The sequence below is a fragment of the Poecilia reticulata genome, chromosome 3 (genome assembly GCF_904066995.2).
Source record: "Poecilia reticulata chromosome 3, P_reticulata-male-v2, whole genome shotgun sequence".
NCBI lineage: Eukaryota > Metazoa > Chordata > Actinopteri > Cyprinodontiformes > Poeciliidae > Poecilia > Poecilia reticulata.
Genome location: NC_088832.1, coordinates 30,665,066 through 30,730,088, shown reverse-complemented (window position 1 = coordinate 30,730,088; position 65,023 = coordinate 30,665,066). Strand labels below are relative to the sequence as shown.

At 38.5% G+C, this 65,023-nt stretch overlaps 1 protein-coding gene across 3 annotated transcripts; it reads right to left on the bottom strand.

Annotated features, from left to right (window-relative positions):
* Nucleotides 1-4,536: 4,536 nt before the first annotated feature.
* kcnq1.1 (potassium voltage-gated channel, KQT-like subfamily, member 1.1) lies at nucleotides 4,537-62,998 on the bottom strand. 3 transcript variants are annotated; one of them, XM_008405688.3, is made up of 18 exons: nucleotides 62,235-62,998; nucleotides 53,936-54,026; nucleotides 43,466-43,592; nucleotides 42,940-43,018; nucleotides 41,336-41,432; nucleotides 35,998-36,138; nucleotides 29,711-29,821; nucleotides 28,172-28,267; nucleotides 27,870-27,986; nucleotides 25,948-26,086; nucleotides 23,796-23,819; nucleotides 23,574-23,630; nucleotides 18,132-18,261; nucleotides 14,828-14,903; nucleotides 12,967-13,061; nucleotides 12,710-12,756; nucleotides 12,522-12,583; nucleotides 4,537-11,635 (listed from the first exon to the last, which is right to left on the bottom strand). In XM_008405688.3, the coding sequence occupies exons 1-18, from the start codon at nucleotides 62,588-62,590 to the stop codon at nucleotides 11,369-11,371; spliced, it is 2,112 nt and encodes a 703-aa protein (XP_008403910.1). In that variant the 5' UTR covers nucleotides 62,591-62,998; the 3' UTR covers nucleotides 4,537-11,368. The 3 variants fall into 3 exon arrangements, with proteins under 3 accessions (XP_008403910.1, XP_081461585.1, XP_008403911.1); XM_081605459.1 differs by having other exon boundaries at nucleotides 23,574-23,819; XM_008405689.3 differs by lacking the exon at nucleotides 23,796-23,819.
* Nucleotides 62,999-65,023: the final 2,025 nt, after the last annotated feature.

The following is a 65,023-nucleotide window of genomic DNA, read 5'->3' as shown; positions in this document are numbered from 1 at the left end:
TAGATGGAGCTTAAGTATTTTTTAAAATTTAACTATTATTTCCGGTGATTTATATCAGGTTAAATCAACCAAATATCCATCCAACAGTTACAATACTGAAATGTTTTCATTTTGTTGAACAACCAGTCTGACAACAACCAAAGTTTGCATTTTATAATGGTTTTTAACAATGCATCTGTTAATTAGCATTTTTCATTGTTTATTTAGTAACACAGAAGATCTAGATAGTATCAGAAGTGACTCTCAATGACCTGATTCAAAGTGTATCCAGCCTATGTAACGGTGCATTCAGCAGGAAAAACATCACTATTGTTATGATAATTCTAAATTGACCTCTGCTTGTCAAGGCAGACTTTGATAGAACTGGAGGAGTTTGGGGTCTCAATGGTTTTCAACAGACAATGATCCAATTTCGCCCCCTCTGTTGCTTCTCCCTGGTATAGACAGCTGCAGCCAATCAGAAGTCTCTATTCATTGTGTACAAACAAAACATTGTGAGCCCTGCAGCCTTTAAATCGTCCTGCAGGACCCCAAGGACATGTGTAGACCATCAGCAGCATCTCCTGTCAGACGCGTTTTTCCATCCAAACTTCTTCAAAATTACTTGCACAATGAATATCAGATGCAGAGAGTCTGTTTGCAGGAACCTCTTCGGTCCAGTGGACCACGACCAGCTGCGTCAGGACTTACAGCTGAAACTGAAGGAGATCATGTGGCAGGACAGCCAGCGCTGGAACTTCAACTTCCAATCTGAGACACCGCAGCTTGGCAGATTTCAGTGGGAGGAAATACCCGCAGGTCGTGCTCCGTCTTTCTATCAGGAGTCCCCAGAGCCAGTGGTTGAAGTTAATTCTCCAAGAACAGAAGATGATGGTAGTGAGAGCAATAATAATGAACACCTTGGGACAAACCAAGAGAACTATTTAAGTGTGTCCAACACACTCAAGCATCCTGCTGAAAGAACGCCTACAAGAAGGAAGCGGTCACTCTCCAAACCTGTAGCAAAGTCCAATGATGCAAGAATTACAGGTGAAAGTACATATTCATAATGGTGAATATTTCTATAATATTTCCTATTATAGCTACATAATAGGAGCTATAAATCAATAAAATGTTCTTTCTTCTGTTTGGCAGATTACTTTGCAAAGAGAAGACGGTCAGGAGAAGCTCAGAGCATCGTCAGTCTTTTTCACACCAATTTCAACAAGAAAACTCAGTGCCAGACAATAAGATGAACATGCTTTGGAAAACGTTTACATGACTACTTTTGATGGCCAGAACTAAGAATTAAGAGGGAAACCATTATTTTATTTTATTTTTTAGTCGTGTTTATCTGTATTTATTGTATTTATGGGTATGTTAATTTAAATAAAGTTGTTTTTGTCAGTATTGTTGTTGAATTTCTTGAATCAGCTCAGCTGCTTTTGTGAAATTGATAAATTAACGGCTTGTAAATTTGTACAGTCATTGCAGATCTAATAAACAGTGTAATTGAAGAAAGCGCAGACGCTTCAGATTCTGTGATTGCATTTCCATCTAGTTTGGCGTACTGAAACATTCCCTGTAGTCTTCAGAGAAAACAATGTTCCACTTCACTAATTTACAAATAAATTCTCCATCAACTCATAAATAACTGAGTGTCGATGCAGAGTGTATCTTCAAGTTTTATTACTAATTAACAAGTTTTAATCATGACTTTTTGTACACCTATTTTTAAAAAAGATATATAAATGACATGAAGATTATGCTGTTCACTTTTATTTTTGAAATTCAAAATGGTTTTGAGTTTTTACACAAAATTAGAATACAAAGTGTGATATGTGACAGTGAATTTAACAAATGCTAATCAATATGAATCAAGTAAAATAAACTAAAGCATTACTAAACTAAGATTTGTATTGCATCTTGAAATGATAAACAGTTTTTTTTCAATTCCCCTTTAAAGCCAAGAACCTCTGTGAGTTGTTTTGTTATTTTTTTTAATATCAACTTGATAATTAATAGTCCAGCGACCTGTATCTATAGGATAATGTTTAGCTTGCTGAAATGCAAGTATGATAGTTTTCCCCCTTGCTCAGTTTTTCAGTTTAATAATTTTTCAGGCTGTCTGCAGACTTATAAGGCAGTATTTCTGTGTTAGCCACAGATGAATGGGTTCATAAGTGTCTCTCTGAAGTGATGGAAAATGGAAAGGAAGCCGAATGTTTAGAAACCAAAGGAAGAAATTTACTATACAGTAATTGCATTTTCTGGGTATTATTATGCTAAATTTCATAATCACAGTTATAAGGAATGTGCTGCCAGGCTTAAAATTATATCCATTAACATTAACTATGAGTTCCAAATTAGTCCATTAGAGAGCCTAAATCCCTCATAAGTGTATTTGTGTATTTGCTCTTGTTATGTTTGGGTTATAGTTGTGAAAGAAGTCTGAAGAGGCCATCTGGCCAGAGAGCAGCACAATGGCCACAAAGGAGAGTGTGCCATCTAATTCACCTGCAAATTAGTTCTCACGTCCTTCCACCCCCTCTCGGGACCTTCTTTTTCTCTTTTCTTTTTAGTTTTTGTCTCTTTTCAAGCTCAAAGAAATGACATGTGCCCAAAGCAGACCCAGCTCAGCCTAATATTTTCTACTTTTGTGAGAAGACTGTGGTCATATTAACATAGAAGCTCAGAGTATGAAACACATTTTAATCCAAAAAATGAAAGGTCCAATGTGTTTTTATGAATACGGACAGAAGAAACTTTCTTCTTACCATTTCAAAAATCTGTCAAAATTCCCTTAGGTAATGAATTTCCCCACAAAGTACCATAATTAATTGCTTAAAGATGCATACAACAAGCCTCGTGCATCATCAGTGAAAAAAAATTGATGTAGAAACAATGGCAATTGTTTTTATTAACATAAATTAAATGCATCATCTTCATATACCCCCAAAACCTGAAAACCTGGTCATTTTGCCCCATTACTATTTTAGTGGCTTTGGTTACTTTAAACAGAATTTTGTACCAGCAATGCATCAAGTGGCACCTATCTTGATGTTTTTCCCTTTGACAACCAGCACTTAAATGCAATGTCATGTACATATCACGTACAGAAACTGTGCAGCAAGGAAATATGGTTGTGCAGCTCAGGTAAATACTATCTACCAGAAGGAGGTCACTCATAGTTATTTTGGTGTCATATTCACTTATATGTCAGAGGAGTCAACTGAACCAAAGTGAGGGTAAGAACTACATTCAGTGGAAAAAGAGAAACTATATAATCTTCAGAAAGCGACCTACAACTAAATCATAAGTGTCCATTTTTTTATTATGTTTTCCTAAAACTTCTCAGGAGAAATTTTACCATGTTGTACCATTTTCGTACCCAAAGGTACAAAAATAGGATTATGTATGCAAAGTGGGAGTAAGTTAATATTAAAATTGTAACACATGGGTATTAAATGGGGGGAGCACCCAGCAAAGGTGCAAACTAATTTGTAACCTTATCAGAAATATTAATATTATTGATAAAATGTTTATGTTTTAGAAACATGTACATTTTTGGTCTTGTTCATTTGTTTGTCTATGTCTGCCCTATCTACTTAAACCCTAAGTCACAGCAGATGACTGTTCACAATGAGCCAGGCTCCAGTAGAGGTTTGTTCCTGTTAAAAAGGAGTCTTTTCTCACACCATCATCACATGTATGCTTAATATGAAGGATTGTGACAAAGTTAACAACCCCATGAAATCAACCAGCCACTGTTGCCACATGCTTGTTCAGGAAATGGAACTGTTGCAAAGCCAATGACTCGACGTAATTGAGTGTATTTCCTGAAACAAAATGTTTTCTTTTACCAATTGTCATGTCAGATTCAACTTCAATGCACAGTATTAAAAAGGGAAGCAGCTGCCGTTATCATTGACTTTAACTTTGAATTGTTTTATGTCATAGATGAAAACAAAGTAGATTTTCTGTCCATTGTAAAACAAGGTAGGTTTTAGTGTAAATATTCTTCGTATGTTATTTGTCTGGTAATCTCCATCCAAACTGGTCCTGTACATTTGTTTGACTATTTATTACCTAAACAGCACCAATTAAAGGGGTAGAACAGAACGTTTAACCAAGCTGGAATCAAGGTAATAAAATTCTCCTCTCACCAGTTCCTAGTCAGTACAAAGGCCAAAATCCCATAGCACACTTCAGGAGGGTGCTGCCTATTGTTGTGGTCACCAGAGGCAGATGGTCACTTAGGCTCTTTCACCACATGGTCAGCTGTGTGAAGGAATGCCTCGGCACCCCATGGATGGCCAGCGGGAGAAAGGTCACCATCTGCTGCCTAAAGGTTACTTATGTAAAAAACAGACTATTAACCGTTTGTATAAGAATCCACCCCCTTGTTGCTTTGAAAGAAATATTGCTGCAAATGCAAGCTTGCATAGTTCCTGAACAGCAGCTTGATTTATTCTTCAAATTGTCTTTCTTTTGAATAAGATAAAATAAAAAGTAACAAAAAAGATGAAAAGCCAAAGAAACATGTGATTACTTTCAATTCACCATACACTTTTTTAAATCTTCAATCATTTATTGTTGTAGAGTATTCCTGACAGTTACAATATACGGGAAATGTCAAGTGACATATAAATCACTTCTCTAGTACAAAGGCTAAATAAATGTTTTAAATAGAATCAGAAAAAATTAATTATGGTGTCTAAAAGGGCGACTGGCAGCAGTCATTATACTAGGCTTATTCAACTAAAAACTACAATAGTTACAATTGGTGGAGAGCCACAAATTACACCAACGCATTGACCTCAAGATGTGCTGTCAGCACTAAAATCTAAAAGTGACAGGGTTGCCTGAAAAAGCAAAAGGTAGTAAATCTGTAGATTTTTTTTTCAAATTTTTCTTTCCCACAGAGTTTGATAGAGAACACAGACTGGGACAAACACCGTATGGCGGACTATGCACCCGTGTTAGATAGCCAGGATTCACAGCTTTTGGATTACAGAGAAAATACCGAGGCAGGCACAAGACAACACATAACATGAGAAGGACCTTCACGTTGACCTACTGAAAATTTCCAGTGGAGATGAAGCGGCACCAACCATTTGAAGAAAAACTTGTATGAGCCCAGGATGTGCACTGGATTTCTTTATGCTGCGAGTCTACTGACACTAAAAAGATGCTCAGCACCCAGGAGATATTCAGTTTCTGCCCAACTACCGGGCCAATGAATACGGGTGATTGTTGTGCACCGGTACATTTGATATGCATCAGCTACCATTGCCTCACCTTCTGACCTAATGCAACCAGCATATCTGCCTACGATTAAACCTTTGGACTACAGCTCCATGGCTAACAATAAAGGTCACACTTCCTGTGCCCTGTATGCAGATTGCACATTTACATTGACCACACAGAATCTGAGGTTGTGTGATCAACTGTTTGTGTTGTTAACCCAGCAATGGGGAAGACTCTGTCCAGACAGGCTTTCCCATTGGATTGTGGAATCCATTTCTCTTGCTTACACCAGAAGGGATCTACTGATGCCCCAGGGTTTGAGGGCTCACTCCATCAGGGGCATAACAACTTCCTGGGCTCTACTTGGGGAGTGCTGACGAGTGATATTTGCACTGTGGCCAGCTGGTCTTCGCTGTACACATTTATACAGTTTTATTGTTTGAATATGAACTCACTCCGTGTTTTCCGCTGCGTGTGAAGTGCTGCACTAGCTTGCTATGCCCTGCCCAGGTTTGATGGCTACTCTGCAGGGCATTAATAAATGTCCGATACTTGAGTTGTACTTGAGTGATTCAACTAAAAGGGAAAGTAATGCTAGTAGCACACAACTACGGTTCCCTAAAGGAGACGAACAAGATACAACACATGGCTGCCCTGCTCCTCAGTGTGATTTGGTAAAGAGTGGCTATCAAGTCGAGTAATGGTGGTGACTACAGACAGGGATATAGTGCAGGTGGGGCCTGTCAATCGTTGTCATCACACCATTTGCCAAGGAGATGTGATTAGAGGTGGCTTCAGTCATGACATCCCATCCTCACATGTTGTACCTTGTTCCTCTTCTACAGTAAACAGAAATTATGTGCATAACATTACGCTTTCACATGCCTTAGATCTCTGGCTGATGATGTGCTGTTCCTTCAAGAGACTCATACTATAAGAGCATCTGAGCAGAAGTCTCACAGAACAGATAAAATACATCAATTCACTTTTTCCAGCAAGACTTACTGTGTTGCAGTTATTTGGAAAAGCATAAATCATCTCAACAATATGTGAACCAAAGGGTCAATCCATCATTGCATCTGTGGGCTATCTTTACTTCACTCATGTAACAAAGTTGAATATCTGCAGGCCCAAAACTGATGATCCAGCATTTTTCAGAAAACCCTTTGAAAGTCATCTGACCTTTCAAACATAAATTTAATAGTAAGTGGGGACCATAAAGTATTTTGCCTCAATCCTGACAGCTCAGCAAGCAAAAATATGGAGCCACTCTAATGGTTCTAAATGATCTTATCACCTTTACTAATTTAGGTGACATTTGGCAACTCCAGAACCTGATTTACGGAAAATACTCTTTTTAAGCACAAATCATTTTCTTGTATTGATTTGTTTTCATTGGATGCCAAGCTTATAGCAAACATTACCAAAAAAACAAATACCATAACGTTTTGATCTCAGATCACGCCCCAGTCTCCATTACACTCGGACAGTCCTCTGCATGGTATTTCTGTGCATCTGTTAGCAGAGCGAAACCTTTCTAAACATATCTGCTAAAAAAATTACAGAATATCTTGAAATTAGAGACACTTGTGGGAAGTGCTCAAAGTTGTTATAAGAGGCCAAATTATTGCATATGAGTCAGCTTTGGAAAAATCAAATAGGATTAGTTTAGGCAACTCTCAAACATTGCAAAATATTCTTAAACTTAAATATAAGTATAATATGATTTTATTACAAAAGCTCTGTGACCAAGTCTGGGAATTTAGGAGGCAGAATTTCAAACAAACCTCATACACTTTTAGCTTAGCAGCTTAGGGGGTAACAAGCCAGCAGAGCTATGAACAAAAGAGCTTCACAGATCTGATGACATGGATGACGTGGGTTACTGAGCTAAAAAATGTAAACGTACTGAGGCTGGGCGAAGCCTCTCGTGAAGCCCTTTATGCGGAAATATGTCTGGCAGAAATACTGAACTCTTTCAGGTCAATGCAAAGTAGAAAAACCCCGAACAAGATCGAATTGGCAGTGAATTTTAATACAAATTTGCAAATCAAATAACTAATTCTGAAGCCAGACAGGGATGAAACAGAGCCTTCATCATACCATCCAATTTCCATGTTCAACATAGATTTTAAGATAATCACTAAAATACTAGCAAAACAGCTAAAAATGTAAATAGAACTCACACTGATCAGGTGGAGCTAATCATAGCATTTCTTTATATGCAGACAACGTTGCCCTGTTTGGATCAGAACCTGAACACTCAAATTGCTTAATTCCTTTGGAAAAGGAATTAAGCAAGTGAGGGAAGTGAGTCAACTGTCAGAGCTCCAAAGGGGTGCAATGAAAAGATCAGTACCCAAGAAGTACAGCCAGATACAAAAGCCTGTATCGACATCTAAAGAACTGAAGCCACCATTTCTGCCACCAATGTCAGAAATATGATGTACGGGCAATATGGCTTTAAGAAGACAGACTGATTCAGCCCCCCTACTAAGAAAAAGCCTATCCCACAAGACTTCTCTTTCTGTTCTCCTTCTCTCATCAAAATCTAAATTATTTGAGATATTTATAATTGAGACTCTACGAAATCGCATAAATTACCATCTGAGAATAATGTATGTTTAAAATGTCTCCTAGGTCCCCCTGAAGCAAAACATTTGATCTCAGTTCTGGTCCGTTTCTTAAGTACTTAAGATTAAAAAAAATAAAACAAGCCTGGGAAGGTGAGCTTGATATTGAGATTGAGGATGAAACACAGGATGAAATATTAACAAACATCAAGTCTTGTTCAATTAATGCTGTCTTTGGTTGACTCAGTACATGAATTAAATTATTCTATAATTAGATTAAATAAGACATGTCCTAATCATGTTCACTACATAATAGATGCAAGGCGGGTGAAGGTCCTCATGCACATCTTTTTTGGTTTTGTCCAAGATTGCATAACTTTTGTTGTTTCGTCTTCCAGTGGTTTTCATCCGTCTTTATCACTCTGCTCTGTCGCTACTTAGCACTTTGAAAAACTTGCGTCATACGCAAAGCTCTAACTCTATGCATGAGGATTGTTAAGAGGTTTATTCTAAAACTCTGGAAGTTCCATTTAGCCTGCAAGACCTGACTGACTGAACTCATAAGCATTCTGCATGTGGAAAGACTGAGATACAAGTTATCTTGTACTGTTCTGGAGTTTTCTGGGATATAAAATCCAGTATTACATCATATGAATCACCAATGATGCTCCCTTTCTTCAACCACCTTACTTAAGTGTTTGACAGATAAGATGATCAGCTGTACAAATGAGCAGGTGTCATAGATAAAAACTTTGCTCCTGCTTTACATTTACTCATTTTATATTTTTGTATTAGTTTTTTCCCTCATTCGTGAACAAGATTCCCAGATACTTAAACTCCTCCATTTGAGGCAGGACGACCCCCCTGACCCGGACAAGGCACTTTACCCTTTTCCGGCTCAAGACCATGGCCTCGGATTTGGAGGCACTGAGCCTCACACTTGGCTGCGAACCGCTCCAGTGAGAGCTGCAGATCACGATCTGATGAAGCCAACAGGACCACATCATCCGCAAAAAGCAGAGATGCGATCCTAAGGCCACCAAAACGGATCCCCTCAACACCTCGGCTGCGCTCTAGAAAAACTGTCCATGAAAGTAATGAACAGAATCGGTGACAAAGGGCAGCCTTGGCGGAGTCCAACTCTCACAGGAAACGAGCCCGACTTACTGCCGGCAATGCGGACCAGACTCTGACACCGGTCATACAGGGACCTGACAGCCCGTATCAAAGGGCCCGGTACACCATACTCCCGGAGAACCTCCCACAAGGCCCCCCTGGGGACACAGTCGAACGCCTTATCCAAGTCCACAAAAGACATGTAGACTGGTTGGGCGAACTCCCATGCACCCTCCAGGACCCTGCTGAGGGTGTAGCGCTGGTCCAGTGTTCCACGACCAGGACGAAAACCACACTGCTCTTCCTGAATCCGAGGTTCGACTATCCGATGGACCCTCCTCTCCAGGACCCCTGAATAGACGTTGTCAAGGAGGCTTAAGAGTGTGACCCCTCTGTAATTGGAGCAGGAGATCGACAGGCAGATTGGGGCAGAGTCTGGCGTGAAGCGGGCGTTGTACCGGTCTGTCGTGGTGAAGAGAGAGCTGAGTCAAAAAGCAAAACTCTCGATTTACCGATCGATCTACGTTCCCACCCTCATCTATGGTCATGAGCTTTGGGTCATGACCGAAAGAACGAGATCATGGATACAAGCGGCCGAAATGGGTTTCCTCCGCAGGGTGGCTGGGCTCTCCCTTAGGGTGAGAAGCTCGGTCATCCGGGAGGGACTCAGAGTAGAGCCGCTGCTCCTCCACGTCGAGAGGAGCCAGTTGAGGTGGCTCGGGCATCTGGTCAGGATGCCTCCTGTACGCCTCCCTGGTGAGGTGTTCCGGGCCCGTCCCCCTGGGCGGAGGCCTCGGGGAAGACCCAGGACACGCTGGAGGGACTATGTCTCTCGGCTGGCCTGGGAACGCTTTGGGGTTCCCTCAGAGGAGCTGGAAGAAGTGGCTGGGGAGAGGGAAGTCTGGGCCTCCCTTCTGAAGCTGCTGCCCCCGTGACCCGACCCCGGATAAGTGGCAGAAAATGGATGGATGGATGGATATATTAGTTTTTTTAATTTTATTAATATTCAGGTATAACTGAACTTAAAAGTCTTTATAAAGAAAGTGTTTCAAAAAATTTATGTGGCCCTTCTGCTTCAATGTTTTCAATTGTTATTAAGATAAGGACATCTGAGAAAAACGAAGAAAAAAAACAGTGGCCATGACACTCGGACAGTCCTCCGCATGGGAGACTCCAGCGGATGAATGTTCTTCAAAAAGCTGATGCCTGAAAATGAAACATTGTCTTAGCTTGTGAACTGCAAAATTATTCAGAGGAAAAAGGAAATAAAAACAGGTTTGGGAATACCCAGAATGCTAGCTCCAAACAAACTCTTGTCATGGCCAAACTTTAGGAGAGAGTAGATAATGCAACAAAACCTTCCCTCAGTCATCAACAGCTACAGACTTTTTTTTAAGGTGCCACTGAGAATTGTTAACAAAGGAAAAAATAAAATTAAATGGCAAAGGGTGTTCAAGGACTTTTTCTTTATATGTATACGATTACTATATAGAAAGGAAAAGTAAGGGGAGTGAACCAAAAGCCCTTATGAGACAACTGCTCAGGCTGCTATGAAGCTTCTGTTTAACATAAAATATCTACATGGAGATCTATTAACCTTCTGGATAGTTTTTTCATTACTGTGACAGTTTTTTATTGTAGTAATATAACCAACCACAGCATCACATTTAGCATAAAATAAGACAAGAGGTAAGTTTGCTTGTAGAAGTATCAACATTTAAACAGTTCACCTCTGGCTGTACCTGTTACGTACTAAGGTGGATTGATAGTATTTTTTGCTTTTGTCAAAGTCATTATCAGAGTCCCACCAAGGAGCAAATGCATGGCTGTATCTTGATCCTCACTCTCCCCTGACCTAAGTGACAACCTAAGTCCACCTTAAGTGTGCAATGCATGCAGGATGCCCTCAAATTTCTCACAAAATGAAGATTCCTAAACATAACTGAACAAGTCTTTGCTGACAGCAAAACTGTTTAGTCTTTTTTTTTATGCTGCAGAAACAAATAGTAAATAATGATTATACAAACATATTAAACTTTTTTGTCATTTGCTTTTATGGTATTTGAAAACTCTAAGAATAAAATAAAAATGATACAGGTAATATTCAGTATTAAATATTCAAACTTTCATTTTTTTTCACTAGAATTTTAGAAACAAAAACAGCTAGAACACAGATGTTAAATCTTAATACTTTAAAATAGATCAAAGTTAGACCTTATATGGAAGTTGCCCAACAGACATGATTTGAAAGGCATTGGTTTCTTACACTCCCTTCATACATTTGCATCCTTACACATGTCACATGTCCTGTCATCATGTCAGTATTTCAGCAAACAGCTGTAGCTACATATTCTCATCACAGGCAGGAGAATATGTCCAGTGCGTCTTTACCCATCATAAACAGATGAGCAAACATTGTGAAGCGCATTCAGGATGTCTGGTTTCAAGTTTCAGCAGCTCTCATCCTGACTGGCAGTGGAGCTGCATGGAGGGTTGGGGCACAGCACGGTGTTGGTGTTGTTGGAGGAGAAGGATGAAGGGGAAGAAGACAGCTGGTCATTAGTCGGCAGGCTGTCCTGGCTGTGGAGGACATTACAGGTTCGTCTGAGCCGAGGTCTCAGCCGGCCTCTGACTTCACCCCCACCGACATCCCTCTGGTCCAGCAGGAAGGTGAGGGACTCTGCGATGTGGTTCAGCGTTTGATCCATGTGTGTTATCTGTGAGATTTTCAAAACATTGTTGATAAAATGAAACATTTTGAACTAGATGGGTTTTGTTTCCATCAGAAGATTACATTCAAGCAACATGGGAATAAAAGCCACACAATTTTATTGCCAGAATGATTAGTCAGTATGCAACATCAACAGTTTATGTTTTATAGTTAAATTAATTTATATAAATGTGTCTAACTTATCAAAAGGTTTCCTAAGAAGTCAAATGATAAGGAAATAACGCTCTTTTTGATATATATTCAACGGCAATATCCAAGTATCGATAAAGCTTAAAATTATGGATTGCACAATACATTCTGCTAAGACAAAGCCAATTTTTGTCTACAGTGTGTTAGAGAAAATGTTAAATACAGCACATATTAAGACAGAGCACTAAGTCTGGTAACAACAAGAACCATCATAACTTAAAATAATTCTAAAAAAAATCAGATTTATGAATTATTCGACATGCATTGCTTTATTAAGTGTGTCTGTTAACGGTTGTAAGATGAATTGTGGGTAGTGAATTCAATTCATATTTGTAAAATATCTGCAATATTCAAGTTTGTTACTTGAAGTAATGAAAAAAAGAGTCAACACACGTTTCATATTTCGTTATAACAAATGATGGGAGGGGAAAAAAAGCAACCGTTTGTCATATCCAAAACCACTTTCAATTGTGCTTAATGTTTAACAACTGTGTTGTCAAAATTCTCTCAAGAGGACATTCATAAGTTGTTCTTTCATAAAGGTCCACAACCTATTAATACAAAATGAACATTGTCTGATTTAAATATAAGACTTTTATCTAAAAAAATAAAAATAAAAAAGTGCAAACCACTTGATGTAAAAGGAGGGTTGTAAATTTCTACTGACATTACACAGTTCCTACCTTGTCCTCCATCCTGTTGAGCCTTGATCCAATTGAGTTGTTTCCTTTATCTCTGGCGCGGTCTTCAGAGGTTGACATTAGGCAATAAAATGTAAAAAGAATAAATAAATAAAACAGACCATTAAGTGAAATGTTCTTTTCACAGTTAATATAATCCATTTTCAGGTAGAAGTGCAGTGATTTATTACCTGAACCCGTCTGGAACAAAGTCATTTTCCCCAAAGACTGATCTAGTCTGAGAGAAACAATAGAGAGCTAACGTCAGAAGAATATTTATAGATTCCCTCTGTGTTTCCTCTGTCACCCTCACACTCTTCCGTGTTCCAAGATATTTTCGGGAAGGATTGCTTTTCTTGATATACTTGCAAAAAGATGTACATCATAAACACATTTCATTACTCAAGGGAACTCATTAATTTAAGCTCATTTTACTTAGAGAGGATACCTTCTCTGAAGCTCCTTGATCCGCACCATGAGGTTCAGGTGACCCTGAGAGTACTGTTCAATCACATCTCGGACATCATATGGCTTACGAGCTTGCTAAAAAAAACAAAAAAACATTGACTGAATTATTGATTAAATGACACTTAAAACCTATACTTTACAGGTCTATTAATTTGGTTTCAGTTTTTTCTTTTAAAAGCACTGTAAAAGTTTGTCTTTTTTTATGCTGAGACTGGTGTGTATTTACTGCGCTGGGGACATTTACAGCCCACACACTAAAGATTAATTCTGTACACACAGCATTTTTTATTTATTTTTTTCAGTTTTGCTTTAATTGGCCAGTGCGGACGAAACCCTGTAAGAGCTCATTTACAGTTTGCTGCTGATGAGTTCTTGTGATCAGAAAAATGCTGGTCATTGCTGTTTGATGTGTGGGCCCTATAAACTGCTCACACAACCACATCGGTATTAGGGTGTTAAGTAATAAGGTACAATAATGTGTTTGTTGCATTGTAGCTATAGCAATGCAAAACTAGGCCGAATATAAGGAAGCAGCTTTGTTTAATTCAACTCTGCTTCTGAGAAATGCAGCTTTACAATAAGCCAGATAAATCACTAGTTTTGAGTTCTTATATTTCAAACTGATACGATTTACAGTCATCTCAACATACACTTTAAACTCCTTTTTTAATGCCAATCAAGTATGAGTATGACACATTCATAAAGAGGTTTATTTTGTAGACATTGCATTTAAATTCTTCTGATGAGCTCCTTGATGTTCTTCGCAAATTGAAGTTAGAAAAACAGATTCTTCATTAGTCAGCAACTGATGTTTTTCCAGCATTAGTTGACCTGAACTCAGTTAATGGCAATGATCCTAACACCTTTATTTGATCATTTCATCTCAAGTGCTGCTCTAAATTAGACGTAGTGGCTCTGGTTAATCAGTCATGTTCATCAAAAACAGAACAGTCCTTTAATAAATGATAATATTTCTAGTTTTAAGAAGAACGTGTTAAAGTTAAATTACAAAGTAGTTTTGATTATTTTCACTTTGAAGAACTTATAATACCTCTTTCAATAAGATTATATAAACTTTGGAAGTGCTTAAGGTGCTTTGCTTCCCAATATTGTCACCCTGCACAGTTGTACAGTTTTAAGACATCAGCATGATTTTAAAATCATGAAACCCTCTTCATATTCTCCCAACCTCTGTTTTTAATCTGGTTGGCTCCTGCATAGGGGATTTTTTCACCCAGTGCCTGTTTTGGCTCACCTACACCACTTTTAGATCCCTTTTCACATGTGTCAACAAAAAGCCATTGAAAACATTCTGCTGGTTCAAATATCTGCTGCAAGACAAGAACAAACAAAACAACCTACATCTCTCCTGTTTTTTGTTTTTTAAACTTGTCATCTGTTCATTTCAGAATTACTTTGAAAATTCCGATTTTATCTCTCAGGATCATGCAAGGACAACACCTTTTCTATATTAATGAATAAAGTCATATACTTTTACTTCAGTCCCTAGGTCCTAAATGCAAAATCTACTCGTAATCCCAACGATAAGATATAAAAGTCACTGATATTGCTCTTTCCAGACTGTTGTCATTCCTGTATTATAATGTCTAGAGCCTGGACTCATTTAAAATAGCTACTGAAAGATTATTTTTCAAATAACAAACCAGATTAGGCCTTTTGGAAATATTACAATGCTTTTTTAATTATCCATTTACTTTTTCGACCTGTTTTGGTTATATATATATAGTTTACTTCTGTCCTTATACTGTATTCCATTATGATAAAAGAAGATACCAAGAGTTAAAAAGAAACATAGTATAGTAAAAAAAATATGCTCTTACCTGAAAATTTCTCTTGGCCACAAAATAACGCATTTTCTGTATGACACGAATGGCTTTTCGGTGCGACTCCGTCAATCTGTGACAACATGTTTTAAAACTGTTTAGCTTCTTAGTTCTGATATCTCAACACACCTTGTGAGTGGATGCATCACACAAAAAGTTCCTGCACAAAACCTTAAATTAAGGCCGGATCCTCTGTGCTTTTCCTTTGATTTTTCTTCAGGTATCACAAAAAAACTAAGAAAAGATTAACGTTATGCCAAAACTCATCAAGTTAGAGAAAAATATCAAGCATGCTCTTCTTCCCTGTGCAGTCTACATCAAAGCTTCTCCCTCATTACCTTGCTTCCTTTTGGTGTTACCAAGGTGATAAACAGTGAGAACAAAGGCAGGTGAAAAATTGTAAAAAGCCCAGAGTGATTGTGAGGCAGTTAGCCTGCATTATTAGGTTTTGGGAATCATTGAAAAGCTGTTACTTATCAGCGTTCATTACTCTGTAAAAGCAGTGAGTTAGGATGTGTGGTGGGAAAGCTGTGCATGTTTTGTTGAGTTGCATTTGCTGTAGAACAAGGTTTTTAAGAGCTTCATTATGGACTTTTAAAAGACTCGATTTTCACATCTGGCTATAATAACATTTGGCCAAATTAACATAGCGAACTGTCAATAATTTAATCTCTGAGCTATTATAGAAACCATTTCCATCATAAAAAGGAATATGGGTTATTGATATAATGAAAGCCCAGGCAGAGAATCCAATTTTCTATTAATTTAGTAGGCAGATATTGAAATGCTTTCAAAGTGCTGTCTGAATAGTAAAGGCATTTCTCTCTAATGAATGTTGTGATATGAACTTATTAAGCCAAGATTAAGAACATCGTCATCCTTAAAGAAGTAGTTCAATAGTTCAGGTTGTTCAATAGAGCTCAACAACCTTGCAAAGATTATGTTATTGATGGTTATTGATTTATCTTGTGATAAATGTGAAAATGAAATAAGAACTAATTTATTTGTATTTATTGCATGTTTGACCACAGACATGCAATAAATACCTCCTCTCGCAATCTAATCAACTTCAGTCAGTACTCAAATTTAAAAGCGTATATATAATGATCAATGATAAAAGGAAATAAGCATATTTACAATTTTTTTAACAAATTACATAGCTTCATTTATTTTTAGGTAAAATTATCCAAAAGATATTTAATATGTTTAAAGGCAACTAGGGATACACAATCATGACAAGTGCCTAGCTTTAACTAAACCTAATATTTAATATTATATACAATGCTACTTGAGAACAAATGGAATAACAGGTATACTCCAAAGTAGAATAAGCATCAAATATCTCTGCATCTTATATTATTTAGGTTATTAATGCAGCATCTAAATCAGTGTTGCACCACAAACAAGCTGTAGTGCATGGAAATAGTTCATGTATGTGGAATTCTGATATGTCGTGAGATAAAAGGTTGCTTTTAACTTTATGTTATTGTCTCTTTTTTATTTCTTTAGATTTAAAGATCAACTGAGTATCTGGGAAACTGCTCATTTCTCTCAGAGTTCCCTCAGGTGGTCCGGATTATTAACAGATGTTATCACAAATGTCATCAGTTTAGCTTTCAGTTTCAAGCTTCTGGTATTCTAAGGTAAGTGAAGGATCTGCAAATAGATTAAGCAAAAATGATTCTGTAACTGCTGGGATTCATAATACACAGACTCTGTATGAGTGGCACATATGTGCCATATAAATTATTTGAGAGAGCTGTGGTGCTCATGCAGCAACATTTTTTGACTTGTCTAAAAATATCCACAGCAACCTAGCTTATCTAGTGATCAAGCGATGTCTGCTACAGTGTCAAATGCCTACTAGAGATGCTGGAGCCTTAGATTTCTATGACATTGTGTCTTCTTCAGCATTGAAGAAAAAAGGCAGCTATACAATAGTTTGACAAGGATGTTACAGTACATCACTAGGGGCAACAGTTATGTATACATCTTCCTTTTGCTTACTTGGATAAAAAAGAAAACAGGGATTTTATCTATAGGCTATGCTTCAGACAACACAGGCTTTTGATCATGATGCCGTAGTTCATGAGATCAGAAACTGAATCTCTTTCATCTTTTTCAAGGAACAATGAAAGAGGGTTAACTAAATTACTGCAGATGGAACATTGAGATTGAATGGAAAAGCCAGGCTTTATAACTACAACAAGAAAGTTGAAACATCGACAAAGCTATAAATTGCTACTTGACTGAATTAAACATTAATTTACTGAACATTGTCAAAACTCCGTCATAATTATCTCCCAAGACCACAATAAAATAAAGTAATATAAGTTAGAAGTTTAGGGGAATTTTGCAGTTTTCTCTGAGGTTGCAACAAATGTGACCAAATTATGGCTGTGTTTCTTATATATATATATAAGCACAGCCATAATACTTACACTTTTCTTGACTTCAAGTTATTTTACTTTGAGTATATGTCGGTGCATTTTTGTTTTGTTTCTAGAAAAAGAAATGCTAATGCTAGAAAAAGAAATGCTAAAACTCTCAGTAGCCCAGAGGTCTTTGATTTCAAAATCATGCTGTACTGTGATATTAACTGTAATAAACGTGAATCCTTTTTAGATCAATGCATTGCAAGACTCCTTGAAATTTCTGTAAGAGACTTAGCAAAGCTTTTCTTCCTCTTATGTACTGAGCTTACACAATATGGACATTTTGGAAATGTATGTTGGAACTAAAAAGAACCCAATAAGGATTTCTTTTTCACCGTGTTCTCTCACCACAATTACGAGAAATAGTAGTTTGCCTCATAATGATTCAATTTAGCATGGGATTTGATGTGGCGTTGCTCTGTGAGAACAGCTGGTTACGTATTTTGGAGCCAGCAGAGCACAGAGTTATCGTGCCAACAACACGGCTGCGTGCAGTTCTCACTCTGCATCATTACACCACCATTTAGAACGTGAATCCCACGGGTCAGAACTGTCGCTCCATTTGTTTCACTTACCGTGCATCTACATTATACTGCCTTTACTTAACATTCACTTCCATATATCAGTGGCAGTCTCTAGCTGTGTAAGTGCCTCAGAAAACACAAGGGATTCTCTCTAGCACACGATCATGAGCCCTTTGGGGTTGGCATAATGCAAAGGTTAATTACAAACAGCATAAAAAATAAAATACAAGCAGACCATCTTTTGCTGGTCCATGCTTAAGATTCACTCACACATAAACACTGATTAACGCTGCGTGGTTTGATCTAATGCAATAACATTGCGACAGAGTGATGGCGACTCACTGTGATACTGTGCTGGCTGGAGCCAAATCACTTTCTCGCTCAAATTCCAGCTCTAGGTCGTCAGCAAAGCTGCAGTTTCTTGGCAGTGCAATGGGGGACTGGGTATCCATTAGGCTGGGGCCTCTTTTTACTGTAAATTCACAAAAACCAAGTTAATTGTTGTTAATGGGGCAACATCTTCTGTACTAGCTTTGCTCAGCTTTGAAAGCAGATCAGATACAGGTGTATTTATACACATTTTTTAGTATTTTTTTTATATTTTGTTAAGAGATCTTCATGTGATGTTCCACTTGAAATGACAAAAAATGAATTTGTATTTGCAAAAAAATGTACATAAAGGCAACAAGAACAAAAATGAAAGACAAAGAAAAACATTTACATCACATTTGTAAAATCCCAAATGATCTGGGAAGGGACCTGTTCATTGTGGCAAAGTTATAACTACATGTGACCTTGCGTGTTTAGAGCAGAGCGCTGCTTTGCATTATTCCAGAACTGCCACTGAGAAATAAGATCTAGTTCAAAAAGCAAAACAAGGCAGTGACAACTCTAACCTCTGTTTGCCTTACACTCCTGTTACACTAATGCATATCTCCCTTGTGTTTGAATGACATAGGATGGTTCCTATCTTTAAGAAACAATAAATCACCTGGATAAGGCCTTTATTTAGCCAGAAAGATCTCAGTGACATACAGCATCTCAAAACAGGAAGTCCTGGACATAAATTAAAACAATTTCAGTGAAGACAGAAAACAACTTTCAAGCTTTGCTTCCCTACAGATTTGATATTATAGCACACAATCGTATCACCAGCTAACTAATAATAATTTTAAAAATCTAATGTTTTTGGTAATGTGGAAAAAAATGTCAACATCAGCACCAAAACTCTGAGAAGTCTCATATATATATATATATATATATATATATATATATATATATATATATATATATATATATATATATATATATATATATATATAAAAAATTCCCTTCTCACCCTCCTCGGGTGGTCTGTTTCATCCTCTGAGCTCGGGTCCTCTACCAGAGGCCTGGGAGCTTGAGGGTTCTGCGCAGTATCTTGGCTGTGCCTAGAACTGCACATTTCTGGACTGAGATGTCTGATGTTGTTCCTGGGATCTGTTGTAGCCACTGCTCCAGTTTGGGGGTGACTGCCCCGAGGGCCCCGATGACCACAGGCACCACTGTGGTCTTCACCTTCCAGGTCTTTTCCAGTTCCTCCCTGAGGCCCTGGTATTTCTCCAATTTCTCATGCTCCTTTTTCCTGATGTTGTAATCACTTGGTATTGCTACATCCACCACAACGGCTTTCCTCTGTTCTTTATCCACCACCACAATGTCCGGTTGGTTCGCCATTACCATCTTGTCTGTCTGGATCTGGAAGTCCCACAGGATCTTAGCTCGGTCACTCTCCACCACTTATGGGGGTGTTCCCCACTTTGATCTCGGGGCTTCCAGTCCATATTCTGCACAGATGTTCCTGTACACTATGCCTGCCACTTGGTTATGTCGTTCCATGTACGATTTCCCTGCCAGCATCTTGCACCCTGCTATTATGTGCTGGACTGTCTCAGGGGCCTCCTTGCACAACCTACACCTTGGGTCTTCTCTGGTGTGGTAGATCTGAGCCTCTATTGCTCTGGTGTTTAGGGCCTGTTCCTGGGCGGCCAGGATGAGAGCCTCTGTGCTGTCCTTGAGTCCAGCTTTCTCCAGCCATTGGTAGGTTTTCCTGACATCAGCCACTTCAGTTATTTGTCGGTGGTACATCCCATGTAGGGGCTTGTCCTCCCATGATGGTACTTCCAGCACCTTGTCTTCTGTTCCCCATTGCCTGAGACATTCGCTGAGCACATCGTCCGTTGAGGCTTTGTCCTTGATGTATTTATGGATCTTGGATGTTTCATCGTGGACAGTGGCTCTCACACTCACTAGTCCTCTGCCTCCTTCCTTACGGCTCGTGTACAGTCTCAGGGTGCTGGATTTGGGGTGGAATCCTCCATGCATGGTTAGTAGCTTCCTAGTCTTAACATCCGTGGCCTTCATCTCTTCCATTGGCCAGCTAATTATTCCGGCAGGGTATCTGATTACTGGTAAGGCATAGCTGTTTATTGCACGGATCTTGTTCTTGCCATTGAGCTGGCTTCTCAGGACTTGCCTTATTCGTTGGAGGTATTTGGCTGTGGCTCCTTTCCTTGTGACCTCATTGAGGTTGCCATTTGCTTGTGGTATTCCCAGGTACTTGTAGCTGTGCTCTATGTCTGCTATTGTTCCTTCTGGGAGTGAGACCCCTTCTGTGTGGGCGACCTTCCCTCTCTTTGTAACCATCCGACCACACTTCTCTAGTCCGAATGACATCCCAATGTCAGTGCTGTAGATCCTGGTGGTGTGGATCAGTGAGTCGATGTCTCGCTCGCTCTTGGCGTACAGCTTGATGTCATCCATGTAGAGGAGGTGACTGATCGTGGCCCCATTCTTGAGTCGGTATCCGTAGCCAGTCTTGTTGATGATTTGGCTGAGAGGGTTCAGGCCTATGCAGAACAGCAGTGGGGACAGAGCATCTCCTTGGTATATGCCACATTTGATGGACACTTGTGCAAGTGGTTTGCAGTTGGCTTCAAGGGTGGTTTTCCACAGCCCCATCGAGTTTGCAATGAAGGCTCTTAGAGTCCTATTGATGTTGTACATCTCTAAGCATTCAATGATCCAAGTGTGTGGCATTGAGTCATAGGCTTTCTTGTAATCAATCCAAGCGGTACACAGGTTGGTGTGTCGGGTTTTGCAGTCTCGGGCGACTGTGTGGTCTACAAGGAGACCACACAGTATATATATATACTATATATATATATATATATATATATATATATATATATATATATATATATATATATATATATACTAGACATGTGATCCTGAATTTATGCAAGATGTTCTCGCATCAATAACTTTATTTGATCTCGTTATATGGTATGCAGACTCTCTGTCTGCATTAATAAATATTCATTCTCCATAGACAGCAGACATTTAAATAAGCTAAAATTGACACACCAACTTTCTGATTAATGCCGCTTGGAATTATTTGACAATGTGAGGCCCCACGCAAACTGTCTCAACTCCATTAAACTTGCATCTTAAAATTATCAAGTATGAAAAAAATAAAAATATAACAACATAATGTCATTTGGCATCTGCTGCATCAGGATGCAGCAATTTATGTAAACTTTGCTACCGATATCCCAATATACATCCACTATAAAAAAAACAAGTGCACATTAGACTTAGCAAGCATGCTTTACATGTAACAACTTCATGGCGTATAATATCTGTTCTTCTTGTCTGCTCTTCTGTCTTCTTTTTTTTCTGTATTTAAGCCATTTGAAAATTGACAACCTTTCAGCTGACAAGATTTCAGACAGATTTTCAGCTCCACATCTGCATTCAGCATTTTAAGAAAAAAAATGGTCAAAAGGGGTTTGAATTACATTTATAACTCATGTCTGAACAAATTGTAAGAGTTGTCAGTTGTACTGAAGAACCCATCCTGCATATCAATAAGTTTAGAATCCCATCAGCGCAAATCAGTGCTGACCAATCAGTATGTTCTGCTACAATATGTAACACTACTGGGAAGTTTTAGGTGTAACAGACTGTGAAAGCCTGTAATACTACTATTACTACTGATGATAACAATAAACTTTAATTACAGTCATCAAAAAAAATCTCAAATAATACAAATAACATACAAAATAGGTGTAATACTAATATATTATATAGGTACCATTCAAAAAAGGGAAATGCCAGCTTATTTAAAAATGTCTATAAAGGAAATTTGTAGCGGTAAAGAAAAGTTGTGTTTTTGATCTTCTGCTGACTGGTTTCCTCAGTAATTGGATTTTCTGACTGGATCTGCTGGGGATACTTTATTGTCCTGGACTTTTCCTCAGGGTTCTTCCAGAATGGATGTGTGTAGGAACTAATCTGGCATGTCAAATGAGGTATTTGATGGAGTTCATGATATCATGTATCCCATCAAGATTTCTAGGTTCTGTTAATTAAAATCTGTCCTATTTTATGAATATCTCACACTAAGTTGGATGCGCTGTTCTACAGCTCCATCTTGAAAGTATTTTTATTTCCACCTCATATAGCTCTCATTTGAAAGAAAACGTTATTGAGAGCTGTACACATACAGCTAATTCAATAACAAAATATGATACACATTAGCTCAATTGATCTGTTGATTTAGATACCAAATATTTCCCAAATACCAGCACAAAATACAAGTGTGTAAAATTTTAAGTAAGTTATTGGAAGAAAAAACTAATTTAACAGTGGCTATGCTCAACTGTGTAAAACCATCATGTTTGTATGATGCCTTCACTCTCCTTGGCCTTTTGCCATGCTGCACCACATCTCTGCAGCAGCCCAGAAGGAAAAAGATACACACACACACACACACACAAACACTGACTCTTAAGTGGTTCTTCCTATTTATTTTCCCCTTTTTCTGCATGTTTCACGGCCACCACAGTTTGGGAGTAGGTGGACGGCATTCAGCTACTTTCAATTTCTCGTTTGCACTCTGAGATGACACCAAATCATGCATACTAGACCTTATGTCAACCTCAGTATTCAGATCAAAAGATTCTCTGCAAATAGTCATTACAGACATTTTTTCTGCAAAAAAATATTCATTTCATGCACATTTTTTTGTCTTTTCCAGTAATTTAATGTAGCATGTAAAATTCTAGGAATGTTTGGAGTCAAAGAGTAAACAACAAAGTCAATTTTTTTAAAGCTTATTTTCCTCCTAAACACTAAGCCTGTCAGTGTGTCTTAAGGGTTCAGTACTTATGAGAAACCCTACTGAGAGCAAAGCACGTCTTTCTCTTTGATGAAGCCTAACATATAACAGTTTTATCACAATAATTGGTCACGTGGGGTTGTCATTTTTGTGGGAAATAGAAACACAAAATAATTAGTCGAGTATTAATTAATGCAGAGCTCTGACTGATGCTGAGGAAGCCTGCATAGAAACACATCGATTATTCCACTAAGAGCAACCACACCAGTTAGAGAAGTGTGACACAACAGGTTCATGATTTTGATGTGTGAAGAATAAAATGCTGTGAAGTGCCTCTACTTTAGCTGAGTTTGTAATGGAAAGGACCTAATTGTGCTGAAAGCTAAAACAAACGTAACTTGACATGCTCTTTCCTCTTGACAAGCAGATTTTTATTCTCATTTACAGAGTCAAGAAAACGGCATAATCTGCTTGTCAAGGGGTTGCGTTAGAGTCCTTAACATGCTGAGTTTTTTAATTATCCTCAGAAATAAAGACAAATGGGTCAAGTGAACCCACCAACCCGTGTCGCCACAGAGGTGTCATTGATGATGATGAATGTGAAAGGAACTACAAAAAGTTACCTGGGGGTGATGAGCTGAACTGCAGAGATGACAAAGATGTCCATGACTGCTGGCGGTCTAAGGCACACACAAACAGGAGCATAACTGCAACTGTGTTGCTTAAAAATACAGCATTGGCTACACATTTCCATTTTTCTATTAGTGGTGAAATAAGAAAAGGGAAAGCAGTCAAAGCCAAAAGAAGAGGACGCATGCAGAACATAGACACTAACAGCAGCTCACCACATCCTCCAAGTGGCTGGCTTCCTGCCAAATGAGATACACAAACATAACAGCAGAAGTGTGAAGAAAGACAAAAGTAAGAGAATTTAACAATCAGAAATACATTTAGCACAAAAAACAAACAAAAAAAAACAAACAAATAATACAGAAAAAGGAAAAAAAGGTGCCTCAACTCTCTGCATCATCAATTCTCTTTACAGTTATAGAAATGAAAGAAAAATTTATACCATTGATAAAATACATTTTTCATCACTATTTCCTGAACCAAATTTTACACCAAAAATAACCTTAGATGGAAATATTAATGAGATAGATATAAACAGAATATATCACTGTAGTCAGCTAATAAAATATAAAGTTTCACCATTTACTGCTTTATTCATATATATTCTTTTGAATTGAGCATCAGTGTGATATCTTGACAACTGACAGAATGTGAAATTACAGATATCTATGTTGCTATTAAACAAAAAAACCTATGCAAAGTACTCTAAAAGGGTCCTGCTAGCAGAGAGCCATGGGAAGCTCTGTCGTCATCCAGTCAGCATCCATCCTCACACAGCAGTGGTAATTTAGAAAATGCATTAAAGTTAAAAGCAGCATGCTATAGATGTTAGACATAGAGCCCAACCTCTTGCATCAATTTGGCTTCTTATCAAAGACACTGATTCACTGTGAACATTCAGTCAGCATATACATCTGTACAACAGGGAATATTAAATTCTACTGTTTCACAAAGAACTGAGTGCAAAGCAAAAACCATTTGCAGTTTCACGCCGGTGTTGGTGCCGCAGTCAGACATCTAAGCAGCTTTTCATGTTAGCGCCTGGCATAAAAGAAAAAAGGTCGCCAGCTAGGCACCACAAAGAGCATCATCCAATTAGGTGTTACATGCTATGGACGTGCTAAAAGTATCCATATTTATCTGCTTTAGAAACAGACGGTCCCCTCTAATATCTTATTTTATTCCTCTGTGAAGAGACCCATCCATTAATTCCCTGTATGTGGGTTTGTGAATAATAAAGGTGATGTTTCCCTTTTTCCTTTTGGATCTTTTTAAGAGAGAGAAGAACTTCTTCAAAACATGATAAGAATGTCCATCCGTACATCTGTTACAAAATCAAAGAACTGGAAAAAATAAATTACTTCAAAAGATCATTCAAAGTGAACAGTGTTTAGCGAACTGTGCCTTGAACTTTGTTTATCTTTTAAAACATATACTGCTTGAGGTACAAAAAAAAAAACAGCAGCAATAAAGAAATCCAGAATTGAATGTCAAAGAGGAATGGGGGAAACATTTCACTTCCAAAACTGCAGCAAATGGAATTAGGTTAGTGTCTGAATGCCAAAAATGATGTTTCAAAAAAAAAAAGAAGAGGTGATGAAATTCAGATGTAAAAATGTCTCTCTAGTGAAAGAGGGACCAAAAAATAAAACATCAGTGCTTGTGTATAAAAAACATTTCATACAAAGTGCAAGTTATATATGAAAAAACTGTGTTTATGACTTTTGTAAATCATGAGTTACTGAGAATTTTATGTTCTTAGAGATATTCAAAATTTATATTCAAATTAATTACCTAATTCTCAGGTAATTCTAATAGTAAGAACAGTAAAATAATATTGCTAATTTGTGGAACTGTACGCCTATGATTTGTTTAAAATGTTCAACTTCTTATTGATAGAAAAAATAAAACTACATTTAGGTTTTGTGCCAACATTGAATTGTATTTGAAATTGTTCATAATTCCCTCCAGAATGACTAAAGCCCCAGTTGCACATGAACAAAATAGCCCTAGAAAATGTTGCTGCCACCACCATAATTCATTGGGGGTTTCTTGGTGTAAATTGTGTTCAAACATTTTGTTTAAAAATATGGTCAAAAAGTCCAACCCTGGTGTTATCAGATTGTAACACATTTTCCCACATCTTGGTTTTAGTTTTACATCACAAAACACGCTATTTTAATAGTTGTGTGTGTATATTACAATGAAAATAAATACAACTGAATTAATATTATTTGTCAAAACATTAGGTTTCCAGTAATAAAATGCCTGAAGTAAATATTCAATATTCTAAACTTGAATAGGGACCCAACAATTTTTTAAATGCTGTGGTGTAACCTTTATGTTTTCTATGTCCTGCTTTAGTACCTGTGCCAACAGTGCTGTAAACATCTGAACTTAGCTCCCTTCCGCTGTCAAACACAGAGTCACAGGTGATGCTGGGGACAGTGGGAGAAGCTGGACCATTGTCCTTGTCAGTACTCTTCAGCTTCCTCCTCATCTTCACCTGCACAAGAAAAAAAAAGTGTTTCTCTGACATTTAAATGACGAAACCCCAAAACAAAGTTGACCTTGTGTCAAAAAATAAGCTATTTTGTCATTTTGCTTATGTACTGGTGACATTTTTGACCCCTGGAACAAAAACACTCACAACAGTAAAAACATTTGAAATATATATATATATATATATATATATATATATATATATATATATATATATATATATATATATATATATATATATATATATACCGTGTTTACCCGATTATAAGACGTATCAGAGTTTCAGGGGGGTCGGCTAATATAAGCCTTACTTTCGGGGAAACACGGGGGTATTGCCGCCTCCCTCTCATCTAGCTGCGTGCCGCCTCCTGCCCACGTCCGCACCGTCCCCCTCTCCATACGTCACCGCGCCGTCCCCTGCACTTCCTTTTATAAAACTGTTTTGTGGTGAATACAATACTGTTCAGGTTGTTAATAAATGTTAATTTTATGGTTAAAACAAAAAATTCGAACATTTTTTTCCAATATAAGACATACCCCGAAAGTAAGACATAGTGGGGCTTTTGGGGATAAAAAGAAAGTAAGACACTGTCTTACTTTCGGGGAAACACGGTATATATATATATATATATATATATATATATATATATATATATATATATATATAGCTACACATAGAAGATCAGCCATAACAGCCATTGACAGATATAGTGAGCCTGGTATATCTTGTTGCAGTGGAAAGGATGCTTAGTCAACACTTATTTTTTTTTCACTTAAACATTTTTGAAGATAAGTCACACCTCTGACTTTTACAGTACTCGCCTAAAGCAGTTGTAACCCCCTATTGTCCCTCTCAGCAGGACATCAATGAGACATGTGAAACTTCTTAATAGCTTACTCTGATGGGATCTAATGACAGAAGCTCTAAGTAACACATTCACTGAGTACCCACCCAGGCGCCCCTAGGCAAAAAAGATCTATAGAACAAAACACTTTGTGACCCATCCAGATCTTCTTTTGACACGTCTTTGCTAGTCAGAGAAATTTTGGTCATAAAAGGAAGAAAAAGCAGGAAAAAATCATCAGCATTTGGCTGTCAAATTATTTTGTAAGAAAAAAGCCAAGTATCAAAGCATACAAAGACAAGTTGAATGTTATTGAGTGAATTGGTATCAATAGTTTTCTTCACCTAAATAAAAAAAAACTATTTTGTATCTACTCAGTATATCTCTATGCGACAATAAGACCTGCTTGAAGAGCTTAAATAAGTAATTAAGACAAAAAAGCAAAACCAGAACAATCCTATATAGAAACATGTTTTCTGTGTCTTTTTGAAACCTATACAAACATTACTCCCTTACATGCACCTACCTCAAGAAAAAGAATTAAATGTCACAAGTCATCACCATAATCCAGTATGACTTTTTTTTAAATCCAAGCCACAAGAAATGGAATGTATGACACAGTTTGAAGAGTATCAAGGGATTTGAATTTCTCAGTATTTTTATTCAACCCCCTGAAGTCTGTGTAATGTAGTTGGTGATGGTGCTCTACTTGCTGTCCTATTTCTTTATCTTATTTCACAGCACAGAAAAATATTCATGAAGTAAAATAAAAACATTCAGCAAAAAAAAAAAAGAGAGATACACCTTCACACTTGCACTGGTCTTAATTCACAATCCACAGCATTCCAGGGTTATTCCCTTCAAACTGCATTATTTGACTTTGTGTATCTGAAATTATGGTAGGAAGTGAAGAGGAGTGAAATCCTTAAAATGATTACTAACCGATTTTTTTTGCTTCGGGCTGTAAAGAGAGGAGGCAGGGATGTTGGATTTCTTTCTCAAAAACAGCTTGAATGTAGCAGAATCAAAGTTATCCACTGCAAAACATCTCCACGATGTCTGTGGAGACATGGAAATAGAAATGTATTGGAATGATTGATACACTTCATTCTTGACCATATTTTTAAAAAAAAAGACAGAAAAAGTTGCAGAAAAGTTTTCTCTGAGTAATACAAGTTGGGCTCTGAGACCATTCAGTCCCCCAGCTTTTCTGAGGTTTCCTTTGAGGTTTTTTTTTTAAATACCTGTATGAGACAGGCAGCTGCAGGAATCTGCCTGTTGAAGTGTTTCTGTCTTTGCTTTTGCTGCACCTTCAGGGCAAAGCCAGAACCTAAAATTCCCTGTGAACAACAACAGAGTGATTTTTTTTTCCTTGTTGCTTATTAATTCCATTTTAATCCCACAGATGTGAGCATGAATGTGGGCCAAAAACTGAGAAAACATGAAATGTTTATCGGAAAAACATTTCATTTTTTTAGTCATGCAGAACACTGATACAAAAAAGAACACAAACGTGGATGTAAACACTTTCGTAACAGTCTTTTTTACCTTTTAGAGACTTGACAACGACTAAAATAATTACTGACAAAATCGATTCATTTATGTCATCTCAACTTAATAATTCTTTTAAATAAAAAATAAAAAAACATATAACTCTTCAGTTTACATTATTTTTGGACAAGCATTTGGTCATTTCTAAAAACAAAAACTGAGTATAAGGTAGTTGTTAATGTAAAAAATAAAATAGTGTTTTTTGCTATTTTTTTGTAACAACTGACTTCATATGAGAGCAACTATTCAGAACACATAATCATCCACATCAAGGTTTCAAATCCACATCAGATATTTTAAATATAGATTATCTTAAACTGGAGCTGTTTCATGCAATGTGTGACAATCCCCTGAGTCATTTAATGTTCAGCTTGTAAAACTAAGACGGATTTCATTTAAATGTAACTGCCAAACAAAAACTGTAATAAAACAAACTAAAGGTGAGATCAAAACATGTTAAACAGAGCACAAAACAGCCCTACTATAGCCTTTTGCATTATATATATACTTTATGTGTTTAATACTTAATCCATGTGTTATTAAAAACTTTTTACCCAAGCCTTAATTTGTGGATTATTTTGCCTTAGAAACATGGCTGTGCTATATAATTAATTTATGGTCATAAAGGGTCAGCACCCAGTCAGTCACAAATGGCTGAGCTATTGATTCGTTTCAGCTTATTTAGTGTTCCAGTTCAATATTAGTCTACTTCAATAGACCTTTGTTCATTTTGTACTAAATAAAAAAAGGAAATGTGTGTTTACATGCAATATCTCAAAAGTGCAGGCTCCAATTTCCAACCATAAGTTCTCATAATGAATGTCAATACACTTTTCCCCCAGGTAAATTTCTTCTGATCAGCGTTATAGAGAGCAAACTGAGAGATGTTTGGGAGCAAAGCTGGCTTGATTGACATGCCTGGGAGTCTATAATTTAGTGACTTATGAGTCACAGAGAGACAAAACACCTGTGAACTTCAGTCGCATGTAAATTATTTTGACTCATGGCTTTTATCTTGCTGTCATCTGTCGGTGGAATAGGCAATCCATCTCTGACAGACAGTTACACTGTTGTTAGTTATGTTAGCTGTGTTGTCTGTTGTACTCAATTTTCTTTTCTCCATAATTATGGCTTATGGCTTACAATAATTTAACTACCAAACTCTCACAATGAAGATATCCATAATTTGCATTTTCACAAAACAACAAATCATACTGAGTGCATCCACTTACTGCAGGCAGAGCAAAAAACGATATGGCAAACACAGAGAAGCAGGAAGCAATGGTCTTCCCAATCCAGGTTTGAGGCACTTTGTCTCCGTAGCCAATTGTAGTCACAGTCACCTTTAAAACAGAAAAATAGAAGAAAAAAAATGTTTATCCATACAAGAGATTTTTTGTTTTAAAACCAGTAATACAATCATGTAAGTAAATTCATTGCAGTTCTTATGTGGTTGTTCTTCACAGGTGTTCAGTTGTGTGACAAAGTGGTTCCGTTTTTGTTTTCCTCTTGTCCCTTATACATATTTCTGATTTTGTTAATATCTCTTTAGTCTAGAGTTGGTCATAATGCTTTAATTTATTTCTGCCATAACTTTTCTTCACTCACTATCTTGCGTTTGTATTATGTTGCAGTCTACATCCATGCATATGTTTTATTTGAAACCAACTTCTGAAGCTTTAGGTGCATATGAATGTGTCTTTCGTTTCTGGTAAATTACTTCCTTGTTTCTCTTTACTCATCATTGTTTGTCCCTTTTAGATGCTGCAGCTGGAGCAAATGTATGGGAGGAGCCGGCCCAGTATTTCCTGTTTACCTGGGTGGCTGATGTCTCTATTGCATCAATGGGTTCTATCAAATGGAAGGTTTTTTGTATTGTATTGTTTGTTTGGTTTTTTTTTTTTAAAGTCACCTTTTGAGTTGCCTGGTATTAAATGTTTTATTTTGCAGACTATTCAGCTATGTAGATGAGTTTGTAAATTATATTAATAATCGTATTCCTGTTTCTTTGTTTAGAATTTGTTATTTGGTTTGACCTGTTCTATTAGGGTATAGTCTAATGAAGAGCAGGTGTGTTACCAATTTCTTATAAGATCTGTAAGATTTCAGATGCCTAAGATAGATTTCAGAGCCTAAAAAATGCTAAACAGTAAAAATCACAAGAAGATCCTGGAACTGCCAGCAGTTTCTGTTCACCTGCTTTGAGCCTCTGACTGCACTACCTCACACTAGGACATTAGGTTTCCTAAGTGAAGATTAAAAGAGCAGCTTATGTTAGTTGCCAGTTGTCACAACACCATGGTTGACCTACAGTGCACTGCACATGGATTCCCTTGACATGTTTTCACATTCTGTCACACTATGACCAAAAACCTCAGTCTATTATCTTTTGATTGTATATGATAAACTAACTCCCACAAAGATGTGCATAATTGTGCATTTTAGTCCATTCTTCATTGAAAAACCACTCAAGCTGACTTGAATGGCAGAAGGGCTGGATACCATCTGTGAGAATTAGTGGTGCACATCGATTTACAAGTCTTGCAAGATTTAGACTTGGCTTTCTTATTCAAATACATAAATATAGATTGATCTGAACCATTTCATTCTGGCTCTGGCTTCATGTCCAGGGCTATTGTCCTGCTTATATGAGAACATCTGTCCCAGTTTCAGGTGGTCCACAGCCTCTAATACCTGGCAGCTCTGTCATCCTCTACTCAGCTCTGAGAAATGTTCCCAGTACTTTGCTGACATGATCATGTCCCACAATGTTAACATTATGTTTAGGGTGACCTGTAAACTTAGTTTACTCCACACATATGATTTGCAAATAAACCAAAGAAGTAAATTTTTTCTGCCATCTGACCAGACTATTTGCTTGCTGTATCTCTTTGATGGCTTTTAGCAAACATTTTGTGGCTTTGTTTTAATAATGGATTTGCTATTTGTTGGGTCAAAATTCATAAGATGTTTTGAATGTTGATCAAAAGTTTTTGGTCGTCACATTCCGTTTTTTTTAAATATTGAATATCCAATATTCTTAGATAATTTTTTTTTTATATAATTTATTTCCTTTTAACTCTTCTTCCAGTTTCTTTTTAAAGTCTGTTTGGCTGTGAACACAACAGTTTGACCTCAGTCACATGAAATAAGTCTAGATTTTGCTTTTTTTTTTCTTGGGATTTGGTTTACCATGAATATTGAATCCATGCAGTCAAAACACTGCATGGATGCTCTTTAAATATGTTGTACCTTTTCTCTCTCAACAATCACATTGCTGGCCAGAAGCACACGTCTAGTTCAAGGTGATAATTATAACACCTGAATGTCCTTTCTCCTTAAAATATCTATGTGCTTACTATATCTATGAATTATTTAAATTGATTGTAAGAGGCAATAGACCTGTCCTGTCTTCATTATAATGCTGATCTTATCCTATTCAATAAAATATTTCATTATTTAGGCATACATGGAGCATTTACACATGTCATGAAGATATTTTTTATTTTTGACCACTTCCATAACAATGTCTCTGAATTGAACTGGATTTATTAGTTGTCTGTCAGCAGTTCTTCCATAGCTGACTAAGGCAGTGTGCTGAATAAATTGCCTCTTGATATTTGGGATCTGTAACACAGTAATCTGCTGGGAAATACCCCCACCCGTCGGCCAATACGGTAGGTAACGATGCAGACTTTGGTCACAAGCCACTAGAGAGACACTGCAGTCCAGCAGTTTGCATGGGAAATTCCCCTGCTGCTTAAATCTGGCAACAGCCAAATAAAATAATAATGGATAATATTGTAATAACTGCCAAAAACATAATCATGGCCAACTTAAACATAACTAGGCCAATGAAGTAATAGCTTGCCAGTAATGTAAAATGTTTTTTTTAAACAAGTATCATGTCACTACAGCTGCAAGTTATAGCTGCGTAATATAACTTTTATAAAAAATATATTTTTTTAGATAATTGTTGAAATTGTCACTGTTTCATGAGATGAAAATCTGTGAAAATCAAATGTTTTATTGCATTTTAAAATTCACTTTATTCCATTTAAAAACGGCCAAATTATTACATCATGTGCATTTATTACATTAAAACTTTTTCTTACATTAATGATTACAACACGTACCTCTTTATCAAAATCTCCAGGATAAGAAAAAGTTGGTATCAGTATAGATTTCTCATAATTGTAAAATCACAACTTACTTGTTACTTGGGCTGCAGCTATCATGGATACATACCTATATTTTAAAAGGAATAAGGAACCAAGAGTGGAATATGTAACACCTGTGGTGACCTGATTTCAATGGCCTTCCAACCATTACAAACTTATGTAAAGGGTTAAATTAGATGGCTTCATGTTATCTACAGGTTGCTCTTAGATTCTAAACCATGTTTTTTTTTCCTTTCTGACCATGAAGATAGAAATATAAAATATTGTATTGATGGTCAAAAGGCAAAAAACAGGAATAGTTTATAGGCCTTAGGCCAAAACTGTCAAGGTCTAGCATGGGGTCTGCATTATTAACACTCCTTTTATGTTGTATGGCTTTGCTTGTTTGTGTAGGTTACAGTTATTTCCTGAAGAACTACAGCGTAACTTATTTTTGAGGAAAACACTCAAGACAACTCTTGCTCTTTGTAATAAATTCCCAGTTTTCCTGACCACAAAGTTGAACTTTTACCTCGTTGGTTCTCTCTCACATGTTTCTGCTGCAGAAGAACCGAAAACAAAATCACTGTGTGTAAAAACGGATAAAAAAAAAATCCATCAACCGAAACTTTTATTTACGTAAGAAAGGTTATCGACTCAACTGAACATGTGTGTGCTTTTAAAAGAGTCCCTTAAGTTTTTAGAAAGCTGAAGTTCATCCCATGTTCTCTTCACTATTTGTGTTAGTGCCTGCATTAGCAGCCCACTGGCTCTACCCACGAGTTTACACACTCCTACTTCAACAACAAAGCCACAGAGAAAACACAGACTGTGTTTGACCTTTCACAGTTGAAGAAATACAGCCCCAGGGTAGTCAAGTGTTCCTTAAAAAGAACAATATTTTAAAAATACGATCATAATCAAAGATCAGAGGTAAATCTATCATTCAACAATATAAGTGAAGCCATTCCCAGCTATAAGGTAAGTAAATACAACAGATAAAGGTTCTATTTTTAGTCCCAGTTTCAGATCATCAAAAAAAACTTTCATATGAGCTGCAGAATACATATCCGGTTTTCAAATAATTTCACCCACCAAGGGAAAAGAGCAATCCAAAAACTACCTTGTTTCTATGTGAAAAATGAATTGGCCTCTTCTAAATCATGAATTGACTATAATTAATATAAATATAAACAATCATTAATGATATATTAACATTGTTAGTCACACAGCCACACATTTGGAATTAATAAATCACAGATGTAGAATCTTTATAATAATAAGGAGAAAACAAAAAGATCTCTAAATACCTCATCCTGCCTAGATCAAAAGGAATTCAAGAACAGATGAGAAATATTGTCCTTGACCTCTAACAATCTGTAAAAGTTACAAAGTTATTTGTAACTTAGTGAACTATAGCAAGAGTTATAATCCACAAATAGAGAAAACGTGAAGTATTGGTGAACATTCCCAGGAGTGGTCAGTTAACTAAAATCAATCTATGATTGAGCCAACAGGTTTCTTTTGAATATTAAAGCTTCAAAGTCCTGATTTTATTCTGACTGACAATCAATGGAGGCAGCTAAATATTAGGGTAATGGCAAGTAGGCCGTCTGGCCAGAAAAGCCTTGAAGCTCATTACCGAACAAATTTCATCAATTAAAACGTGAACAAATCTGGCTGATAATTATAGGAAGGGTTCAATTAGGGATGTAACTTTCAGAGTCATGTCATCTTAACAACAAATAATGAGTATGTATGTTGTCAAAGCATGGTTTGAAACACTCACAAAGTGACAGTTAACCTGTTGAAAACTTTCTTTAAGCTTAGTATTTTCATATGCTTTAAAATTATGCCATCTGTTTGTTAACACAGACGAAAAATTTATTTTCCATATGAAATTAGACATTCAACACTCTTCAATCTGCCTTTAGCGACTAGAGCAATCCCAAACTAGTGAGAAAGAGGCAGTAAATACAATCCATTGAGCAATAAAAAGCAAATTTTAATGGGGAATCGCCAAAAAACAAAAAAAGAATGCCTCTCTGCAGCGAAGTGACATATTCTGTTAGGTACATCTTTAGCAACTTGGCATTTTATTTGCTTGCTCTGCAATGTGAATCGCACAAGTAACCAGCTTGTTTATGCAAAAACTAAAATGTTATCCACACTGCAATAAATCATATTTTGGACAGTGGACGCTGTGAAGACGCAGCTTCAATATTTCCTCAAGTGGTTAATGTGTGTCTTTTTAAATGAGATAATAATGCAGATGAATTTTACATTATGTAAGGAGTTATTATTAAGGAACTAAATTATTTTGATGCTGCTTATCTTCATTTAGCTATGGGTCATATAGAGAAATGCCTCAATAAAGATTAGCAGCTTGTATGTTTAAACTGTTGTAATTGTTAAAAGGTGAGTTACAAATCAGTGCAGTCCTAATTGCAACATTTTTTTTATTTGATCAAACATTGTATAAATTGAAACAAGTTTAAAATGTAGCTCTGTGTGTTCCATTATCTTGTTTTTTACACTGAGTGAATATGCACCAAAGACGAGACTTTGACTCAGTAGAGTCACATGACTATTGTAATGAAGAGATGGTGTTTGCAAATTGAACTCTGTGATTAAGCAGGTGATAATCTCCTATGAACAGCACCCTGCTGCCTGGTTTAGAGCTGGCAGACAAGAAGTGTAACATGGGAGCACAAAACTCCAACAGAGGAGCAATAACTTAAATAACATTACAAATGTTAAGAATACACTTTGAAAAACAGTGCTTCTTGTAACAAGTGTCTGGTAAAGGTTTGGTTACTGAAACGTTGTCTTGATCATTTTAAATAGTAATTTGAAAATCTGCATTTCATACTTGTGTACTCGTAACTGATGCGATCATGAAAACTGCCATGATCATTAAAAAAAATAAATGTCTTACGACAAAAGTGACTAAAACCAAGGAGAAACTTTACATCTCACATTGTAGCTGGAAACTATAGTCCACTCTGCTGAAGTTATTTTTTTATGCACATTTATCTTTTTGTTCCATAATAGTAATTTTTTTTTTCTTTTAATACTACATTGTCTGACTTGGGTGTGGATTTGCTGAGACATCCGCTTCAAATTTGTTTTTATTTTTTTAATCTCCAAAATGATGAAATTGAAATTAGTCAGAAATAGCCTGACAACATTTCCTAGATTTATGGACAACAGCAATTCCTTGTCACCTTAGTTGATTATCAAATAATCACATGCATTAACTCAGCTCCTTTTCTTTGTATGTACCACAAGGGAGTGATTAAGTTTTCCCATAATTATAGACATATACAAACAGTCATAACCAGTAGAGGTAGTCTTACCACTCCCCACCACAAAGCATCTGCATAGTTTCCAAACCCAGTGGAACCTGTGCTATCAGCTGCATCCTTTTCTGCCAGGTAGACAAAGTAGGAGGAGAAGATCAGGCTCAGAAACCCAATGTATAGAGTGGTGATCAGCTCCTGAAATACACATGAAGCAAAACAATAGTTATTTCAATCTTAAACCAAATATCTTTTTAAGGTAAACTACTCTCTGATAGTCATCACTTCCCAGAGGTGTCAGTTTTATTAAGCTTATTTGCTCATGGTCTCTCACATATAAGTGTTATCCAAATGGCATATGGATTTGAATATTCATGTAAACATGGCATGTGAATAAGATTAAAATATATCGCTATCCCATGTAAGTCATTCACTTACATGGGAATGACTTACTGTCACCATTCTGTCCTGGTGACAGAATGACATCAGGATAGATGTCATTCTATTGATATTGAATATTGTTGCTCAATATTATCTTGGATAACATTAAATAGACAAAACTTCTCCCTACAATTATGTCCATGCTTTTACAAATGGGGCAAAATATAAAACTGTTATGTGCTGGGCTGTTTTTAGGTTTGTTATGTGCTCCTGACTCTCTTTCTTTCTTTGATTTGATCAGTCTGATTTGATCCAGTGCATAACGTGTCCCTAGTTATTCCTCGTTACTCTAGTATAATTCTGTTTCTTATGCCTAGCTATTCTTTAGTTTTATATTTATTTCCTAGTCCCCTGTGTATCCTCTCTCTCCCTCTCCTCAGCCTGCCGGCTGCTCCTTCCCCTCACACCTGCAACCTGTTAGCTAATCAGCCCAAGTCTTTTCTTCCAGCAGTCACCCTCACAGTTTTTAAACCCCTCTCTTCCTATCACTCTGTGCTGGTTCCTCCTCTAATACCCTGTTTCTCTCCCCCTGCCCCCATTTATTCCCTGTTAGCGTTTTTCTTGGATTTTTTGTTTTTGTTCTGCTCTGACTCCTCCTTTGTAAGTTTTTCATCATTTTCCTTTATAATAGAACAGTCACCATGAGCCATGCTCCCAGCTCCTGCTCCATTTTGGAGTTCACCAACAAACACATCATGATAAAAACAATGCTTTCAACACAGCTTTATGAAGAAGATTTTTCCATTTGTTGCTTTACTGTCACACATAAATGATTATTTGATTATTAAATGAAATTTATTAAAGGCCCTACGTCAAAAGTTAATCTCTTAAACTTGATGCTGCGCTATCCTTGGCATCAAAAACTGCCATCAATGAGCTACTGGCAATGAGTCTCTTACATAGCTGTGTAGAAATCATGGCCTACACTCTTCTTTGCAGAGTTGTAGTCATTCAGCCACACTGGAAAACTTTAGAGTCTGAATGGTCTGTTTATAGTCCAGACGTAAACTAGGTCACTGTAAAAACAAGCACCCAAACAGAAATGGCTTTGCAGCTATTATTTCATTGATGTCAATGACTTTGTTTCTTGTCTGTTTCTAGGTTTTGCTCTACAGCCCTGCAGCATGCAAAAAGTGTCAGAAGACAAAACATTGCCTCCTTATTTCCACCTGTTTGCATGCGAGTACAAACCACTACTGGAGAATAAGAAATGTAAAGCTAAATGTTTCATAGAATGCAAACGAGGTTCCACAGAATGTTCTCATTTTATCAATTCATCAGGGAGGAAAACATCAGTGTGCATGTGTTTGTACTGCCATCATTTCCATCAGTGAACTGAATAACTGAGCCCCTTCGCACTCTCCAAAAAAGAAAACTTTCCACAACTTTAATGTTTGTAGATTTTACTGTTGAGTCTCTTGGACTAAAATTACTCAGGGCTGATGTCCTGATGTCTTTTCAAGCTGTTGCACTTCAGCTGTAAAAAAACAATAAAAAAAAACTGTGGACGGTACCACACACGACCAGTATTGCTCGTTGAGTGGATAAGTATTTACTACCACTGCCTGCAACAGCAGAAAATTGGAACCAAATGAAAAGAGGGAATAGTAGAAACACAATGTCTACCCCTGCAGCTTTGTTCATGCCCTCAATTAGTCGGAAACGTAGAGTACTCCTCTCTCCCCATGCGCTGCATTGAATAAAAAGAGAAAAAACACAAACAAACTTTAGCCTTATTATTGTAGTCACAATAAACAACTAACTACAATCTGCCCAGGAGCCAAAACTCTCGTATATCGTTGATGTATAATCACTTACTATGCGATTTAACATCTGCTTTAAGAGCCATGCTCCCCAGTAGTAATTATTTAGAATGACTTCCTGTTGAGTAAAACTACTCCATCTGCTTTAATGTAACATTATAAACCCAGATAAAACTCTGCTTGTTATAAAAACAAACTAAACAAACTATAAAAACTTAATGGATTAAGTATTAAACAGATTTCTAACCATTATTCAATGTTTAGTGGCCATTTTCACCTGGCAACCTCTACTGAACAAATGTTTCCATATGCTAGACACCAAACTGGACAATTACATTTACAAGCAAGAAAAAAAAAGATGTTATTGCCAGTCTAGAAACTGCAGCTTTCAACACCAACATGGCAAATAAATTGTAAGATTGTATTGCAAGGTATTAGTATGAATAAAATGGTAGAGGAAGAGTGCAGAGCTCAGCCGACTTCTACACCATATCCAGCTACACACTGCACTGTGTTTTTTGGGGGTTACATGGGGCTTTGGAATATCATATGATTATGTTACTCTTAAAAAGGTAATTTCAAATGAAATGATGAGTAAAAGATATATAAAGTGCAATTCTCACAGAGTCAACACCTTCACAAGACACAGATGGACTGCTGATGCCTTTAATCAGAACTGAGTTTTACAAGGCCTCTCAGAGAGTCACTCTCGTAATCACACTCCTCTATCAGACTCCATTGGTGTTTATGTGTGAAGGCTGAGCCCTATTATGGGTCCAGCTCATATATGTGAAAGTAATTTGGTGCTGAAGCCCTCAAATTTCCTTTTCCACAGCCTTGAGTCCATGGCAAACATGGGTTGGATAGTGAATAGCTTCTGTCTGCGAAGAACATGTTTTGAATTAAATGTCCATGTTTTGTGTGACCATCAGGTTTCAGCTGTTTTCAAAAAAAAAAACGGAGGAAAGATTTGGTAATTAAACAAAAGTAAATCTAAAGGGTGCCATGTCTATGTTTTCATGCATCCAGAGATGAATGAAAACATCTCTGGATGCATTTTTTGCAGTTATAGCTGCAAGTCTTTTGTGGTTTGTCTTTATCAGCATTTCATATGTAAAGGCAGTATTTTCTGTCCATTCTTCTTCACAAAACAGTTCAAGCTTAGACACATCAACACTATTTGCAAACAGCAACTTTCAAGGTATGTCACAGACTCTGAGTTAGATTTAGGTTATGACATGGACTGGTTAATTCTAACATAAATATGCATTGATCTGAGCCATCCGTTGTAGCACTGGTGTATGACTGAGTGTTATAGCTGTTGTCCTGCTGCAGGTAAGCTTCCATCTCAGGCTCAAGTCTTCTGCAGCTTCTAATAGGTTTTCTTCCTGGACCGTTTTGTATTTAGCTCCATCCATCTTCCCATTAACGTTGGCCAGCTTCCTTGTCCCTGGTGAGTAAAAAGCTTTCCCGTACCATGATGCTTACATTACCATGTTTTACCATAGTGATGTCATGTTCAGACTACAGTGGATCCTGCTAAGTTATCATGAACCTTGGCTGTTTCTTTGATTAATGTGCTTCTTGCCATGTATGTCACTTAGGTATCAAACATACTTGATGACAATGTCTTGGGAGCTTGGCAACGAGGTATACTATTTACATTTTAACATGATGGATTCAACAGTGCTCACGATGTGTTCAAAACTTGGAATATTGTTTGATAATGTTATACTTGCTTTAAACTTCACTCCATCTTTTTCTGATTTGTCTGGTGTGTTCTTCATCTTTATGAACACGTTTGTTCGCTAATGTTTGCTAATTTTTTCCCAACCAAAACGCTCATTTGTATAAACACACCTTCTGCGCTCTTCCCTCCATTTGCCTTGAACCAGCCACCAAGCGAGTCCCAGGAGGAGAAAGGCTGTCGTTCTCCAATTGTCGCACCAGTCAATTTAAGGATGCTTATTTGTTCCCCGAAAAGTGATAAAATGGAAAAGTGGACGTGATGCTGCTAGCACTTAGCAACAACTCATAGGTGGAAGTGAGAACGCTGCCCAACTCAGATAATGACCCAGCCGGAACACGGTGTGCTAAATAGTAAAACATAATTTAACGAAGCTTCGAGGCAGATGGATGTTCCTTGAGGAATTTTAATCAAGGTACTCAAATCATTTGAGGAAACATTACAGCCCTACTATGCATGAATAGAGAATCATGCAAACCCCAAAAAACCCCAGGCTGGCCCTTATAAGCAGATCTTCATCATCATCTTCATAAGTCTTACTAAGGCACAGAGTCATCCTTGTAACAATTTTTGAAGGATGATTATTTTGAAAGTATAACTTGAATAACATGAGTATAAATAAGATTAATACATGGTGTGCTTTTGCTTTATCTTACATTGGCTTTTTTTGCATTTATACTGTTTTAATAAGTAACTTTTAACAACCTATAAAAAGGCACAAGATATTACACATGATGTAGTTATTACTCAAGATTAATAGAAAAGTACAACAACGCACTTATTATATAACCATCTGGCACTGCTGATTTTAAAAGGATGGGTGAACATCTTGTGAACATTTTGTTTTTTATCTGTTTAAACGTTTTTACAGAGCTGTCAACATCACCGATCTCTGTTTGGAAAAGGTCTCTGATATTTTCCCTGCACCAATATTAACTGTCTTCATATCTAAGGTCAGCAGCTGTCGATAATCCTCAGCAGCTATAAGTGATATAGTCATCATGAAGGCAAGGAAGAACAGCAGGTGGCACTGAATGAGTAAAATTCCTGACACCCTGCTCATCACTCATCACTTTCATATGGACATTAAAGGCAGCTACCATGGCCACTGGGGATAATCACAGCCACCTCTGTGTCTCGGTTAAATGACACCCTGGAGAAAGACATAATCCTTTCCAGCTAATGTGTCTATAAAATTAAAAACCCAACCATGTTCATAATTGAGCTTTTTCTTGTACTTCTCTGCTCTGAATACTATTTTGATGTATATTCATGTGAACACCATCCATTTCATTGCATAGTGAGAAAAATAATACATGATGTGGAGAGGCTATTACTCCCCAGATGGAGAGTCCCCAGCTTATTTATAATAGTCTGAAACCCCAGTGACAGGAATGACTGTGGACTTGAAATATACAACACATTTAGAGCTGTGATTTTGTACCTGCCGATGGATGAAGACAACTGAGCCCAGGAGACGCCAGGTTCCTCCCTGCCTGTCAACATGCAGCATTCGCAGGATCTGCAGGAAGCGAATCCCTCTGGAAAAATGCAACACTTTTTACCTGCTGACAATATATGTTTGCCTAATACAAGTAGACATCCCAGTGCAGACAATAGAATGGAAGTAATAATAAATGTTACATAAATTAAGCTGCTAATGAAATGCACCAAATGCCTTTAAGGTTGGGGTCATGTGGAGAACAGCTGTCACTCTAACCTGGGGCTCTACATTGCTAAGCTACTCCTACATCATAATCTTGCCTACAGTTTGACAAGTTACAGCCACAAACTTTTCAGTAATTATGTAGAATTTTATGTTATAGACCAATGTAAAGAAGAGAGAAATTGTAAAGTAAAAGGAAAGTTTTACTTGATATTTTACAAGTAAAAATCTGAAAACTGGTGTATTTGTGTCCGGTTAACAGACAGGTCAGAGATAACATTCTGAAGACTTGTAAAGAATGTTTCGTTTTAAAATAATACCCCAGATCTCAAAGATCTTACAGAGCATTGACAAATCCATCATCTTAATAGAGTATGGCACAATTTCAAACCAAGTTGTTAGTTACAGACTTTAACTGAAAGGCCAGACAAAAAGACCAGCAGCCGAAAAGCCAATAAGAACAGTGGATAAAGCTCCACATGTCCATAGTTCAGGTGGAAGAATCTATTGACAGTACAAATATTGGTCATGGATGCCACAAATCGGATTTTAATTTAAGAGTGGCAAGAAGAAAATAGTTTCTGAAAGAAAACCGATAGAACTCCTGTTTGCAGCTTGAAATACCAAATAGTACAGCCAGGATGCAGAAAACCAAGCACAGGGTACTCTGCTCAGATGAGGCCTACATGTGATTTTCTGGTTTTAATATGCTATATGAAGCAGAAAACTAACTATGTACGTTGCCCCTAACACATCATCCCAACAAAAAAACATGGTAGTGGCAACATTATCCAGTGAGTAATCTCTTCTTCAGAATAAACAAAGAAACTGATCAGGTTGGATGGTGGATCAAGCGAAATACAGCAATGGCAAGTTTTGAAAATGCATGTTTTACTGACCCTCATCTGGAATGGGTTTGAGATATTTTGTGAGAAATAATGTGAAAATATTTCGGCCTCTTGATATGCAAATCCGACTGGGACATGAATGTTAGATTATCTTCAAAGTATTGGAGAGGTGCATGGAGTTGCATTCCGGACTGCTCAGATTTCTATTTGTTAACAGGCTTGTTCTTTTTCATTCACTTCACAAATATGTTACTTTGTGTTGATCCATTGCATAAAATTCCTTTGAAACACTTTCCAGTATGTGGATGTAATCTGAAAAACTTGAAAACGTTTTGGGGAAATTAATACTTTTGCAAGGCATGCCTGCACATAATAGGACCAAAGTACTTACAAGTATAATTTACAAGGTAAATTTATACCTTGTTAATTTATACCAAGGTAGAAGAGAGCTTAGAGTCCTGGCTGTCACTCTAAACTGGTACTCTAATGAGTTTATGTCTTTCATTTTCTACCTGAACACATAGAATTACTTACCTTACAGCAGAGGTGGCGAAAACCTGGCCTTTCGAACCCACTGACAACACAACTATTGAAGCGACAACCACTATCAGATCTGTGATAATGAAGCACATGAATCTCCGTTTAAATTTGGCATAGTTAGGGACATGGACATATTGGAGTTGTTCATCAATAAGCCAATAAGGGTTTATCTTAGGATAGACACAGATTAGAGAAAGAAAACATTTGGCTTTTTTTAATTCAAAGTAATTATATTAATCAGGTAAAATGTGAAGGTGTGAGTAATAATAATATTCACAGTGGCACATTTAAGAATAAGCACCTGGAGGCACAAATCTCAACAATAGAATCTAAACGCAAGGAAATATTGCAGTGACAGTTTTAATTTCATGCCGAATTTGTCTTAACTATCTCATTTTAGGAAGAGGCTCGGGCTACATTGCCGGTTATTGTTTAAAAATCGCAAGAGTGGGTGAGGAGTGACATGTCTGCTTGTGTGCATGGGTAGAGATATACAAGTGTATGGGGATTGTGTTTTCACCTATAATAGATATTGGCTTCCTGGCAAAGCGTAGTCGGCCCCAGATGCCAACATATTTACTGCGGCAGCCTGCGGACCAAACGCGGACGAAATACTCCACACCGAAGAACACCACAAGGACGATCTCCTGTTAGACAAATGAGGCAGAGGGACAGAAGGACAGAAAAACAAACATCAGATGTTGTTGCAGGTTACTTGGTGCAACAGCACCTGAACAGCTGTTCAGGTTTGTGCCTCCTTTGCTTTAAAACAAATATGGTTAAATTATAAATGTGAGTACTCTGCAAAGCTTTTCACACTGTCTTAATCTTGTCAACACAATTAATTAAGGATTATTGATTCTCCCTCAGAAGAGACGCCATTCGTTAGTGTTTCATTCGTGTCACCTCATTGATGAGTTCTCTGACTTGGCTGCAGTGCACTTGTGCCTGATTAATATGTGACTAAGACATGCTTGTTCAAAGAATTTGTCTGTATTGTGTTGTTTTTAAAGAAGGGTTCTTCAGATTGTTTTTCATCTGATTTTTCTATCAGGATCCCTGTTGGAGAAAATTATTACCGTTGAAGATTGTGAATTCCCGACGTAAATAGAGGCATAGATTTTATAAAAGATGGATGGAGCACCAGAATATGACCTAATTATTGAGTGTACCTCAGCAGATGAGCAATTTGTTTATGTTTAACTGGCACCAAATTATGGAATTGTCCTTTGATTCATCTGCTGTCTATATGTAGCTAATTCTGATTTACTGGGGCATGATATCTAGTGGCTGCTTGGTCATTTTTAAAGGTGACATCTGTGGTTAGGTATCATGGAAAAAGACTTAGTACTGTATTTATACATTACTAAGAGGATAAGAGTATATATATATATATATAGATATATATAAAATCAGGGAAAAAAAATATTCATAATATGCACAATCTAGTTCAATTCTGGATCAACTTATAACTGAACTGGATTGGTTTAGACCCCTAAAGGAGTGCCTTGGTATCCAATACCACAATGTTAGCAGCAGATAACATCATGGTAATGGCTGTTAACATCGTGTAAGTTCTTATACTGGGTTGAGATCTGAGACTTCAAACTTAAAGTTATGCTCCTCGAACCAATTTCTTAATTTTTGCTATATGTTAGAGAGCGCTAGTCTGCTCAAAAGATCCATGACAATCTCTTTCAGTGTGAACACCTGGACAGGTCTTTAGCTATGCAGAAGAATATGCAAATATTGTGATGCCCTTATACGATTAACTTATTTGGTGATTTAAGCTGCAGAAGCTAACGTGTTGGACCAGATCACATGGGCCAATTTTCTCTCCCCATGTGCCTCAGCAGAGAACTTTGACTTTGTCAGATCATCATTGTATCTTTGTTGAGCTACATTTGTTACTGGACACTACAGACTGGGAACACCTTACAAGATTTACAGTTTTGGAGCTGCTCTAACCAGCCATCTCTGGTTGGTCCTCATTGGTCTCAGCAACACTATATGTTAGTATCTAGGCCTGACCACTCATTACTCTTGGACTTACGGTAGAACATATAGCTTTTTTTTTCTTCTACAGGCAAATGATTAACAAGATGTTCTAAACAATCAGGTGGATAATTTATCTGAGAAATAAAGATTAAAGTGGCTTTCTGTTGTACAATCTTACTAACTGCATATTTCAAGTCCTTCCCAGATTACTTTATTGGATAGAAGTAACTTTCTAATCACTGGTCTCTCAAAACTATTGTCCAAAACTCTTCACAACTCCACCTGCTGCCAGTGCTGAGCAAGCTCTGCGTTGGTGGAAACATGATTCATTAGTGCCCTCCTCAGGTGGAAAGTAATTATTCTATTTGATGGACACTTAAAATCTTAAGCCCTTTCCCTACTGTAATTTAACATCTGATGTTGAACGTTTTGATATTTCTGGCAACTGTTTCGTTCAAGGAAATATTCTTTGCAACATTCCTGTCATATATTAGAACAATTTGGTGCAAAACGACAGGGTTTCGTTTTTTTGTAAGCATAGCTAAGATGATTGAAAATGACAAAAATAAAAAGACAAACCCCTGCATATCTTTCCCTTTATAGAAATTAGTCTGTTATTTAGATTGGAAGGGTTTTTTCAGTAATGGAAAAATACAGGCAGTCTGCCTTTTTTTATTCAATAACAATGTTAGGAATTTTTTTTTTTTCATCTTGCATAGAATGAACATGAATCTAATCATTTTATACAGTCTAAAAACTGAACCCACAAAGTTTGGAAAACATGTTTGTGTCACAGATATTACTTCAACTATCCTTCAATGTAATTCCACCTGTTCATTTTTTTTAATTCATGGTGATTGAATACATTCAACACAACGGACTTCAACTATTTTATTGTCATCCAAGTTTAATGCCACCTTGCAATAACGAAAGACCATTATATGAGTCCAGGCAGTAGAAATTAATGGTCTTTTGTAAAATGCAGTTTCATCCAGCTATGTCTTAATATTTGACAACCGTAAGGAAAAAGAACTGAGAGAAAGTCAATAGCCGCTTCGATTTCTTTTTTTATGATGACACCATCTATGGAGTGAGTGATGGGAGAACACTAAAGGGTTCTGACAAATGATGTTTCCATGTTGAACTGCACATTTTTTCAGCAGTGGTGTTAGTAGTGCTTTCTTTATCAGAGTCAATGAATATTAAAATAGCACCGTTTGAAAAGAAAATTGGATGAATAATATGTTTAATTGTACTCCTGGAAGCTAATGTTCAGCCAACTGCTTCATTTCCTAATTTAATCACTGGTGGTTTTTACTTTGCGGTTGAAAAATTAGCTGCCTTTCCAAAAAAAAAAAAAGAAGCAACACACCAACAGTGAGGGATGAAAAAATATGCAGAAACCATTTTCACTCACTTAAATCTGTAAGATAGTCAAAGAAAGCCAATGTGTGATCACAAATGGCCAAATTAGTCAGACCAAAAAGAGACTTTTAGCTATATCTTCATCTGTATTTTATTAGGTCTTTTTTATAACTTAACACAGAAGGTACAGAAGGAAAATGTTCTGCTAGATGTGTGTGATGAGCTACATAGCTCATTAGCTACATAGCTCTGTTTTTGAAAAAAGGGTAGCAACTCAAAAATCTAAAACCCATTTATTAAATTAGTGAGGAGCTTTTAGATATAACACAACAACATATTTTAATCATATTTGAAAGTCAAATTGTATATTTGAACTGGAAATGTTGCTTACAACAGAAGAAAGAAAAAGGCCAAACATTTTCTTTGCTTTCTTTGCAAGTTATGACTTAAAAGCAGCAGCTGTTTTTGAAAAAAGGTTAGCAACTCAAAAATCTAAAACCCATTTATTAAATTAGTGAGGAGATTTTAGATATAACACAACAACATATTTTAATCATATTTGAAAGTCAAATTGTATATTTTTATAAAGTAAGTTACTTCAGATTGTTTTGAGGTATATTTTAGTCTTGCTGTGTATTTTACATCATAATAGTTACAATAGAAGCCTATATCATTAACTCTCCGTCTTATTTTATGGCAGTTTTATAGATATATGGGGAAGTATGTTGCATAAAGATGTGTCTGCTTTCCAAAATCAGAAATTAAGATGTTGATATGAAACTGTCTTCAAGTGTGTTAAAGTAAAAAACTTAATCTCCACACAAACAAAGAAATAGGTGATCTAAGCTACGCGGCTAACTTTTGTAACGACTGAATTTCAACTCACATTGTGTTTAAATTGAAATTATTTTACATCTGTGTGAGAAAAGGCAGCTTGGGGGGACATCGTGCTGAAAAGATTGTGAAGACTGGCCCATTTATCTGATTTCAGAGGAAATCTATTTGACAGATATACAACGCTGGTACCCAAGCTACACTAACGCCTTGTGAAGCCAGTTTCATAGATAATCGAGGAAGTTGGAGCAGAAGTCACTGCACATGGTTGCTGCAAGGAGTCTGGTTGATTTTCTGACCTCGTTTTAATCACCATAACATCGGGGATGTGTTGTGTGTTCCTTTCTGTCTTGGGCAAATCATAGTCTGATGCATATGTTGCTGTATATTTTGCAACCATGCAAAATATACATCCGTGCTAATGATTTTACTGTAATGATCAAGTTGGAGTAAGTCATGCAATAAAAAATAAATAAAATCTCAAAGTCATGTATCATCTTCTTCTCAACTCCTTCTAATGTGCTGGTTATTTTTTTCTTTTTTTATCAATTGAAATACAAATAAAATGCATTTAAATTTGTGTTTGTGACTTGCTAAATGTGGACATAAAATAAAGTTTTAGAATGTGTCATAATTCTCCAGAATTCCACTGAAAGACACATATTTGTGAATAAAGATATAACAATTAAAAAGACTAAAACCAATACATCTTTCTAACCCCTAAGTCACATAATGATCACAGGCCCACCTTTTACTGCCCCTGCTCTTCTTTTTCCTCTCATTACAGAAGCCACGAGGAGAACAATAAATCTAGGATTCCTCCCAAAGTCATTTCCCCCACACAGAGTCCAAGTCCCAGGGTTCCTCACGGCAACATCTTTGACCCAAATCAATCATCGTTTTACATGCAAACTTTGTTTATACTCCCACTTATGTAATTTCTTAGAAGAAAAGGAAATCAGCAATGGGCAAAAAAAAATATCTTTATTACTAATTAAAATTTGAGGTGAAACATTTTATTCAATTCACTCTGAAATTTGACACATTTATTTAAATGGTCCATATTTTGCATCCTAGAAAGTGGAAAAAAAATAAATAAATCTTTGCAGCAGACTGCCAAGCATCTGACCAAAAGCACATCAGCCAGAGCTGCATCTCAAAGCACATGGCAGTGTGGTCTCTGTTAACCTTGTGGGAAGGAAGAAAAAAGGAAGACAAAAAGAAAGGCTTATGTCATAGAGGGAGGAGGAATGAATGTATGGGGTGGAGGGTCAGAGAAAATCTCCCAACTAGAAAGCACCAAGTACTAAACAGTCCCCCTGGGTCAGAGAATGAAACAGATGATTGTCTGGGATTTCTAGAGGTTCCGTCGTAAATATTAATTATTCATTATCTGAGTCGAGAAGAAGAATAGGAAGATTAAACATCTCCTGAGGGAGAACCTAAGGTGGAAAATATTTTTGCAAAGGAAATTTATATTTCCTGATTGTGTGATAATGATAAAATTAACAATTCTTCATTTTAATTACAGATCCCGCTCACACAATCGTGTTTTACTGTTTTTCTCACGAAGCTGATAATATACTTCTAGGATCTGGCACTCTGTTATAACAGCTCACGAGGCACTTGTTCTCGTCTCATCCAAATATTCTCAGTCCAAGGTGAACTTGTCGCATGCAGCACTCTTCATTTCTACACACAGCAAATCCTCGGCTCTTTTTTATTCCTTGAATGGGTTTTCTTTCATCTGAATTTGAGGGACTCAGCCACCACCCAACTGTTCCCTGACTGAGAAGATTGGGGTTAAGTTGATCCCTTTAAATATTGATTTTGGAGGAGTCGCGTTAGCTCTGTCAAGCCAGCAGGACACACTGAAATTGTTTTTAAAAATGTGCTGTGCAGTTCCATGTAAACAGTTTTATTTGAGTCAGATTTTTGAGCCTGTTAAGCACTAATATTACTTCTAAGGAAATGAGATTTGATATTTGTAATTTTTATATTCAACATTTAACCAATTCATTGACGGATGTTAAATTATTACAATTACCCAATCAATTTGCACCAACATAATTTGTAAATTGGTACTTTTCCTTCTACATGAGCTTTAGTTTTTGATAGACAGACCTTCTCACTCAAAGTGTGTATTTTTTGTCGCTGTATGCCATGGTATTTCAATAAGATGGGATGTTATGAATAGTTCACAATAATACTTCAGTAGCTCATTTATCTACATGAAACACATCATATAGATTAATTGTGAGGAAGAAGAGTCAGTTTTCTACCTCCGACTGGGATACTCTACATTGGAATTTAGCTTTATTCAATCACAGAGAGAGTGTTCATATTCACAGAGTATTCATCCACACATCTTTTTTATTTACTTGATTAATCCTATCAAGAGTGTAAAGCAAGACAAACTCCAAGCAATGAGAAGACAAACAACCGTCAACACATGCATAATGGCAATTTGAAGCATCAAATAGTGGTCTGACTGTGGGTGGAAGCCGGAAAACCTCGAGTAAATCCCACACACAAAATATATAAACTCCACACTGAAAGGCAAGTTCTTTCACAGAATGTTAAAATCTCTGTCCTTGCAGAGATTTTAACATTCACCTTCAAGCTCTGTTTCAAGAGGGTTATTCTTTGCTCTACAACACAGCATTTTGTCATGATCCGTGGTTCTATGTGTTTATTTTCTAGTTTCTGTGTGATTCTGTTCCCTGTTGGTCCTGTCTCTGCGTCTTTCCCCGTTGATTGTCTCCCAGGTGTGTCTCGTTCCCGTGATTGCCCCGTGTGTATTTAGTCTCCCCTGTTGTCTGTATTCTTCGTCGGGTCCTTGTCTAATGCATGTCAATTGCTTGTCTATAGTTTGTCTACTGAATGTCTATTCCTCGTCTATTGATGTCTCCAGTTCTCCGTGCTACCAGTTTCCTCGTGCTGTCTCCCTGTTGTTCCTTTTGAGAAGTCCTTATCATTAAATTCATCATTTACCGCTACATCCTGGGTCCTGCCTGCGTCTTCACTCACCGGTAAACACCGCTCCCTGACAGAAGGACCCGACCACGACCAATACCGGTGAGAAACGCCTACGTCATGGACCCAGCAGACCGTCGTTCCCTGTTTAGGGAGGTCAGGAGATACGACGAGGAATTTAAAAGACCATATTCTCCGTTCACCCGCCTCAACGCCGCCATTCGGATGGTGATCCACCTAGATAGGTGGATCCAGCTCCTCCCCGGCTTGGGCTTGGAGGATTTTTACCAGGAGGTAAAACGGGAGCTGGAGACGGTAAAGGCTGTGCTGGCAGCGAGACCCAAGCCAGCTCCGTCTCTTCGCCCAGCCTACCCGTCTCCAGCCGCCACAGCCTGGTCACCCTGTCCTGCACCCGCTGCCGGCGTGCAGCTCCCCGAGTTTCCTGCGCCCGCTGCCGACGACAAGCTGAGTCCCTGGTGGGGAGCACGTTTGGCGTACTGCCCCCCAGGTGTGGGACCACGTCGCCACGAGCGCCCAAAACCGCTGGAGGTCCCGGCCCCTGGGCGCTGGAATCACCAGCGCTCTGAGCCGCCGGAGGTCCCGGTCACTGGGCACTGGCGTCACCATCGCTCTGGGCCACCGGAGGTCCCGGTCCCGGAGCATCGACGTCGTCACCGCCCTCGTCCACCGGAGTTTCCCGTGCCCGCTGCCGGTGAGCAGCCGCCGGAGTCCGCTGCCGGTGTACAGTTCCCTCCAGAGTCCCTAGTGTCCTCCAGTCCCTAGTGTCCCTCCAGAGTCCCTAGTGTCCCTCCAGAGTCCCCTAGTGTCCCTCCAGAGTCCCCTAGTGTCCCTCCAGAGTCCCCTAGTGTCCCTCCAGAGTCCCCTAGTGTCCCTCCAGAGTCCCCTAGTGTCCCTCCAGAGTCCCCTAGTGTCCCTCCAGAGTCCCTAGTGTCCCTCCAGAGTCCCCTAGTGTCCCTCCAGAGTCCCCTAGTGTCCCTCCAGAGTCCCCTAGTGTCCCTCCAGAGTCCCCTAGTGTCCCTCCAGAGTCCCCTAGTGTCCCTCCAGAGTCCCCTAGTGTCCCTCCAGAGTCCCCTAGTGTCCCTCCAGAGTCCCCTAGTGTCCTTCTCGAGTCCCCTAGCGCCCTTCCCGAGTCCCCTAGCGTCCTCCCAGAGCTTCCTAGCGCCCTTCCCGAGTCCCCTAGCGTCCTCCCAGAGCTTCCTAGCGCCCTTCCCGAGTCCCCTAGCGTCCTCCCAGAGCTTCCTAGTGTCCTTCCCGAGTTCCCTAGTGTCCTTCCCGAGCTCCCAGCGCCCGCAGCAGCCGGCGCTCCGCCAGAGCTCCCAGCTCCAGAGCTCCCAGCGCCCGCAGCAGCCGGCGCTCCGCCAGAGCTCCCAGCGCCCGCAGCAGATGGCGCTCCGCCAGAGCTCCCAGCGCCCGGAGCAGCCGGCGCTCCGCCTGAGCTCTCCGAGTCCGCTGCCGGTGAGCAGCTCCCCGGTGAACCTCCCGAGAATCCAGCCGGCCGTCCTGCCGGTTCCACAGCCTCGGCTCCGCCCGAGACTCCGCCCGGCCGTCCTGCCGGTTTCCCGGCCTCTGCTCCGCCCGGCCGTCCTGCCGGTTTCCCGGCCTCTGCTCCGCCCGGCCGTCCTGCCGGTTTCCCGGCCTCTGCTCCGCCCGGCCGTCCTGCCGGTTTCCCGGCCTCTGCTCCGCCCGGCCGTCCTGCCGGTTTCCCGGCCTCTGCTCCGCCCGGCCGTCCTGCCGGTTTCCCGGCCTCTGCTCCGCCCGGCCGTCCTGCCGGTTTCCCGGCCTCTGCTCCGCCCGGCCGTCCTGCCCCGGCCTCTGCTCCGCCCGAGCCCACGGCCTCTGCTCCGCCCGAGCCCACGGCCTCTGCTCCGCCCGAGCCCACGGTCTCTGCTCCGCCCGGACCCCAGTCTCCAGCGCCTGCAGCAGCCGGCGCTCCGACCGGCCCACCGCGGCACAAGCTCCGCCTCCAGCGTCGCCGCCCACCGCGGCTCAAGCTCCGCCTCCAGCGTCGCCGCCCACCGCGGCTCAAGCTCCGCCTCCAGCGTCGCCGCCCACCGCGGCTCAAGCTCCGCCTCCAGCGTCGCCGCCCACCGCGGCTCAAGCTCCGCCTCCTGCGTTGCCGCCCACCGCGGCTCAAGCTCCGCCTCCTGCGTTGCCGCCCACCGCGGCTCAAGCTCCGCCTCCTGCGTCGCCGCCCACCGCGGCTCAAGCTCCGCCTCCTGCGTCGCCGCCCACCGCGGCTCAAGCTCCGCCTCCTGCGTCGCCGCCCGCCGGACCTCCCACGAGAGGTCTGCCTCCTGTGCCGTGGTCGGCCCCCGGAGGGTTTTGCGGTGCTTATTTCGTTTTGGATTTGTTTTTTGTTTTTCTGGACTCTGGCCCTCCTACCGTCGCCCCTCCGCCCACCCTGTTGGGTTGTTTTTTGTTTCTGGACTCTGGCCCTCCTGCCGTCGCCCCTCCGCCCACCCTGTTGGGTTGTTTTTTGTTTTTTGGACTCTTTTTGTTGGGCGCCTGGTAGTCGCCCCTTGAGGAGGGGGTACTGTCATGATCCGTGTTTCTATGTGTTTATTTTCTAGTTTCTGTGTGATCCTGTTCCCTGTTAGTCATGTCTCTGCGTCTTTCCCCGTTGATTGTCTCCCAGGTGTGTCTCGTTCCCGTGATTGCCCCGTGTGTATTTAGTCTCCCCTGTTGTCTGTATTCTTCGTCGGGTCCTTGTCTAATGCATGTCAATTGCTTGTCTATAGTTTGTCTACTGAATGTCTATTCCTCGTCTATTGATGTCTCCAGTTCTCCGTGCTACCAGTTTCCTCGTATTGTTTCCCTGTTGTTCCTCGTGAGAGTTCTTATCATTAAATTCATCATTTACCGCTACATCCTGGGTCCTGCCTGCGTCTTCACTCACCGGTAAACACCGCTCCCTGACACATTTAGCTGGAGGTGATGCTAATTATCTAGATGAAATTCACAAAGGTCGATGATATTGGTGGATGTGCGGATTGAAAGGAAATCCTACTTTGTTTTTTTTCACTGATTAAATCAAAATTAGCTATCATCACTCCAGAGAAAATAAACTTGCTGAGCCAATATGTTTTTGATATGATGTTTTTGTCACCTTTGTTCTAAATACCAATGATTATTGCTTTTTTGGGCATTTTTAACTGAGGTTTAACAGAGTCCATCTATCCATCCATCTTCTTTACACCCTTGTCCCTTAATGGGGTCGGGAGGTGCTGGTGCCTATCTCCAGCTAACGTCCCAGGCGAGAGGCGGAGTCACCCTGGACAGGTCGCCAGTCTGTCGCAGGGCAACACAGAGACACACAGGACATTCAACCATGCACACACACACTCACACCTAGGGACAATTTGGAGAGACCAATTAACCTGACAGTCATGTTTTTGGACTGTGGGAGGAAACCGGAGTACCCGGAGAAAACCCACCATGCACAGGGAGAACATGCAAACTCCATGCAGAAAGACCGGGAATCAAACCCAGAACCTTCTTGCTGCAAGGCAACAGCTTTACCAACTGCACCACTGTGGAATACATGATAAACTCAACTTACATGAAATTCACGCTTATTCAGAGTTTACCACGCTTTGTAATGTTTTCAAAAATAGTTTCATACTCGGATGGAGATTGCACCTGAAGGATTTGTTGCCATGACAAAAGTGATATTTTTTATGTTATGACTGTTGTGTTTTTAATGGTTATGGGTTGTTATTAGTAACATCTTCATGTTTTGTTGACACTTGACTTGCAGTTTCATTTTGCTATATTTTTCCATTAGGAATTTACTTACCATCCAGAAGAGAGTTGTGTGAGCCAGAGCTTGGAATTGGTCGATGGTAGAGAGGACACTAAGGATCAGACAGGCCAGTACTATGAGGAACCTGTATAGATCAAAGCAGAAAATATCTTGATTGAAATGTTGTTTATGTTAGAAGTCACTTTCTATATTCCTGTGGGAGCTGAGTCTATAATTAAGCTGAACCGAACCTTCTACACCAATAAAAAATCACTTCTCAAATCAAAGCTCTATGTTGCTTGCAGTCTGTCAGGCAAACATGAATCTCCTCAATCCCTGCTCATATTTGTGTCAACGTTTCAGATTGTGATCAAAAGTGAAAACCTTTAACTCAACTTTGGTTCAAGTATCTGACAAAAACTGAAGAAACTGTGCTCTGAAGGGAAAACTGAACTTTTAGAAAATGTATGCATTTAAATGCAAAGAACATGCAGAATGTGTCACATGTTCCTATACTGAATTTTACAACCCACTTACACTATCTCTAAGTACTAAATTACTCTTTGACCAATATCCCTCTTGAGTTGAAAAGTGCTTCAAATGTGACAACAAAAAGATGTTCAAAACCCTTCAAGCTACTTATAAGAAGAAAAAAAAGAAACGCGCAATTTTTCAAGTAAAGGCTTGAAGCTGCTTTGACACTTCACCACAGAAAGAAGTAGCATCAATATAAATCCAGTTCTGACTCTTAGAGATTACAAATTTAGGGATGAACTGGATTTCATGAGTCTTTTATGAACATGTTTTTGAGATCTGAATAAAAAGAGCAGTTTGTTTTTGAAATTCAAATGTAGTAACTTGCAACCCAAAATAAAAGTCAGAATACAGTCTGTTACCCTGTGTATATCATTTTTCAGTGCTGTTCATAAAAGTCAATATGAGGGATCCTTTTCAATTTCAATCGAAGAAGAGGAAGTCGGGCAAGCAGGGTGAACTGCAATATAACTCACGAGCCCATCTCAACTTATTTCCTCGCTCTCATGTGTTTCAACCCATCAAGTAGGGCCAGAGCTCCTGTTTTCATTTCATTTGCTTCAGGTTTGTCTCTGTTATCAGGGCTAAATTTGGATGAAGGTGTTTCAGCGGTTCACCTATTTACCAGGTAAAATAGGAAATGAACTTTTTATGAAATTTTGCAGAAAGGTTGACATTGAAGGAAGGACAAGCTCATTATTCTGCTGGCAAGAAGTGGTGAGAAATGTGAGGATAAAAGCTTGTACGAGTGAATGAAATAGGAGATTGTGAATAAATCCAAAGGCTTGTTTTATACTTGTGATTCATTGACCTACATAGAAAGCAGCATGCAGTTAACATGGAATTAGAAGTAAATGTGATTTGCATAACAGCCGACAAGAAACGATCTGCCAGATGCTTTTCTTCGTCTATTATTGACAAGAGTGTAAGAGAAATTACTGTAATGACATCATCAATTCTTTTTTTCTACCCATCTAATCTTAGTCAAGGTCACTAGAAAGCTGGAGCCTATCCCAGCTTTAGGGTTTACACACGTCCCCTTAAAATGTGGAATCATCCAATATTTAATGATGTGTGTCCCATATTTGTGAGTTATCATAAACACAGGATGTTCTTGGACATCATCTTTACCATATAAACACGTGGTATAGCCACATACACTGACTTTCTTAGATACACCTCATTTAGACTCTCTTTTGCCTTCAAAAGTGCCTGAATCCTTTATGGCACAGATTCAACAAAGTGTCAGAAACATTCCACAGAGATTTTAGTACATATTGACTCGATAGCATCATGCGGTAACTGCAGATTGGTTGCTTGCATATCCCTGATAGGAATGTTCTGTTTCACCACATTCCAAAGGTGTTCTGTTGGATTGAGATTTGTTGACTGCGGATGCCTTTGGAGTGCAGGGAACTCACTGTCATATTCAAGAAGCTAGTTTAAGGCCATTTTAGCTTGGACGTGGAAGTAGTCATTAGAAAACAGTCTGATCTGTCTGACAGACCTGAGGCAGACTGAAGAAGACACTGTTGCAGTAATCAATGCAACTAAAGAAATGATTCTTTGGTTAATCGACTGTGTTCTTCTGATTCTGAAACTAAAAACAAAGACAGATATTTCCCAACATTAATTTATTAGTAAGTAATTCTACCAGGTCATAGTCACAAGCAGGTTTCTTTTTCACAAAGTAAAACAAGTATGTGCAGTACACATTTGCGAAGTGGTTATATAATATATTTGCAATCCTGCCTTTTTAAATCTGCAGCAGTGAACTAGAAACATGCATCACTCAGCACTTGACAGGTCAGAACTTTGTTTTAATTTATTTTCACCCCCTTCCTCTTTGATCATTTCAACACCTGCTTTGTTTGTGGAATAAGAAAAGCTGGAATTTTAATCACTGTATTTTCTGAACTTGTGAGGGGTTGTCTTATCTGCATATAATTAGTGCACTCATCTCTTAGATTCAAGGGCAGAAATTAAGCACATCACATTTTAAAAACACATTTTAAAAACAGAGGATGTAGTATCTTGCTGTGTTGAAAAACCCCAAAAGAATTGTTAAGGTTACTCTAAAAATAAAATAACTAAATCTTCATGAACCCCAATTTTGACAGAAAAAAATTAGCTCCCTCCCAAGTTTACCCCATGCTGAAGTCTTGGGAGTGTTAAACCCAAAAAAGAGATTAATAAGCTATGATTGATGTGGAAATAAACGAGGAAATGCACAGAATGAGCGTGAATTTTTTATGTGTAATTTTTACTACTGTTTTAGTTGCTGCCTATTCTAATATTTGGTCAAAATTTACCCTACTCAGTGTTTACAGTAAGCGTTGGACCTCTTGTACTCATTGCTCATTCAGACTTAGGTCTTAGGAAGTAACAGTTTTTAACATTATCTTTACGCAAAATAAATCCCATATGAATGAAACTCAGTGAAGAGTTTCATTGTAAAATAATGAAACACTCAGGTTTCACCCTGACATAGCTAAAAAGCTATAAGCTAATGGAACATTATCAGATTCTGTGGATCATGTTACTTTCAGATGAATATCTCATGCTGCTATAAACTTCAGGATTAATAAAGAGACTATGTAGATTGTCCCTTTGATCCCCATTACTCTTGTTAAACCATACAGTAGATAATGGCAATTTACTGAACAAGTAGAATAATCACCATCTCAATGAGTTGCTGCTCTCCAGAGCAGAGAACATGTGGCTGTTATAACACTGCTGAGTTTGGAAATGATAACATTTAAGTAGATTTACTGCAGAGTCACTCTGTGTTATCACTGCAGAGCAGACAGACATGGATCCCATACATAACTGTGAGCATCCAAATTGTAACATTTACATTATCCTCTCAGTGCACCTGGATGACATCTGTGAGCGAACCTTAAAACGGTGACAGCTGCAGACTGAATCTACACAATTAAGACTGAAATATCAAGGTAAAAAGTCACAAATGTCAAAATGCCTGCTGAATTACAGCGAGTCAAACCAAGGAAACAGCTTTAAGATGTCTGAAACGCCATCAGTTGGAGGTATACCTAAAATAAATTTCAGGAAATTGGCAGCAAATAAGAAAAAGCAACAGAAAGGCTTATAAAAGAAAACAATGGAAAAGACAATGTATCCAGAAAAGCTTCAATGCAGAACAATGGCGAAGTAGACAATTCAACTTTGAGTCCATCTCCTGACACATGGTGATACTTCAAAGTCAAGAAATTTTACCCAACATCAATTTTTTACTTGTTTTTTTCCCATTTAAACAGTGCCAATATGTCAAATTCAGAAAATGCATAAAACTTTGCAATTCTAATAGTGTATCTTTAAACCAAAAAGTAATACTTGCATAAAGCATGACATTTTATGACATCAATAAAAATGTGGTCCTTTGTCTTGTCTTTGAAGATTTCAACTTTTACTAAAGAATCACAAGTCATCACAGAGTTAATCCTATTCGAGTAGACCTGATGGAAAGTATGTGTAGCAACAGTTTTGCTTGCACCACGAAGACCCTTATCACTTCTTGCTACTGCTCCCCGTTTATTGAAGTCCAGCCAGGAATCCAAATGCCCCCCCTCTGAGCTATCACATACACACACAGTCAAAAACGTGCACACCACACGTCAACACAGATAAAAGACCGAGGAGGGATCTGCTCAGGGCTGCTGGATAACACCAGTAAGGCAGATGGTCCTGTCTGAAATGACTAAACATGGAGACAAAACAACACAGTAAAAATGACACTGGAGTCCCCGAAATTCTGTCCCCAGGATGTTGCATATGTAAATGAAAGTCTGTTTGTCTTCTGGAAAGTGAAAAGTAAAATAGCTGTGATAAATATTTCATCACTGGTCAATGCATGTTTATGTCACTCTATGTGTGACAGAAGCAGCAAAAAAAAATAAAATAATGAAAAGAGACTAAACAGCAGAGGGAAATCTCCAAATTGTCATTCTGATATGGCAATAGCTTTTTTTTTTTTTTCAGTGAAGCCCTATCTAATTTATTTTGTAATTTGCAATAATAAGCATAAACAGTAAAACAATCCTGAGCTCTGATTTTTGCTTCACTATTTATTTAGCAAATACTTTCTAACTTGTCTTTCCCTCACCACTAACTGCTCCATCATACTACAATTCCTTTACCTCAAGGCCCTTAGAAAATACAGCCTCTGTCTCTTTTTAGCACCCCAGGGCTCGGTGTAGCAACAGACAAAATAATACATTGGCTCAGCAGCACAGGCTCCACTGAACTCTAAACAAAAGCTCAAAGCATTCCACCTATCTATTATTGATGAACAGGTTCACTTGCACTCTGTTGTACTGTGTGTGTAGAAAAGCGTAGAGTAAGAACTGGGGGTTACCCTACTGACCATGTCACTAGCTACTATTATGTTTATTCCATCAAGAAATAATTCCTAAATTGATTTAAGGCTCTAACATAGATGGTGTAAGTCTTTGTCAAATTATCAGTCCAAAGTGCAGCTAGTTGTGGTTCACTGAAAATGTGTGAGAATCTGTTGAGATAAACTGCTGATATTTTAGGGCTAAGTTTGACAAGGTGTGGAGAAAACTGGAGCACCTCGAATTTGAAAAGAGAGAAATCACACAATTGCAGTAAACAATAAAATAAAATACTAACAGTAAGTCAAAATGTGTATTTAATGAAGACGGGTAACGCTTTGTGATCTCTTAGTCTTTTTGTTAAATCATTGATGCATGTCTGAACGTCCTGCCTCTGACTGTTTCAGAATAAGTGGTTTAGTTTAATAGAGCTGAGTCTGGAAAACACTTTGAGATATCCGTTTTCTTTTAACTCTCCCAGCTGATGCATCTGGGCCCAGCATGTGGGGTGAATCCATGCTGCTGCTGACCAAAACATCCCATTTAGCTGTTTGTCACTCGCACAGAAACACAAAGAAAAAAGTTTTGCTGAAACAAAACGGAGAACTAAATATGTATAACCATTCTATCTTGCAGTGTTGCAATGGATTGTATCTGTTCCATGAAGCTAAATATGTACTTGTACATATTTTCATATTTTCCGTACATATATTGTGCATAAAACATGTTATTCATAATATTTACCATAATGGAGCAGATCTAAAGCCCAGGTTTCCTGTATCACCGAACTTATGTATATCCAAGTGCAAACACAGAAGAAAACTCTGATAAGGCTTCGGGTCACTTTGATGTTTGAGTTCTGGGTCAATGACAAGAACATGGTTGTTCATAGCTGCTGTTCTACCAAATATTTGCAAAACAAAGTTCTGTACTGAGTCCCAGATACCTGCAGGAAGATTTCATATCACAGCACTGTATGCTGATCAGTCACAATCAGAATATCCAGCACATCTGATTATGATCTAGCTACAATTTATATAATAAGTATTTGCACAGTGCCTTGCTAAAATGTTTTTACCATTTGAACTTTACCACATTTTATCACAAAATATTCTCAAACTCTGTGCAACTTCAGTGTATTTTATTGGAATTTTAAAAGATACACATGCAAAGTAGTGCATTATTGGGATGTAAAACGAAAGTTATGCAAAGCCTCAAAATGGTTTTATTAATAAAAACAAAAATCAAGGAAGCTAAATAGAGTGAAATCCTCTACTTTTCAAGTATGGGGATAACTTTAGAATGGGACCTTTTAGCAGGACAACCACCTTAAACATACATCTGTAACAGCAAATAACTTTAGATGGGAAAATGTTCTTGTTCAGAATGGCTTAGTCAAAGTCCATATCTCCATCCAGTTGAGAAGCCATTAAAAATGTATGTTTCCAGATATTCTAAATCTATTTAAATGAACTTCAACTGTGTTGTAAAGAAGAAAGGGCAACAATTTAGTCTAGACCTATGCAAAGCAGGGAGATTCATAAGATAGGTCAAAAGACTCTACCTATTTCTACCTATAGGTAGAGTTCTATAGGTAGAAATAGGACTCTACCTATTTCAACAGGTAGAGTCCTGTTGAAATAGGACTCTAAATAATATCGACTCAAATGCATGCTATACTTTATTCATAAAAAAAACTTCAAAAAACCGTGTGCCTCCATATTTCTTTATCTATTTATCTTATTATTTTACAGTTATGCAATATTTTGTGTTGAGCTATCACATAAAATTCCAATAAAATGCATTAAAGGGAGAGGTGAGAAATCGACAAAATGTGGAAAAGTTCAGGATATATAAATGCTTTTGCGAGGTCTCACATGCGGTTTCATATGTTTGCACAGAAAATGTGAATTCAATTGTATTGTCCCTCAAACCAAAGCTGCATTTTCCCGTAATGTCAATTGAAGAGGCCATGAAATATATCCTTTATTTAACTCTGACCTTGTTTCTATCCACAGCCGGCTAACAGAAACACAATTGGAAATATGAGACGTAGAAATCAGCCATGTAGACCTTCCATCACCACTTTTAGCACAAATGTGCAATTTCATGCAACAACCTGCTGCATCACTCTCACCAACCTTTTACAGTCTCTCACACTGCTAAGCATCTACAATCAATACAAAAGCCATTGACATCATATTTGTTTTAGGGGGTGCAGGGAAAGGCCAATTTCATTAAACCCTTAGGCCAATAAAGTCATAACATTAGTGAAACAAGAACCTTCCAGTAACATGGCAAAGAATGCTGTCATGAGAAAAGGAGATGAGCTGCAGCAAACAGAAACATTGGACCCCAGAAATGTAATGAAACTAGTCAGTAAGCACAGTTTTTCTAAACATAAGTAGATTAAACAAACAGAATTCAAAACTAACAACTATACGCAACAAAAGCGGGAAGATTGCTTTTCAAGAAATATCATTTAAAAATCCAGTAATTCAAGGTCTCTCTTGAACAAAGACACTTTTAATCTCAACAAGACATACCTGGTTGAATAAAGGCTACATACATGCATAACTGAACAAAGAACAGTGTTTAACCATATAATTTCCTTACTGAAATGCTCTGTGAACTTGGTGTTTAAATATGCTGGAGTTGCATTACGCTCGCTCATGTTCCCTTTGAGTCACTCAGATTGTAACCCGCTCCGACAGGCCGCGTTCCACTGTGTCCCCACCGACACCACAGGGTCACAGGGTAGCAGGGCAAGACCGGGCCGCTGCCTCCTCCACAGCATGCACCCTGCCAAGTTTAGCTGCCCACTATCAGTGCCAGTAAGCAGGGATGGACAGCTCACATGGGGGTGTGCTAGAAAACCATTCCAAAACCTCTGGCTGGTTACCGTTATATGCATCCAGTTTAAAGCTTGTCAGTTTCATGGAGGTTGATTGCATCAATTCAAAACATAAACAGTGATTTTACTTGATATTTCATCTGTGATGTACAGAAACTAGAAAGAAAAGAAAAATAACATTGCATCTGGCAGGAGAGACTATGTGTGTTTTTAAAAGGATCTCTGAGTATGATACAGTAAATCCCCAATGCAACTCTGGAAAATTAAATACAGATTGGTGCTTAGACAAAAAACAAAAAAAACAACAAAAAAAAACGTTTTTAAATTGAAAAATGTGTGTAAGTGTGTCATCTCAGTGCTCCCAACGTTTCATAATTCAGCATGGTCCTTACATCCTTCCCATTGGAAACTAGAGCTGCATGGCTATCTGATCAGCATCTTTCTTCAATTCAAAAGATTAACAGCTCTTTGTTGTAAGACCTTCCAATGCAACACTTTGCAAGTGCAACTAACTCCCTGTTTACTTTGAATCTGTTTGTAATAATCCCCACGAAATACCCCGCGGATCCAGAGGCTTATACATAAAGAAGATTTGAAGAAAAACACTTACACTGTGAAGTGATACATGAAGCACTTCCAGCCAGACGGCCTTTCCAGAAAGTTGTACACCCGTCCCTGGATGTAGGCGCGGGTAACAGCTGGGCGAACCCCGGTGCTGTACACCGACATCCGCACAGACATCCGGGGATGAGACAGGTAGGGGTCCAGGTGAACAGGGGGAGCTTCAACACGGGAGCTGCCTTCTCCCTGCATTGTGTCGCTGCTGCCCGCAGCTGTTCCTGATTCATGCCCGTTGAATGCGGTTTCCGAGAGCTCCAAATCCGGTGGTCTCTTTCCACGTGCCACTCCTGAAAACTTCCTGGAGTTCTTCGTGTTCTCCCGCCCGGGAGGAGAAGAAGTAGACATATCGATCTTCCTTCTTTCTTGTATAGCTTAACTTTTTCACAGTTTATTTTTTTTTTAGTTTTTCCGGTCACTGAGTTAAAATGACAAATGTTCGCCCATGTGCGCACACCTTCTGTTGCGCGCCTGATCGCACCAAGACGCATAAAACTAGAGGAGGCTATAAACTCTGTTATTAATGCTCTAGATCACAAGGACGTTTTTTTTTTCCTCTCTTCCTGGAAATAACTTCCCAGTTCTCTGGGTTGTTCAGGAAATGACAGGTCCCAGACTTGAATGGGTGTCCCTTACCTCTTTAGAGCGCTTATCAGCCCGGAGTGCAGTCACCAGGCGGTGCGCTGTGAGCCGCCAGCTGTTCGGTCATTTGCCAACTGTATGGCTGGACTGTTGAGAAGCAATGCAGAGGATGAACTCTGGCCTCTCCAAAGAATATATATATATATATATATATATATATATATATATATATATATATATATATATATATATATATATATATATATATATATATATATATATATATATATATATATATATATATGAACTGGCAAGACTTTTGTAAAATCCCTTAACCTCACTTTAGATATAATTTGTCACCTCTAAAACAGCTTGCTGTGGTCAACTTTCATATTTGTTGTATTTAGTTGTAGATCATTATTTGACCACCCTTCCAAATAAGGGTGACCCTTATCACCCGTATTAAGTACAATCAAAATTTTCAAAATATTCAGCGTAAGCATGTGTAGTGTTACAACTTCAATTTCTGTTAAGTGGTTTTCCGATTAATTAATTAACTGAGTTAAATTTTCTCAAAACTTTAGAACAATGAAACAGCTCTTAAAGTTTTTGACATGGTTGAAAGACTACTGTAAATTTAGTTTCAATCACCCCTGGAATTTGCAAATAAAGCTGTAAATAAGCAGGAAGGTCAACGTGGTCACAAATGTACAAAGAATCCCGTCTACATGACTATGACTTGTCATTTTATCACATTTTCTCTTCTTCTTAGCCTGGCTCACATTCAAAAGTAAAACATACATAAACAAAAACGGAAAGAAAATCTTCAGTTAGCAGAGATGTTAAAAAATGTGATCATATTTTGAGTTAAGTTAATGTTACATATCCCTGGTTGTCCCAGTTTGCAGATTTATTTGCCAGATAACAGTATTGATAGGCAGAAACCCATTGGGGTCAGTTTATCAAGGTTATTGTGTGGATTTCTCCCACTGTGACCTTGGCTCAGGTAGACTAGCGGAAAGGAAACAAGCTCCCCCGGAGCATTTTAATAGGAGTCGAGTGTCGTCCATGTGACGACAGGATCTGTTGCCAGGTAAGTATTAAGCACCAGTCACACAGACTTTTGCAGCAGGATGCCTTCCATATCATTTGAGATTTTGTCTGTTGTACAGAAAGGGCATTGCTCTTGAAAGTCACCATTTTTATCACAGCTAAATGACAGAGAAAAGGGAAAAGCTACAAATGGTCTAGTCAGGGAGGCTGCACAGTGGTGCAGTTGGTAGAGCTGTTGCCTTGCAGCAAGAAGGTTCTGGGTTTGATTCCCAGTCTTTCTGCATGGAGTTTGCATGTTCTCCCTGTGCATGCGTGGGTTTTCTCCGGGTACTCCGGTTTCCTCCCACAGTCCAAAAACATGACTGTCAGGTTAACTGGTCTGTCTAAATTGCCCCTAGGTGTGAGTGTGTGTGTGCATGGTTGTGTGTCCTGTGTGTCTCTGTGCTGCCCTGCGACAGACTGGCGACCTGTCCAGGGTGACCCCGCCTCTCACCCGGAACGTTAGCTGGAGATGGGCACCAGCAACCCTCCTGACCCCGGACAAGGGTGTCAAGAAAATGGATGGATGGATGTATGGTCTAGTCAGGGATTAAAAGCTGAATACTCATTCAATAATTTATAAGCCCACTTGAAAGGTAAAAAGTGTAACATTTCTTTAAAAAAAAAAATCTACAAGAATATAGAGTCAAGGTTTAAAAACATCATTATTTGTTAGGTTTGTTGTAATAGTGAGCACAAAACATATGTTTTTAACTGTGCAGTTTGTATTCATATTTTATCCAGTAACATCCAGGAGAGAAATGCAGATATCAATTTTTCTTGTCACAGCTTATTCTGGGGGGATCCAAACACCTTCCCAAGCCAAAAACGAGAGACGGATGAAGGTTTTTTTTTTTCCTGTCCCAGATCTTTTCTTAGTGGGACAAGCTTGGAAAACATCCAAATGGAAATATCCTGAGTCAATGCTCAAAACACCTCAACTGACTCCTTTTGATGAGAACGAACTCATGCTCTATGCCAAACGCCCTGCATGACAAAGCAGAGGCCCCTTTCAGAATTACCATCCTCAAAAAGACACATAGCCACAAATCCCCTTTTGCAGATCTTTTTTTTGTTCATATTATACAAGATGATCTGGTGAGTTCA

Coding starts and splice junctions, on each gene's coding strand:
- kcnq1.1 (XM_081605459.1), bottom strand. CDS start 62,590: ATGTCTACTTCTTCTCCTCCCGGGCGGGAGAACACGAAGAACTCCAGG. Junction 18,262..23,573: donor GTTCAGCTCATCACCCCCAG/GTAACTTTTTGT, acceptor GTGAATTTACAG/TAAAAAGAGGCCCCAGCCTA. Junction 13,062..14,827: donor TGGCCAAGAGAAATTTTCAG/GTAAGAGCATAT, acceptor TGTTTTTTTTAG/CAAGCTCGTAAGCCATATGA.